The following is a 72089-nucleotide window of genomic DNA, read 5'->3' as shown; positions in this document are numbered from 1 at the left end:
AGAGAGGAAGAGTTCACGGCAAATGGACTCATTCTTTTTCTTACAAAATATGAGGCAAAGTTCTCAGCTGAGAGAGTAGCAGGAGGGGGAGCCATGGGAGGCTTGAGGAGGGATGAAAGGTTTGGAAGAGCCATTGTAGAGAGAAGGGTGGTGAGTTGATAATGGAAGTATAATAAGATTGCCCCACTGCAATGAGGTCCCAGAGGAGGTTATGTAATGTAATTTGTAGTGGACCCAGTCAGAACGGTTGCATGATTTTCTCCTCATTCATTCAGCAGCCTGTGTGTAGGCGAGGAATAGTGGTAGTGATCCAAGACTGAGGCTTGGCTGGGCATAATTGGCAATATTATGAGGGGTGTAAGGATTCAAGAGAGGAGGACAGTGTGGAGTTGAATTGGTTCACCAACGACTCAAGACAGGGAAAAAAAAGAGAAAGTGGCTAGTGCAGGGAAAATAGGCTAGCAGAGAATTTGATTGTTATTTTATCAAATTCTGTAATGTATATTTTTGATCATTTAAACAGAGCATTAAAACTATAAATTAACTTTGGAAATATTGTCATTTTTAAATATAATATATAAATATAATATATTGGCTTAGCCCAGCCATGAGCAAGAGGGTGGATATTTAACCTATTTAATGGAACAAACTTAAAGAAAAGATTTTGGGATATTGTTTATTAGTGAATGAAGAAAATAATTACAACTGAGTCTTAAAGTATATTGGGCAGGAAGGACATACTAGTTTAAAGGTTTCCATTTTGGAGTTACCTGAAAGTAATAAAACTTACAGTCAATCCTCAACAATTCACACCATTTTTGTGACTTCAAGCATTCCTTTGGTTTTCTTAGTAACCTCATTTTTACTTTTGCATTGGCAACAGTGTACACTCCCAGCTATGAGCAGTAGAGAAAAAAACAAGAGGTGTGGTACATGCAAGTTTGTGGAGTGACTGATATCCTCCTAGATGCTTCAGTGGTCTTAGTCACCGTAGTTGTAGAATAAATAGAGCTCTCATGCATTCATTGCACATTTTCATTGTTTTCCTGTAAAACTCAAGTTTTGTGTTGCAATTATACCCCCAAAGCATGGTGCAAATCTTTTAGGCTGTAAGTTCAAGTGATGAGGCTTAGTGAGGAAAAAAAAAGCATCAAATAAACTTTGTGCTGGAATGTATCTAAAATGGTGCACAAAGCAAATGTTGCTGATGGATTATTTCAAGTTGGTACTTTCTTCATGATTTCCAACACCATCCATCAGTGGTGAAGGACAATGTGTCAGAGGTGATGTTGAGATTACACCCATCTTGATGTCTTCCAACACTAGCAACCTCTTCCTTGGTTTTCAGAGGGCAGAGAAGGTACAGAATTTACAGCGGCACAGTATAGCACCCTTACACCACCATCTGACACAGTAGAAGGTAAGATTCAGGTTAAAAAGTGTTTTAGTTTCAGGAATTTTATTTGCTATACAGTATTTACAGTACTAGAGGCCATTAGGTGGCTCAGTGGATACAGCATGGGTCTGGAGTCAGGAAGACCTGGGCTCAACTCTGACCTAAGACACTTACAAACTATATAACCCTGGGCAAGTCATTTCATCTCTGTTTGCTTTAGTCCACTGGAGAAGGAAATGGTAAACCACTCTAGTACCTTTGTCAAGAAAATCCCATGAACAGTACTGGTGTGCTATGGTCCATGGGGTCATGAAGAGTTGGACACAACTGCATAACTGAATAGCTACCACAACAATTTATGGTACTGGAGATTTCATTTGTTATGAAAAATGAATATTATATGAAATGAATGTTTTTATTGTGATGTTAGCACAAAAGGTCACAGGATTTAAGGGAATTAACTAGCAAGAGAAAAATGTTTTGCCTGTTACCAATTTTATTTTGTGTACTGTATTTTATGGGTTTTTTCTTGGTTACTGTGTTAAGAAAAGTATATATTATCAGAATTAATGTTTTTTTATAAAGGATTGTACACAGAAAAGTGTATTTTCAGCAATCTCTAGCAAAAGATTACTGTTTTTGGCAGTTGTGGGAGCCTAGCCTATTTCCCATTGTTTCAATGTGTCAACATTTGCATTTTTGACTTTTGCTATAGTTTCTAGGAATGTTATCCCACGAAAATTGAGGATTGACTGTAATTTCTTTAAAAAGTCCCATAATTCAGTTTTTGCTTATTCTAATGTGCCTCCCCCCACTCAGTTATCCTAAATTTGTGAGGTTTATGCTTATTAGCTCTGTGACTTTGGGCATATCATTTAAAATCTCTGTTTCCTTATATATAAAATAGAGATAATAATATTTCTATTTTCACAGAGTAAGATATGTTGTTATTTATCTTATAGTTTTAATACAGTTCAGATTGAAATGGTCCCAAGACAAGCTCCTCTTATATTATCAGTCTCTGATATTTAACATTCTGTGGACTATTATGCAACTAAATAAAATATCCGTTAGTTTATGAATGATAATGAATTTCTAATGAATAAGTCTAGCCACCAGGTCATGTCTTGCTAGTTGTTTGTTAGGTGGCAAATTTTCGCAGCCTGAAGTAATGTTACCCAATTCTACTCTTTCCTTATATAATCTGCATTGAATAAGTCCAGGCCCTGTAAGGGTAGCTTACCTGTCATTTTTACTTAGTAGGGCCTGATCTTGAATTGCCTTCCCGAATCCTTTTGTTTCTATAAAGAAATCTTCATGGCCCAGCCACTTATTTGTTGAATCTCTGTCAATATATGATTGGTTGAATTCTAGGGAATGCCTTCCATGGAGGGCCTTTTGAGTCCACTTTTGGATATTAGACATTTTCTAGGCTCTAGCTAGAAATAAACCACTTTCGGTCATATTTAACAAATCTTATCTCGTGTGTGTGTGTGTGTGTGTGTGTGTGTGTGTGTGTGTGTGCATACACACATATGCACATGGTGTGTTCATAAAGTCATAGTGCAGTTTTAATTGTTAATGACCTCAAAAGTATAAATGTTATAAACTTACAAAAACAACATACGCAAGGTTAATTATTTAAAATTTTAAAATACTGATACTTCATATTAACATTCAGCATAGTCACCATCTTGTGCTATACATTGATCTAGTTGATTTTCCACTTTGTAAAAACTTTCATCAGCTCCTACTTGGAGACTGAAAGGATTATATTTATTATCCTAGCCTTTAGATCATCTGAACGAGATTTTGATGTGTATGCTGCAATTCTGATGGTGTGAAAATTTTTAAATACAGAAAGATTAGGTTACTGAGGTGAACAAGCAAGATCTCCTCTCCTAATTCACCATTCTGAGAAAATGTTATCCAGAAACTGTCACACAGACTAATCCATCTTATTAAAATTAAAATTAAAAATGTATTATGGTTCAAAATTCAAAAAGCTACATGGCAAAAAAGGCACTTAAAGTTGGTTACATTTATACTTCTGAAATTATTAAAGTTTAAAATTACATATATATATATATGTCAGCCTTTATTGACAATATATTGTCAGATCTCTCTCTGTCTCTATGTCTTTCCAGCCTTTACTATTTAACTATTACTTGGTGAAATGAAATCTGCTTCTTCTAAAATTATTTTTGTAAGTTTTTAACCTATTCATCATGTGCTTTTAGAATATGTATCAATTCTCTTTCTCCTTTTTATGAGGAAGTATTCATCTTTCCACAACTGCCTTGATAGGTCATGAGTTTCATTAATTTCATATGGGGTTTTTAAAAAGATGTTTATAGTTCCAAAAGTATATATTATCAAAGATACTATTTAGGTATTAATTGCTTTAATATGTTTTTCCTATTGAATTTGGTTTTCAGGATGATGATTGATTGTTGTCCTTGTTGCTTGAAGAGTACCAAAATGACATCACTATATTGGGTCAAGGTATAATGTGTCTGACTGTGGTTGATCAGACCAACTCAAGCCTGGAAGGCTTTAGCACAGGTTGGGCACAAATAGTCCATATGAACATTTGGATTGTAGATGGCTCTAAATTTGGGCATCTCATGTTATTTTGAGCCACTGCAGTTCTGCTTTGCTCATAGAACATAATGCCTTCTCTGATGTGGGCAGTCCATGCTGGGCAGTCCTGTGCCAGTGTCTCCCATGCATGTCTCACAATCAATTCCAAAGTCCTTCAGAAAGACCTTGAGAGTATCCTTTTATCACTTCTTCTGATCTCCGTGTGAGCACTTGCCTTGTGTGACTCCTCTATAAAATAGTATTTTAGGCAGACATATATTTGACATTTGAACAACGTGGCCAGCCCATGAGATCTGCATTTAAGTGCTTGGCAGTTCAGCTCAAGAAAGGACCTCAGTATCCAGTACCTTACCTTGCCAGGTGATCTTCAAAATCTTCCTAAGAGAATTCAAATGGGAGCAGTTCAATTTTCCAGCATGGTGCGGATAGCCTGTTCAGGTTTCACAAGCATACGACAATGAGGTCAGCACAACATCTCTGTAGACCCTCAGTTTGCTAGGCTATCTAATATTTCTTCTCTCCCACACTTTCCTCTGGAGCCTCCCCAGAAGTGAACTAGCTCTGGCAATGAGTGCATCAACCTCATCATCTACGTGTACATCCCTGCCAAGGTAAGTGAACTTATCCACAGCATTCAAAATTTCTCCACTTGCTGTAACCAATGGTTCTATGTATGAATGCTGTGGTGCTGACTGGTGGAGAACCTCTGTGTGTGTGTGTGTGTGTGTGTGTGTGTGTGTGTGTGTGTGTGTGTGTGTGTTGTTAGGCCAAAATTAGTACAAGCAATGGAGAATTAGTCCATACTGTGTTACATCTCAGCTTCTAAGACTTCATTGAATGCACGATCATCTGTGAACAAAAAGTCAGGCACCAACTCTCCCACCACTTTAGTCTTGGCTTGTAGCTTTTTCAAGTTAAATAACTTATCATCAGTGTGGTAACTGACCTTGATGCCGTTTTCATCCTTGCTGACAACATTGCTGAAAACTTTATGCTACAAAGCATGGGAACAAGCATACAACCCCTTTTCACTCCATCGGTAACTGAGTTTCTTGACATACAAAGACATACCTTTTTCCTTGATAGCTTTATTCCTAATGATTCTTGCCTGGATAATACTAAGATGTGTCTAGGTATCATCAACATCATTTTCCATTGCTTTGACCTGGTTTCTGGATTCTAGCAATTACACTTAGTCTTTGCTTTCCTTGGCATACATTAAGAATCTTATACTTACCAAGTCCAAATGACCTTTTTATGTCATTGGAGAAAGATTCCACAAGATGAAAGTGTCTTGTGTTTTTTTGGTGGAGCCATATAACTTGACGACATCTGTTTACAACAAGTGATTAATAACATGTTTAGGTACAACTATCTCTTACTTACAGGTTTTATTTATTTATTTAACTCAGTTCTATTTAGGAGAAATTACAATGGATTTAAGACTTGCACAAACTACATCTCATCTTTCATGTCAGTTGTTCCTGACATTATTGTATTGGTATATCATTTGAAATAGTAAGTTTTCCATATGAGTATCAGATACTCTAGTGTTCTCACTATTACCTCGATATAATTTATGTATTTGCATTATGAATAAGCCATGAGTAAAGACTTTGTGATAATTAGTTAAGGCAGTATAAATATTATGGTACTTTTAGGAAGCTTGTTCAATAATTACCAAATCAATAATAAATTGTTGTTTTTTTCCAAACCTGGGGCTTTTTGCATACCCTTTTGCTCTTCAGCCAATATATTGTTTCTTGTAGGTGTTTGTAGCTTTTTTTTTTAATAAAGGAAATTATTCATGATTTGTTTATATATAAATATTTGATTGGCCTATATTTGGAGGGACAACTGGGTCTCATCTTTTTGGTAGTAGACAGGTAATATCCTCTGTCAAGAAAATGTGGGTTTGTATCTGACAGAAAGCTGGTCATTACTTTGCTAGCAATTCATACACCATTGTTAAGCATTTGAGTCAATAATTTTGGACCTTTTTCAGTTCTACCACTTTCCAGTTTTGAGAAGAAACTTCCTTTATGTAAGCATCAAGTCATTCATTATGTTAATAAAATACAAGCTTTCTAATTGATGTTTGAACCATCTTGGTTTCATTATGTTGGACTTTGCTATGGTGTAGACAACCAGAAATTTTCTACATCTTCCTTCTCTAGGTACTCTGTCCTCTGAAGTCTTTGCTTGTCATATGTGGTAATTTTTTTTTATTGATGTTGAATTATTTATTTTGTTATTTATATTGCGTTGATTTTTTGTATTTCTTGACTTTTGCCTTCAGTGTTCAATATTTTTATCATGTTTTGTTAGAATATGTTTTGATTCTCTTTCTCCTTTTTATGATTCTCTTTGTCCTCTATATGTTCATCTTTCTGTAGCTGCCTTGATGGGTCATGGATTTCATTAATTTGATGTGGGTTTGTTTTTCTAAAGATAGTTTCCAAATCTATTTTTGGTCCAAATCTATTTATAGTTCCAAAAGCATATATTATCACAGGTCCTAGAAATCTGAATATATTTTCATTTTCTGAATTCTGTTTCACATTTCTTTTTTTTTTAACTTTTTTTTTTAGTCGACACAACTTTTGAGTTTTCTATTGTGTGTATGAGCTAGTTATTAAAGCAATCTTCTAATGCCTTTCTTTAGGTTTTCAAAAGCTTTTTCCAAGTTGCTTTTGCCATGGTGGTGTTTGATGCCTATTTTTAAGAATAGTATTCGATAACATCACTTTTTCCTCCTATTGTTCTTACCATGGCAACCGCTACTGTTGTGTTCAAGCCTTGAAATGTTTCTTAAACTTTAGTCAAATGTCATGGGCTTCATAATAGTTACAGTAACTACTATCTTTTTTAAATTACTCTTTTTGGGTATAGTTGATCTGCTCATTGGGTCATGATAATGAAGATAGTGGTAAGTGCAGATAATTAAATACTATTCTGAATTAATAAGCTTAATTTGTTCTTTGGTAGTGTCAAATCCTAAACAGAATGAGATACATTCTAAGAGCTAAAAACATATAATGTATTTTTGGACCACATATTCAACTCCCTATGATGAGAATGTGCCTGTAAGAAAACAACCAAATGTCTTTTGGAAGGGAAAGAATTTTTTTTTCTTTTTTAGTCATATATGTGGAGCTTCTAAAAGGCACTTTTATCTCCCCCTTCTTCTCTATTCCCACTGCTCTTGGTCAAGGATTAAGGGGGCAGTTGGTGTCATATTGCTAGAGTAGAGGTCAGGAAGATCTGAGTTTAAATCCTGCCTCAAACACATGATGGCTGTATGAACTTGGCTGAGTTATATAGCATCTCTCAGTCTCAGTATCTTCATCTGTGAAAGGGAGAGATCACCTGTCTCACAGGGTTGTTGTGGGGATCTGTAAATTTTAAAATGCTATAAAATAGTACTTTATATATTGGTAAATTATTAATACTATTTGTCTAGACCACTTGAATATTTTCTTCCTGGTCTCCCACTGGTCTTTCTCTGACAAAATTAACGTTTTATTCTATTTCTTTCTTTATGCACAGATTTGAATGTGCTTCTCCTTTTCTCAAATCCTAGTAACTACAGGAGCACCTAAGTGGTGCAGTGGAGAGAGCACCGGCCCTGAAGTCAGGAGGACCTGAGTTCAAATTTGGCCTCAGACCAAACACTTGACACTTACTAGCTGTGTGACCCTGGGCAAGTCCCTTAACCCCAATTGCCTAAAAATAAAAAATTAAAAAATTAAAAAAAACCTTGTAACTACAGAACGATACTCAAACTCTTTAGCCTGTCATGCAAGGCCTCCCTATAACCTTCTTCCATCCTGTCTTTATAGCATTATGTCAGGTTTACTCTCTTCAGTGTATGATATACTTCACTCAAATGGGACTCTTCACTGTCTCTTGTACATGTCTAGTGTATTCCCAGATCTGTGTGTTCACTCATATCATTTCATGCACCTCAAATGCCCCATCCCAGCCCATTTCTTCTTAGTTGGTGAAAAACAATCTATCCCTTAGACTCAAATGTCATTTCTTCCATGAGGCCTCACCTCATGAGAAATATGTCTTTCCTCTAACTTTGAGTAGAACTTTGCATTTGCCTTGTGGTCTATTTTACATTACAGCTCTGTGTGTGTGTGTGTGTGTGTGTGTGTGTGTGTGTGTGTGCGTGTGTATTACGGCTGTGTCATATATCGCATATCCATTGTATTGCATATTATATATCTGTGTGTTTATTGTGTTCTTCTTGTTAGATGGTAAGATCTAAGAGGGCAGGATCCATGTCTTAATAACTTTATATCTCTCTCAGTCCCTAGAACAATAATTTTCATATTTTAGGCACTTAGTTAATATGTGCAAAATGAATGATTTATATTTATATGAATAGCTCTCTCTCTCTCTCTCTCTTTCTCTCAGCACTGTCTTATTGGTCCTAGTCTACTAGTCCTTGGTACCCCCCATTTACAAGTCACTGCTTTCTACCTCCTACCTTAGTCCTTACTGCGGCTGCATTTACTTCTTCAGACCCAGTTGAGTTGACTACCTTGTGAGCTGCCTCCTCAATGGCTAGATTTGTACCCTTGTAACCTAGCTCTCCATGGCTCAATTTCCTATTTGTATCCCTAGTCCCTTGGTGCTGGAGATCCTGCTGTGTGTCAAAGTTCCGCCGATGGCTAAAATGATGGCTTCTAGGCCCCAGACTTTCCCAGTGATTGTCATCTTTGGTGACAACTGCCTACTCAGTTGGACTGTTGATTAAACTGCTTCCCCCCAACTCTGCAGATGGGGAATTTAGTTTACTGTTAAATTCAAAATATGTCAGTTTTTGAAGCAATATGTAAATGATCAAATTTGAAGTAAATCTTGCAAAATTCCCTTTTCATTTAATTCATGCACTTCTTCCTACTTTTTTAAAATAGGAAGTTTTATTTAATTTAAGTCATAGTGCTGGTTGGCCTTGGGTCACCGTTTCCCTTTGAACCAGGACATTACGTTTTGCCAAGTGTAATTGGAGCACTGGCTTCCAATTTCAGAATTGGCTTAGGGAAAAAAAAAGTGATGAAATTTATGGGAGGCCGAAATCTGACCCTAGTGGGTTCATCTACTCTGATAGCTAACACAGTTAGTTAGGAACCAAATATTTGTGACTGCTTGAAATGGAGGGTTTATGATTAGAAATGTAGAAAATTCAATAACCAAACTCCAGGGACAGTAGGGTCCTTAAATCTCAAAGGAATAGATTTGGCCACTACCAATTAAAAAACTAGCATGAGATGCTTCTGACAGTGTTTGCCCATGTTTCATCACACAACTTTATTGCAGCCTTGGTTCTGAAAACATGACATGCACACTTTGCACTGTGCATGCCGTCATACCCACACAGTGCCTTTTTTTTTTTTTTTGCAGTAATCAAGTTACCTACAATTTTGAATTTGTAAAGTGATTTTGATACTTTGGGCCCATCATTTTCTAATTTTAAAAATCAGGAAGAGAAACTATAAAACATGAGCATATAATTTAATTAAAATATTTATATTTATGAAGACTATGATATACATTACAGTGGCTGGGGATGTGTGTCTTTCCTTTTTCTATACTTGAATATTGTTAAATATGCTTTTTTTTACATCAAATGAGTAGATTTATTTTTCTATTCTGAAATTTAATAAATGATCCAGGATCATAGGAAAGTGCTGTTCCATATAAAAGTCTGGTTCAATTTTTCTCATGTGTATTCGATGCCTTTGATCTTAATGGCCCTTGTACACCAGAAAGAAAGAAATTTGTACCTAACACCTGTGAAATTCACATTTCATTTGTTTTATGTAGATCAGGGCTTCTTAAACTTTTTCCACTAGCCACCCCTTGTCGCATTTTTGCAGCATTCATTGATGTTGTGTGGGTATGATGGCATGTGCAGCACAAAGTGCGTATGTCGTGTGTTCAGAACCAATGCTGCAGTAAAGTTGTGTGATGCAACATGGGCAAGAGCTCCCAGGAGCGCCTCAGATTTGTTGTGAGTTTGATTTTTAATTTTTGGTTGTTGCATCTTCAGAAACCTTTTGCCATTGCTAAATTTTTCACGATCCCACGTGGGGTCGAGACCCACAGTTTAAAAAGTGCTGAGTATGTGACTATATCAAGACCTCAAATCCAGAGCCATGTCTAGCATGGAGCAAAAAGTATATTGGGAGGAAGCATGTATCTTCCTAAGGATGGTGTCCTCCCACCACATGGTAAATCATCACTGTCTGCACCCACACATTCTCAGCTGGCCTCTGATTCTGTCCTGGGCTGCCCTTCTCTTTAACTCCCACAACAGTAAGAGCAGCACTCTATTTTTCCCTTTCCCTTTCTCCCAATGCATTCTGACACCCCTTAATTTTATTTTTTATATAATTCCTTCATATTCAACTCACACCTGTGCCCTCTGTCTATATGTACTCCTTCTATCTGCCCTAATGAGAAAGTTCTTATAAGTTACAAGTATCATCCTATATAGGAATGTAAACAGTTAAAACTTATTAAGTCCCTTATAATTTTCCTTTCCTGTTTACCTTTATGTGCTTCTCTTGAGTTTTGTATTTGAAGACTAAATTTTCTATTCAGCTCTGGTCTTTTTATTAAGAAGACTTGAAAGCCCTCTATCACATTGAATATCCATTTTCCCCCCTGAAGGATTATACTCAATTTTGCTGTGTAGGTGATTCTTGATTGTAATCCTAGCTCCTTTGTCCTCCAGAATATCTTATTCCAAGCCATCTGATCCTTTAATGAAGAAGCTGCTCAATCTTGTGTTATCCTGACTAGTTTCACAGTATTTGAGTTATTCTTTTCTGGTTGCTTGTAATATTTTCTCCTTGACCTGGGGGCTCTGGAATTTGGCTATAATATTTCTTGGAGTTTTCATTTTGGGATTTCTTTTAAGAGGAGATTGGTAGATTCTTTCAATTTCTGTTTTACTTTCTGGTTCTAGGACATCAGGGCAGTTTTCCTTGATAATTTTTTGAAAGATGATGTCTAGGCTCTTTTTTACTTTGATCATGGCTTTCAGGTGGTCTAATAATCTTTAAATTATTTTTCCTTGATCTTGTTTCCAGGTCAGTTGTTTTTTCAATGAGATATTTAACATTGTCTTCTATTTTTTTCATTCATTTTGTTTTGTTTTATTGTTTCTTGATTTCTCATGAAGTCATTAGCTTTCATTTTCTAAATTCTTATTTTTAAGTTATTATTTTCTTCAGTTAGCTTTTGGACCTCTTTTTCCATTTGGCTAATTCTACTTTTTAAGGAATTTTTTCTTCAGTGAATTTTTGTGCTCCCCACCCACCCGACCAATTTGGTCAATTCTGCTTTTTAAGGCATTCTTCTCACTGGCTTTTCATACCTTTTTTACCATTTAGCCCAGTCTGTTTTTTAAGATGTAATTTTCTTCAGCATTTTTTTTTGGTCTCCTTTACCAAGCTGTTGACTCAATTTTTATGATTTTCTTGCATCACTCTCATTTCTCTTCTCAATTTTTCTTCTATCTCTCTTACTTGATTTTCAAAATCCTTTTTGACTTCTTCCATGGCCTGAGGCTAATTCATTTTTTTTTTTAGGCAATTGGGGTTAAGAGACTTGCCCAGGGTCACACAGCTAGTAAATGTCAAGTGTTTGGTCTGGGGCTGGACTTGAACTCAGGTCCTCCTGACTTCAGGGCTAGTACTGTATCCACTGCGCCACCTAGCTGCCCCTATTCATATTTGTCTTGAAGGTTTTGGATATAGAAGCTTTGGCTTTTCTATCTTCTTCTTAGTGTGTTTTGATCTTACTTGTCACTATAGTAACTTTCTGTGGTCAGAATTTTTTTTTTGTTTTCTCATTTTTCCAGTCTGTTTCTTGACTTTTAACTCTTTGTTAAAGTAGGTCTCTGCTTCCAGAATGGAGGGTTCACTGTCCCAAGCTTCAGGGGTCTTGTGCAGTTGTTTTCAGAGATACTTCTTGGGACCTGTAAGTTTTTGGTTCTTACAAGGTGGTACAATCTAAAGATAGGTATATTTATTGTTCTTCTGGTCTGTGCTCTGGTCTGTGAGTGACCACAAGCACTCTTTTCTGTCCTGGAACTGTGATGAGGGTTCCTGCTCCACTGTAGCTGCAAGGTCTGGTGTGCTAGTGCTCCTCCTTACTGTGGGACTGCCACTCAAGACTGTAACCTGGACCTAAGCAAAGGAACAGAGGCCTGCCTCAATGCTAGCAAAGAAATCCTTGTAATCTTTTTCTGACCAGTTGTTCAACACCCTTGCCACCTGTGGGCTGAGAGCTCCAGAAGTAGCTGCTCCCACTGCTGATTCAATGGCTTCCAAGGTCTACTTCTGGTTTGCTGAGTCTGGGTCTGTGCTGATGCAGCACTGAACTGTGCTCCACTGTCATCCAGGTGTGACAGAACTTTCCTGCTGAACTTCTAAGTTGTTTTTGCCTGGGAAATTATTTTACTCCATCCTTTTGTGAGTTCTGCTTCTCTAGGATGTGTTATGGCATTATTTAAAGGTGTTCAGAGGGGATCTGGGGAGAGCTTAGGCAAGTCATTGCCTTTTCTTTGCTATCTTGGCTCCACCCTCCAAGATGACAATTATGTCTATTTTAAACAGAGTTTGTTATCATCATGTTTTCTTTGGTCATTAAAATGTGTCATTGACAGCTGAGTCACTTGATAATTATTGTTTGTATTATTCTTTGTTCTTACATGTCCAGATGTTCATTTGATGTTTCAGAATATCAATTTGGAAAAACCATTAATGGAATTTAAGGAGCTGCATAGTGGATGTTAGATTTATTTCTTCTGGTATTGGACCTGAGCCCCATGACACCACAGCATTCTCATCCACCTAAGCTTTGTTGACTAGACCCTACTTTAACAAATCAGTGATTGGATCACAATTGCTATATTAGTCCAAATCTTTAATATGGATTGGAAAAGTACTAGCTTCTACTATCGTTCCCTTGAATTCCCTGCTCGCCTAGTTGGGCATGCTGATTAATAGGCATGAATAGTTTTTCTTTGGTAGGGCATATCCAGCTCTTCCTTTCCAATCAAATGTCATCTTACCTTTACCCTCTTCTATTTTTTTAGGCTCTTTAATGCAGGGAAGCCACACATTTTCAATGACATGAAAGATTGCTTTTCCAATAGAAACGGCATTCAGGAGGAGGTGATGCTGACATAGGTCATTTAGACAGACAACTTATCTTGGGTAAATGAATCCAGGCAAAACACTCCTTATTAATTTCTAGACCTCTTTAGGCCCAGTTAATTCAGCAACTATCACATTATTAATGACATAATCCTCAATGACTGATGATAGCAGCTTCTAATTTTCCTCCATGTTTTGCCTGTAGTCAGTACCTCTATCTAAGCTCAAGAACAGCATGAATTACAAAATATAAGGAACTCTCAAGCAGTTGAGTAGTCGTTTATTATTTATGTATTCATTTACTGTGGGAAGAGGTAGAACAACTACATTTTCTTATGCGTCCTAATTTGAACTCAGACTAGAATAGACAGAACAGAGATTGAGCATCTGGCCTTTCAGGAAAAAATGCTTCCTCTTAAGGACAGCCGCAATTAGTGAATCTTTTTTTTTTTTTAAATCAAACCAGTCAAGTTTTCTTGTCTTCTCTGCTATAGTTACTATGCATCTGGTTGATGAGCAAAACAAGAAAATAAGCCAGAATTTCCAAAAAGATATTGAATATCCATCTCCTCCATTTTGAAAGGATTCCAAAGCTCACTTCAGTTTATAAATGTAGTAATTGTGCCCTATAGGGGCTAAATACCCCCATAAAATGTAATCTCTTTGAGGGCAGGGACTGTTTGTTTCATATTTTTTTTTTTGTCCCTAGCACTTAGCTGAGTGCTTGGCACATAGTAAGGAAGAGAAAAGGAATAAGCATTTATTTAGCACCTTCTATACACCAGTCACCATGCTAAGCACTTTACAAATATAATCTCTTTTCACATATAGTAGATTCTTAATAAATAATAATAATGATAGCTGACATTTGTGTCTTTTAAAGTTTATAAAACACTTTACATGTATTATCTCATTTGGTTTTCACAATAATTCTGGGTAGTGGGTGCTATTTTTGCCTCTGTTTTACAGATGAAGAAACTGAGGCTAAGGGAGATTAAATGAGTTGATCATGGTCACACATAGCTAGTATGTATCTGAGAGAGAGGGGAAGCTAGGTGATGCAGTGGATAGAGCACTGGGCTGAAAATCAGGAAGAATCGTGAATATCTTCATGAGTTCAAATATGGCTTCAGCCAAGTAACAGCTATATGACCCTGAGCAAGTCACTTGCACCTGTTTGCCTCAGTTTTCCCATATGTAAAATGATCTGGAGAAGGAAATGGCAAACCATTCCAGTATATTTGCCAAGAAAACTTAAAATGAGGTCACTAAGAATTCGACATGACTGAAAAACTACTGAAAAATCTGAGATGGGATTCCAGTTACCACAGTGTCTGGCACATAGCAGGCACCTAATAAATGTCTATGGAATTCAAACTCAGGTTTTCCTGACTCCAGGTGTAGCAGTCTGTCCAGTATGTCACCCAGCCTAGGTAGTATTGAGGTCATATGACTAACTCTTTCCCTAACTGCAAACTTAGGTAAATGACAATCTCTCTGGGACTGTTTCCTTCTCTGTAAAATTGGTGGTTTCAGGGTATGTATGGTATTAAATGTTGTACCAAATGATCTCTAAGGTTCCATCAAAATCCAGCTATCTGTGATCCTAAGTGAAAGAGCAATTTTTAGTCAGTAGTCAGTTAATAAGTCCCTACTATGTGCCAGGTACTGTGCTAAGCTAAGAAAGGCAAAAGATAGTCCTTACCTTGAGAAACTCATGACCTAATGGGGGAGACAGCAAGTGAACAATTATGTTCAAAATAAGTTTTGTATATATAGTATAAACAGGAACTAGAACAGAGGAAAAGCTCTCAAATTAAGAGATATTGGGAAAGGCATGCTGTAGAAGGTAGGGTTATGGAGGAAGAGATGAGGAGGGAGAGCTTTTCAGCCTTTGTAATGTGCTGTAGCCTTAGTGGATGGGTGGTAATTGTATTCATCATCAGAGCTGGATTGTGATATCCCAAGGTCTTAAACCATGCCAAATCACAAGAAAGTGCATTGGTATATAAAGATAAAGGCTTTATATCTGCATCTATATAAAGGTGAAGTTGTAAAAAGAGTAACAACGTAAGTGAAACATACCTTGAAATATGAGTGTTTGCACTGTAAAAGTTTGAAGTGATCGCATTTTTTTCCTGATTTCCTAATTAGTATATATTAAAACATTGTATTTATAGCAACACAAAAGCAGCTACGGTTTTCCAGACCCGCTTATTTAATGGAAGCAACAGAGTCTGCAATATGTCTGTTTGCACACGACGTTCTCTTTAACATGGAAATTTAAAGCAATTTGCCCTGTGATTTTTGGAGAGGGAAGTCACTGGTGATGTGTTCATATGATAAACTACTCCACTAATTAATCTTAGTAAGTGCCTCAGATGCACAATGACAGCAAACTGACTTGCATGAAGGATAATGATAGAATTTACCAGGAAAAAAAGCCTGGCAATCGGATCCTTTTGTTGTTGTTGTTCCCATTTTTTTTTTGATGATCACATTTACTCTGCTTCTCTTCAGTAATTCCTTGTTTGTAATGTGTTGTAACCTGTTCACAACCACCATGCATGTTTGCTTTGCCATCTGGTTGGTACTGATTTTCAGTGTTTAGCAGACTATAGAGTTCCATATCTTGTAACCATATGATGATACTAGAAGACTATTGATATTAAAAAGATAAGCCTTTGTTCTGAATTGGTGATGTGGTGAGAGTGAGGGATGACAGATGGACAGCCTGGGTGTTGTACTGGTATCCTAATAATGTTAAGAGCACATGTGGAAGGTCCCTTGCCCATTAGGTAAATCCCTCTATGGAAGGGCATGGGCACTGATCTCAGTTGCCAAAACTAATGGCATTTTCTCAGTCCTTATCCTTCTTGACCTTTCTGTAGTCTTTGACACTCTCAATCACCCTCTTCTCCTTGATTTTCTCTTTTCTCTAGTTTTTCTGTGATGTTGCTTTCTTCTTGTTCTCCTACTTGTCTGATTACTTGTTCCCTGTTGGTCTCTTTTGCTGGATCTTCATGCACGCCATGCCAGCTAACTGTGGATGTCCTAAAGGGGTCTGTCCTGGTTTCCTCTGCTCTTCTTCCTCTATACTACCCTTCACTTGGTGACTTCATCAGCTCCTATGGATTCCATTATCATCTTTATGCTGATGATTCTCAAGTTTATGCACCAACCTCTCTGCCGACCAAGACTTACACCTCTAACTGCCTATGGGAGATCTCAAGTTGGATAACCCAAATTCAACATATCCAAATCTAAACTCATCTTCTCCCCCAGTCCTTCCCCTCATCCTGATTTCCCTATCACTGTGAAGAGCCCTATTATCCTCTCAGTCCTCAAGGCTTCCAACCTAGATGTCATCCTTGACTCCTCACATTTCCTTACCCCCTGACATATTAAATAAGTTGTTGACACTGTAACCATCCTGGTCCAGGCCTGTTTCACCTCAGGCTTGGATTATTACAGTAGCCTACTGGTTGGTCTCCCTGTCTCAACCCCACTCCAATGCATCCTTTGCTCAGCTGCCAAATTAATCTTCCTCAAGCGTAGGTCTGATCAGATCACCCCTCCTATTAAAAAACTAAAAACAAAACAAAAACAAACAAAAATTTGACCTGATGATCAGATATGAAACCATCTGTTTGACTTTTAAAGTTCTTCAAAGCTTAGCCCTTTCTTACCTTTCCAGTCTTAGCCTTCTTTCTTTTCCTCACACATGACACTCCATGTTTGCTCCTGAGATTCTGACCATTTTCACTGGCTGTCTCTCTTATTCCTACTTCCTAGCTTCCCTGGCTTGACCTGGCTTCTCAGGTAAAAGCTCACCTTCTAAAAGAAGCCATTCTCAGGACTCCTTAATCTTAGTGCTTTCTATTGCTGTTAACGCTTAGGCTATTCCCTGCTAAGACTATTCTCAGTTTATGCCATGTATATAATTGTTCGCATGTGGTCTCACCCATTAGACTGTGACCTCCTGATTCAGTTCATTTCAATAAATATTTTTAAGTGCCTATGTTTGCATTGCCATCTGCATGATACCAATTTTCAGTGTTTAGTAGAAGATAGTGTTCTATATCTTGTAACCATACAATAGTATTGGAAGATTATTGATATTAAAAAGCTGTGCCTTTGTTTCTGAATAGGTGACGTGGTACCTGTGGGCCAGACACTGCTAAGCACTTGGGATACAAATACAAAAAAATAAAGGCAGTGCCTGCCCTCAAGAAGCTTACAATCTAATAGGGGAAGACAAATATACAAAAGGTATCTGGAAGGGGGGGGTCACCCAGGGGTCTCAGGTGCAGGGGCATGATGTTCCTTGAAGCTCAAACCAAGCAGAGTTGCAGACAGAAAGTTGAGAGTTAACTGAAGAGTCCAGGTCCGGGCCACTATAAAGGGAAGCTATAAAAGGAATTTAGGGCTCCACCCTCCAGCCCCCTATCACAAGAGAGGGGAGACTGATGGAGTTGAGGGGTATTGAATATCCAAAACTGAGTTTATCAGCCTGACTGTAGGATTTCACGTAATTAGCTTATCCTGGGCAGAGCAGTCCCTTGATAACAGGAACTGGTTTTGTTGTTGCTGGGTTTTGTTGTTGTTATTCTCTTTTGTTTTTGCCTTTCCCTCAATCCCAAGCACTTAGCAAGGTCCTTGGCACATATTAAGCACTTAATAAATTTGAGTTGATTGACTGGAAGACTGTGGGTAGGCATGAATTGTGGATTGAACCTTTAGTGGTAATATTTACATCAATAAGACTATAGATCTATTTGACCTTTCATTAATAGCATTAGAACTGAAAGGGGCCTTCTAGGTCATCTAATCTAACCCCTTCATTTTAAAGACAAAAAACTGAAGAACAGGAAAGTTAAGTGACTTGAGGAAGGTCACATAATTAGTGACAGAACTGGAATTTTAACTCAGATCCTTCATTTCGGCCTGTATTTTTTCTATTGCACAAGGCTGTCTAGCCAAGCTTTGACAGAATGAAAAAAACTAACAAATATAAATTAATATAAGTCACCTTTAAATGATAGAAGTAAAATGCTGACAATAAAAAAATAAAAGCCTATGACACTATGATTCTCTTCAACCAAGGAGGACATAGGAAATAAAAAGCTGACCCATTCCTGATTGATATCTTACATTGAGGGCCTCTTAACTCTCCTTTTGTAGGAAGATGCTAGACAGAAAAACTTAGCAGACTGAAGACTTTGTGGTTTCAGGATCAGGGTCTAAAACTCTCCGAGGTACCTAAAGTGGGCAATACCACCCCTGAGGGGAACCGGAACAATCTAAGAGGGATGGTGATAGCCTCGGGTGCAATTGGGGGGCATTGAATAAAAATAAGAGGGTTGTGGAAGCATAAGGAAAGAAGAAAATTTTGAAAAATCATACCTATTTCATCTGTTGTATAACAGAGTTAAAGTTGTAGTGATTACATTATTTTCCGAATAAATACACAAAATGAAAGTTATAATTGAGCAGTTATCAAGTCTGCTGACAGGTCTTAACAAGCAAGTGTTGGCAGGCAAGCATGTCACTCGATGTCAGGAAGTCCAGCAGACATAGGTAGAAATATGTGTGTGTAATGACTTGTCTACAATACTATATGGCTACATGATGCAATATTGTGTCATCACAATTTTGATGCAGAAAAAACACATATTTATAATAAATTGTTAAATTTAAGATGTGTCATTTAAAAACATTTTATATTTTTTAAGTGACTCAAGTATCAAAAAAACCATTAAAGAGTTAAAGAAAGTAGATTTCCAAGGGGGTGCTATTTTTTTTTTTTGAAAAGGGAGTGGTAGGCCAAACAAGTTTGGGAACGTCTGGTCTAAAGAGACAGAGAGTTTAAGAACAGGATCCAAACCCCTCCCATTAGAGGCCAGGCTTCCTCCTAGGAGATAACTTGGTCACTGTGTGTGGGAGTTCAGAGAAGAGAAGGGCCCCTTAGTGGAGAAGGAAAGGGAGCCTACTTTCCTTGGCCTAGCAGCATTTCTGATTGTTAGAAAAGCATTATTCCAATCTCATAATTTCAATTTTCTGGGTTCTGTACATTTGAATGATTTTGAGAGGTCTCCCTTCATGAACATCTCTCTTTTCTGAGTAACAACAGCCTTTGACAGTTTACTTGTCTTTCAATGGGACAAGGAGTTTATTCCTTGTGTAAAATGATACTCAACTACGAAATAGGATAAGCTGAACAATAGTGCATTTCTAGAAGTGTCCTTTTCCAAGTACATATAAGAAATTTAGACTGGGGAACACGAATGGGACCCAATAAGCATATGAAATAGCTTAGAAGCTTAATATATATATATATATATATATATATATATATATATATATATATATATACACACACACACACACACATACATATATATAATATATATATGTGTGTGTATGTGTGTGTGTGTATATATATATATATATATATATATATACACACACACACACATATGTTATTTTTTTTTTAGGACCTGAGGATTTGCTTCTAGCAGGCTGAGGCTGGCAGTCCTAACTTGGGACTGAAGGTACTGGAACATTATAAGTCAGAGTAATTAAGGAAGTCAATGCGCATGGTAGTGGTATGTATGAATGAGTGTGTGTGTGTGTGTGTGTGTGTGTGTGTGTGTGTGTGTGTGTGTGTGTTTAGGGAAGGGGGTTGGGGAGTTTGGAGCACTGCAGTTATGTCTTTCAAGGAAGTACTAAGAGAGTAATCATGCAGTAAATGAAGTTCCAAGAAATTATGGAGTCAGGTGGTAGGAAGTCAGGTAGAATCTGAGTTGCTGATTGGTGAGCAGTTGTACCTGACCAGACAGTTGAACATTAGTTGATAGACATTTGTTCTGCTTTTGGCTGTTCAGATGAAGAGGACTTTTGTCAGCTGCTTCCCCCTCCCACCCCTTGTGGTAACGTGTAATTAACCAGCTGGGTATATGTTTGCATTTCCCCTCTCACCCCTCCCAAATATTGCCCGTATGCAAAGCATTAAGAAAGTGAAAGTCTTTGATTCTTGGCTCTTGCAGCTCATATTCATCTCTGATTTATCTTTGCTTCCAGGGTTAAGAATAATGTTCTGCATAGAATAGATGCCCAGAAATTGGTTTTTGATGATGATGAAGTGATCTCTTTCTCCTCTGAATTCTCACAGTATTTTTATACTTCTCTTATTTCACTCTTACATTCTACTTTGTATTTATATTACATCTACTTTATAGTTATGAACACATTTTATGTCCTGTACTAGATCATAAGCTACTTGAGAATAGGGACGCTTCATTCTTCTTCGTATTCTCCACAGTGCTTTGTCCATAGCGACACTCAGCAAACTGCTTGGCACCATGGGCTGGGCATCTCGTATGAACTGGCATCTTGACCAAGGAAGATGACATGTATTTACCCAGTGTGGCCTTTGCACAAGTGACAGCCCTGTTTGTCTTGCCCTTTGGGGAAACCCTGGAACCAAAACTAAGACTCTCCTTTGCCTGGTGGCTATGGTTGAATACAAGTACAAAAAGGAGCTTCATATTTGAAAGGGAATCTTAGCTTCAGCCTTGACTTTTCTTCTGAATTCCCAGATCTGCATTTCCTCCTACATGCAGGATATCTCTAGCTGGGACCATCATAGCAGGGCCTCAAACCCAATGTATCCTTAACTGAGCTTATTGTCTCTCTCTTTAAAACTTACTCTTCTTACTAACTTGATTATTTCTATCTGTAGCATTATCATTTATCCTGGCTCCTAGGTTCAGAGCCTTAGTGTTATCACTTAGCCTTCTTCCTCACTTGTATTTGTAGCACCCCAGTCAAGTAGACTTGGGTAGTCCATTGAAGGGCACCTCTGTGATGAATAGGAGGAGACATGACTCTTGATCAGCCAAGAAACTTCTGAGAGAGAAGGAGAAAAAAAGGAGAAGTGGAGAGGCAGGTGAGAGGGAAACGAAGGCATAGATTTTGATTGGTATCTGGGGAGGAGCTGTCACCCCATAACATCTGTGGCTTCAGGGTTTCACATACATTATTCAAAGTCTGTGCTTCTTTTCAACTCTTACCCATCCCTCTAACTCTCCTTTCTCTTCTCTCTCTGAAGTCTTTCAGACAATCAGGAGTCATGTGTCCCTCAAGCCATACACAACCTCATAGGGCTGTCATTTAGGGGACTGCCCAAGGCCACTTGGGCAGGGTGTTATTTGTCCAATTAGTTACAAAGTCCTATAGACTCAATATCCACAACTTCCTTCCCATCTATCCTTTCCTCTGCATTTCTACTGCTACCATTCTAGTAGAGGCTCTTTTTTTAAAAATTTTATTTTTAATTTATGGAATAAAACAAGCATTTCCATAACATAGTATAATTAAAAAAAGATGATTGTTCATGAAACTGTAAATCTCTATGCACAACTTGCTATTCCTTTCAAATATATAACAAAATTTTTTCTTCCCTTCACCTTTCTTTTCCTCTCCCTGCCCTGCTCCCTAGAGATGGCACCCATTAGATTACTGCCATACTAATACAGGACCTTAATACCTTTGACCTCAACTATTATAATAGTTTCCTAACATACCCTTTTGCCCCTATTCTGTTCTCTCATCCAATATTTTCTTTATTTCACTATTGTTATGATGATCCTTGTGTACAGAGCTTGTCATGTTATTGCTCCTGCTTAAAATTTTTCAGTGATTCCCTGGGGTCCACTGGGTTAATTTCCCATTCCTTTGCAGGACATTCAAGACTCTCCAATAATCTGAAGTTCCCTTCTCTTTCTCGATTATCTCCCATTACTCCCCTACATACACTCTTTGCGCCAGTCAAATCTATTCTAGTCCTTGAACACGCTCTTATGACCTGTTGCCTTTGCTCATGTTATTTCTCGTATCTGGAAAATACTCCCATCCTCCTTCTCTGCTGCCTTCTTTTATAGGTAAAAGAACTTGGAAATTTACTCAATAACCAATAGGGAGCCACGGAAGATTCTGGAGCAGAGGGGTAGAATGGCAAGAACTGTGTATAAAAAGATTCATCTAGTTGTGGTATGAAGTGAGGATGGGAGCGAATGACATAGAACTGAAGCAAAATCCCTTAGGCTATTCCAGTAGCCCAAGTGAGTGGTATTTAGACCTTGTACTAGAGCGATGGCTATGGAAATGGATTGTTGCTCATCCTTCATTCTCAAAGAGGACCAATGACATCAGGAGGGTGATGTCTTGACTTGCAAGTGATTCGGATTTAAATGAGTCAGGGCTGTGTATCAGCTTCACTTTCTCCTCCAGAGTCATTGAAGTCCAATGGCATAGATATAGATCAAGATGGCTGGTGACAGCCCCCTATGGGAATGGAGAGAAGGGGGCAAATGTAAGAGTTGTGGGGATAAAATCCATAGGACTTTGCAATTGTTTGTTATTGTTGTTCATTCATTTAGTTGGTCTGACTCTTCATGACTCTATGGATCATAATTTTCATGGGGTCTTCTTTGCAAAGATACTGGAATGGGTTGCTATTTCCTTCTCCAGCTCATTTTTACTGATGAAGAACTGAGGCAAACAAGGTTAAAGTGACTAGCTCATATAGCTAGTAAGTGTCTGAGGTGGAATTTGAACTCAGGTCTTCCAGACTCCAGGGAAGGCACTCTATCCATTGTGCTAAGAGTTACTTAGCTGCCTCCTACTTGCAACTGCTACTCATTCTTTAAAATCAAACTCAAATGTTACCTTTCCCTTCAAGTCTTCTCTGTTTCCCCTTGTTAGCTGTTAACCTTTTCCCTTGGATTTCACAAGCACTCTGTTTCATTCTACTAATGTACTTATTATGTGTTATTGAGAGGTAGTGCCCTGGAACCAGTTCCACCTCTGACATACGCACTGCCTTGTGAACCTGAGCAAGCCTTTTAACTCTCAAGCCTCTAGGCAACCCTTTCAAATTATAAATGGCAGAGAATATACCTACTTACATTAGTAAAGGGGATTTCCTGATATGGGAGTTACCTATCCCAGTAAAGTCACAGATCCATCCCTTATCCCTGGGTTTGAGGCTTATTCCCCTACTTGACTCGAAGCTTCATGTTGTAAATTTTCTAACTGCTCCATTATCAAGAACTGTGCTCTACATGTAGCAGATACTTAACACATGAGAGTTGAAGGAAGGTATAGAGTATCATTAAGCTGTCTGGATCTACCATGAGTCCTGTGTTGATCTGCCATAGGGAGTTTACCCTAAGCCCGTGTCACACCTTCTTTTTCTGTTATAATCCAGGGCTGTTGAATGCCCTTTGGTGACGCTCTATGGTGGTGTTTAGGCTTTTCCCCACCCTCCTAATCACATTAGAGAATGAGTCATTTTTGTTATGTAGCTCACAGGACCCAAGGAGGGCTTTCTGAGGCCCTGAAATGAGTCATTAGTCTAGGATAGCCCCCACCTGTCTGTCTAATTAATACCAAGTAGAGATATGGCAATTATCTAGTTAATTTAATTACCTACCTCAATCAAATGAACTTGATATTTGACAGATCTTCACTGAGTGTCTCATAGACATGTCCTTATGCTATTACTAAGTTGGGGCTGCTGTGGGGATAGCACACCCCAAAGTATTCTGGGGGCTGCTGGACAGTTGGGGAAAAAGGGAGGTCAATGGGCAGCATTATATGCTAAAATGAGACCAACACAGAGTTTACAAAATCAGTGTCCAGACCTCCCATCCCAGACTTTCAATTTCCAAGGTTTATCTTTTTATTCCTGGCATTTGGACACACATCTTGGCACCCTTGCTTGCTTGGGCTGCAGACAGCCTTACCCTGTGGCCCCCAAACATTTCTTATGATTTGTTATTTCACAGAGCTCTTCAGCTCTGTCTCAAGGGTGTGTGGGTGGAGGCTGCTCTTTTTTGCAGTTGTATGTGTTAAGAAGATATCTGTTTATCTTGGTGAGCAGGGAGGAAAGAGAAAGGTGGCTTCAGAAATGCATAGAGAATGAATGCAAATTTGACTGCTGTTGCTTGAAATTCATCCTCATCAATCATCATATCTTTATAGAATTATTGAACTAGTTCCCATGAGATCTTGCCTTTTAAAATAACACTGACAGTTCCTTCACCCCTGGAAAACCCATCTATTTAAGTATCCTTTGAACACTTCTTCCAAAGGAATATTTTAACTTTTACTATTCTCTGAGTTTAAGTAAATGATACAGTCCATCTTGGAGGTAAGTCTGAAGTAAGTGTTAAATGGATCAGGAGCTCCAACTTTGGATGGGGATGATCATGAGGGGAACAAGACGTTCAGTTATCTTCATTGTCCTTCATTATCTTCATTGTCCTTTTTCTTGAGGACTGTATCATATAGGGTGATAGAGTATTAGCATAAAGGGTGGGGAGTCAAATTGACAAGATATTATTGAGCACTTGCTCTGTTGATGTTATTGTTGTTTGTCCATTTTCAAAGAGGACCAATGACATCTAGGGGGGAAGTCTTGAATTGTTAGTGAATTGGATTTAAGTGGGGCAGCATTGCACAAAGTCATCAGACTCACTCTTTCTTCTAGGGCCATTGAAGTCCACTGGCAACACAAAAATCAGGATGACTGGCAATGACCCAGGATGCGGTAGATGACCTCAGTGTCTTCTATGTCTGACCAAGCTCTAAGTACTCTACGATGCCTACCTGCTTCAGCCGACTTTGTGGACTTGGAACAAATTGATCTCATCCACCCCTTGCACTGGGGGATGTCTTCACATGCTTGAGGTGGACATCTCTCTACCTGACAGGTTTGAGGCCTAATGACTACCTTTAACTTGGTTTAGCCTGACTCCCGAGGTAGTGTACCAGGGTGTGGCTGCTGCACATGCTACAGCTTCTAGAAGCCACAGGTGAGAGTTGGGTGGCAGGTGGACACCAAAGGCGGATAAGCAGCCCTCATAATGGTCCACCAGCCCTCGCATCAGAGGGGCTAGTGCTCCTGAACACTCCATTCCCTTGTGAATACTTTGTGGATGGTAGTGTGATAGACACTGTGGAGATACAAAGAAGTGAAAGATGAAAGTCCCTATCCTGAGGAACACAGGGATAATAACACTTTTACTACCTTCCCTCACAAGGGTCCTGGTGAGGAAATTGCTCATCAAACTAAAGGTGCTATATAATGTAATCTCCACTGGGGAGATATTCTTTGAAAATAAGACACAATGAAAGAATGAGCATTGGCTTCAGAAACAGAGGACTTGGGTTCAAGACCAACTGCTGATGTGCAGATGTTTTCTATTTTGGCAAGCCCTTGACTTCCCCGGGTTTCAGTTTCCTTATCTGTAAAATGAGGGGGTTGTACTGGATGATTGTTTGAAGTCCTTTCCAGTTTGTGATGATTCTGGTATGAGACAATTTATAATCAAGGGCTTTATGAAGAGGTACAGGATGGACATGTAGAGTTAAGAAAGATCAGTAGGGAGTTGGAAAAAAAAATCAGGAAAGGCTACTAACAAGAAAAGGTGGAGATTTGAAGTGGACCTTGAAGAACAGATATAATTTGGGTGAATATTAAGGAGTTCTATGATTATGGGCTAATCACTTAACTTCTCTTAGCCTCGACTTTCTCGTCCGTAAGATTATTTAGGGTAGCAAGGTGGTGCAGTGGAGAGATCACCAGGCTTGGAATCCAGAAGATATGAGTTCAAATCTGGTCTCAGACATTTACTAGCAGAATGACCCTGGTCAAGTTATTCAACCCTGTCTGCCTCAGTTTCCTCATCTGTAAAATGAGCTAGAGAAGAAATTGGTAAACCACTCCAGTATCTTTGCCAAGAAAACCCCAAATAGGGTCACATAGAGTAGGACACAACTAAAACAACTGCACAGTAGCATCAGCAGCAGCAGTAGCAGCAAAATCATCTGATTATAGCTCATATGGTCATCCTGCTCTGTACTTTACAGAGAAGCTCTTTGAGATAGGTAGCATAAATTATTGCCATACCCATTTTACAAATGAAGTTGGGAGAGGTTGTAAGATTTGTGAAGGGTATAGGATCATAGATTTAGAACTGGAATGGACCTTAGAGGTAATTTAATTCATCCTTTCCCCTCATTTTGCAGATGAGGAAACTGAGGCTTGGAGAGGTTAAGAAGCACAATCAAGGCTTTATAGTAGGTGGTAGGCAGTAGACCTTACTAGGTCCTCTGATTCTAACCCTAGTTCTGTTTCTGCTGTTAAACCCTGCCAATGTAGGTGGTTAGTATCAGAAGACCTAGGTCTTCTGATTACAAATCCAGTGTTCTTACATCACATTGTCTTTCCATGCAGCAAAATATAGTTTCATATTCTAGAGATAATATGGTGTAGTGATAAATAGACTGGTCTTTGGACCAATAGACCTGCATTTAAGTTCTCAGCTATGAAATTACATGCTTACTAGTTGCATGGAAAGTATTTTTTAAAGTACCTACTATGTGCTAGGCATTGTGCTATGAGCTTTACAAACAAATATTATCTCATTTTATCCTCATAACAACCCGAGGAGGTAGGTGCTATTATTACATCCCCATGTTACAGTTAAAGAAACTAAGGTAAACAGGGTTAAGTGACTTGTCCAGGGTCATACAGATAGCAAGTATCTGAGGCTGGATTTGAATGTAGGTCTTCCTAAATTCAGACCCAGTCCTGACCCATACACTATTCCACCTGGGTAGCCCTTATAATCTCTCTGAGTCTCAATTTTCTCATCTGTAAAATAAGGATAATAACACTTTTACTACCTTCCCTCACAAGGGTCCTGGTGAGGAAATTGTTCATCAAACTAAAGGTGCTGTATAATGTAGGTTATTATTATTCTTGTTTTTTTATGTTTTTGAGTATGAGAGGCATTCTAAATAGGGAAAATAGTGTGTGCAAAGGCATAGAGTCAGGGAGGAGCTTTGTCAGAACCAATGTCATTCAGAGTGAATGTGATTTACCTCTTGAACTTTTAAAAATACAGCAATTTTAGAAGGCCTAATCCTAAAGCAGTCATCTCATAGGACTTTCCTGGTTGGTTTTCTGATCTGTCTTCCATTCCGTATTTTGCCCCAATTCAGAGCTCTAGGTAACCTAGCACTATCCTATCTTCCAGATGTTGATTACCCACTATGAAATTTATGTAGTATAGGCAAATGACTTTTTGTATGGGCAAGATGTCCAATGCAAAGGATGAGGAAAGAAAGACCACATCAGGTTGGAGTGGTTAGAAAAAGCTGCATTCAGAGGTGGAATGTGAACTGGATTTTGAAGGACTGCACACAGTAATTCTCTTTAGCCTAATTCTCACATTGGTTAGCATTATACAGTTTGTACAGCCAACAGAAAGTACTGAAGGAGTGATCTCTCCCTACTCTCAGAAAGATATGGGAGATTCTGTATATAAATAGCACAGGCCTTGATTGTCTGTCATGTTTGGCCAGCTCTTCCCATTAGCTGATATGAAAACAAAGCTCTTCTATATTAAGACCAAATTATAGTCTGGGCTTTATGATTGCTGTCATCTTTATTCATACTCATTAATGCAAGACCTTTATCTTGAAAGATTATCTCATTATTGAATCACCTACAGCCCAAGCTACTGCATATGTGTGCTCTTCCACTGAAATATATCATTTTATTCTAGGAGCTAAAACATGGAAACCAAAGGTCACAGACATTTGCCTTCATTCATTTTCTGGATTTAAAATTTATTATTTACATATCTGATATTCTCAATTGCAAAAAAGAAAAAAAGATATCATACTTTTAGATTTTGTATCTTAAAAATTGCCTTAGTAAATTGTGGTTTTTTTTCATGTTCTACTAGGGAAAAGCCACAAATTAAACGGTTGTTTTTACTTTTAAAGAATTACAATTTCAAATCAGTGGGTCCATTTCTGTGTTCTGTAGAGTGCTTTGTGCATAAAATACCTAATATATATGTAAGAATAATAGGAGCAATTGTTATTTTTCCTTAGTACGAGTCATTTCTGTCTCTATGACACTAGAAATTCTCTTTCCAAATCATTATCAATTCTGCCTCTGCACTGTCTCTGCCCCCCTTTTCTACTTCCACTACCTTATTCAGGACCTTATCACTAATTGACTGCACAATTGTAAAAGCCTCCTGATTCCCCTGCCTCCAGGCTCTTCTTTCTCCAATCCATCATTCTCACCACTGCAATATAGCTTAGTGGAAAGTGTGTTGGATTTGAATTTTGGGAAGACCTGGCTTTGAACCCTGCCTTTTCCACTCACTCCCCATGTGACCATGGACAAGACACTTAAACTTTCTGAGCCTTAGTTTCCCCATCTGTAAAACAGATATGACCATACCTATAGTATGTAACTCTTAGAGTTGTTATGAAGCCCATAACATAGTGAGACAATGTAGGTAACATGCTTTACAAGCTAAAAAGTCTTATGTAAATGTCAATTGCTATAATTTCGTCTTTTTATTCTCATTGCCTAGGAAAGCTCCTCACATGCAGAAAGTGCTTAAAGATGTTTTTTATGAGTTTATTGATGAGGTAGAGCCAGGGGGCTAAGTTGCGGTGTATAATATGATTCAGCCAATTAAGGTAAGATTTGAAACTTCCCTTGCCTAGTACATGCTTTTTGGGGAGGAAGTTGGGAGATGTGGAAATAGAAGAAAAGCATTTTGCAGTTTGTAGATAAAGTTGGAAGCATTTTTGAGAAGCCATTTACTCTTCCTCTCAATCTCTATGCAAAACCAAAGCTTAAATATCTCTAAAACTTTAAAAATATTATTTTAAAAGCCCTCCACAAAAAGAGATCTATACAACTTTATTAGACAACTAGTAATGGACAACTTTTATTTCAAGTAACTTTTTAAAATGGCTAACTTGAATCTTTTCTATTGATGTTTATGTTCAATTGCTTTTGTTTCTTCCCCCAGAGAAGACAAGAACCCCACACCAGCTCAGTTTTCATCTTTTGAATTATAACTTTTTATACATTAGACAGTGTCTAATATGTAATTAGACAAAGGCTATTAATTGCAACTTTAGCTTTTTCATATTCAAAGTCCCAATTCATCATCCAAATATACACAAATATAATTAGTCCTGCGTGTCCCTAAATGCTTCTTTTACTAGCTTGACTCCATTTAGAGGTGAATGGAAACACCCATGTTCAGGCTTTTTGAGGTTCTGTCCACATTTCTGAGTGGTTTTTCTTCTTTTTTTCTCTGTGATGACATAGATACCCTTAAGTACAGTTGGTGCTTTTGATGGTGTAAACAAAGAAGTTTGGAGAAGCAAGGACTATTCCAAAGGAATAATTAGGTACTGCTCTTGTCCGGTCTCTTTCCTTCTGTTATAGCTTGTGGCAGAGTTGGACCTGGAGGTCATGGCACTGAATGAGACAGTTGGAAACATAAAATATGCCTTTTTCAATTAATCTGAAGAGTCTATGAACTTTAACCTTTTGTGAGTTCTCATCCTCCTAGATCAATCTGCAGCCTGTAACCCTAGTTGGTGTTAGTCTTTAGTTTTCAAAGAGGACCAATGACATTATGGTTGATGTCTTGAATTGCATATGAATTGGATTTACACGAGGCAGTTTTTCCCAAAGTCATTAACCTGACTCTCTTGCAGAGTCATCGAAGTCCAGTGGCAAGACAAAAGTCAGAATGACTGGTGATGGTCCAGGTTGCAGCAAATGACATTGGCATGTTCGTCTGGCCAATCTCTAAGCACTTCCATAGTGCCTGCTTCAGCCACTTTCATGGCTGTTGGAACAAATTGTTCTCATCTGCTCCTTTATCTGGGGGAAGACCTCACACACTTGAAGGTAGACATCCTCCTGAGTCATTGATGGGTTTGAGGCCTATGGGTTACCCTTGACCTGGTTTAGCTCATCTGCTGATACTGTTTTACTGCAGCGTGGCTACTTCACATGCTACAGCTTTTTGAAGCCACAGGTAAGAAGTGAATGCCAGGTGAACACCAAAGGTGGATGAGTAGCCCTCGCACCAGAGGTGCTAGTCTTCCTGGAACACTCCATGTACCCCAGTACTGTAACACTTAACCTCTCTTCCCTTTCTCCTTTCCTTTCCTGTGTCATACATACAACATACAATGCAAAAACATGTGTTAAGCTTCCATCTCTATGTGTCTAGGGGATAGAAGGAGGAAGGAGAACACAATTCCCTTGATTATGAAACATCCCATTAGATCAAGGTTGGTAAATTATGGTCCATGGACCAAATCTTGCCCAGCACCTGTTTTTGCATGGGCTGAGAGCTAAGTTTGGCGATAGCTTGCTGTCCCTTGCATTAAATAGTGCCATTCTCCTCCAGTAGAGAAATCTCTCCTACATGCATGTTGGACACCTAGGCTTGAGAATAAAGGTCTTGTGCCTATTGTTGTTGGATCAGTGAAATCTAGACGAAGTTTTATAGGTGTAAATTTGTCTAGACATTCTATCATTTGCACAGGTGGATGGAGGTTCAGTGGGAAGTATTTAGACCATTATGGCAGGGCATGTACTCTCTGATTGTGGTGGTCTACAAGATATATGAAGATCAAAAGTGACTTCACATTTCACTACCAATTGATCTTCCTATGTATTGGGAAGTTCCTATATACCCAATATTGATTTTGTTGTTGCACCATTTTCCACTCACTTCTGGCACTTTGTGAGCCCATCTGGGGTCTTCTTGGCAGAGATACTGAAGTGGTTTGCCATTTCCTTTTACAGCTCATTTTACAGATGAGGAAACTGAGGTAACCAGGGTTCAGTGACTTGCCTAGGGTCATGAAGCTAGTGTTTAGTCACTTTCATTTAGGCAAAGAATTCAAAGGTCTCTTGATTATATTCAGTTTAGTAAACTTCATCTAATCTAGGCATCCAGTGTTTGCAAACTTCCCTAATAACAATATCCTTATGGTTAATTAAGAGGACTGCAGTCCAGACTACCTGCTGATTGACTGCCCAAAGAATTCCTCCTTCCACTCCTTGTGCATCTGCCCAGCAACAACAGTTAGATATAAAGACAGAGACCAAGAGATCTGGACTCTTAATTAGTGTACACATGCCATAGTATACCTGAGCCAGCACTGTGTGCCTGAGAGGGATGCTTGCCTGCCTGTGAGGAGTAACCTGCTTGACTCATGGTCCTTTGAGTGCCTATGCTCCTTTTCAGTTCCTCACCCGTGATCTTCTCATAATATGCAATGGAGACTTTAAACTAGCTCTGCCAGCTAAATAATGGGTTACCCTGCCAACTGACTACAATAGACAATAGGCACTTTTCATATAATTGATTCCCACCCCTTGGCCAGATGTGTATTAACAGGGCATCTGGGTGGAGCAGTAGTTAGAGTACTGGATTTGGAAGCAGGAAGACTCATGTTGGTGAGTTCAAACCCAGCCTCAGACACTTACTAGCCGTGTGACCCTGGGAAAGTCACTTAACTTTGTTTGCCTCAGTTTCCTCATATCTAAAATGAGCTGAAGAAGGAAATGGCAAACCACTTTAGTATCTCTGCCAAGAAACCCCCAAATAGGGTCATGAAGAGTAGTACATGACTGAGATGCCTGAATGATAGCAACAGCCCATATTGACAGGCCAAACTCATTTGAGTGGTTATGGATATTAAAAAATCAAAGAATTGGAAAGCATCTCAGAGCCTCCCTAGAATCTGAATTAGAATCTCCATATCTGAACAACAGTTGCCTTTATAACATACCTGGCAGCAAGTCAACAGCTTCCTAGCTTTTCTTGCTTATAATTTTGAGAAGCATGGCATCTATGAAAAATAATATTATCATCAATATCTAACATTTATATAGCATTTCAAGGTTTGCAAAGCACTTTACATATTATTCCAATTTATTCTATTATTCCAAGTCACTGAGAAAAATATTGAACAGCACAGTGTCAAACCTGGAGACAGGTTCTGCATGGAATTAAAGACAAGGTAACTTATTTATTGCTTGCAGATTCTCTCATCCATTTTTGGAAAAATCAGAACAATATTTTTCCTTCTTTACTTCCATAGCACCTACCCCAGTCTTCATGATTTTTCAAATAATTTTGACAGTAACTGGTTCAGAAATTATAGCCATCCATTCTCCCCACCCCCACTTTTGGATGTCTTTCCTTTGGGTCAGATAACAAATTCATTGATGATAGAAAAGAGTTCTTTTACTATTAACCTATGCATCTTGGGTTCCAATGTTTAAATAAATACTTTATTCTCTTTTTAAATCCAGAAAATTTTCTCTTTGGAAAAGAAAGCTGAGACAAAGTAAGAGTTGGGTGATTCTTCCGTCTCTCTATCAGTCATTACAATAGCAGGTAACACCCAGGCAGGCTGACAACAAGCACTGATTGAGCAGGTGCTATGTGCCAGGCACTGTGCTAAACTTTGATGATACAGATACAAGCAAAAAGAGACAAGTTGGTAACACAATGGGAGGGAAGTGAAGGAGGGCTAGCCTGGGCTCTTCCCCTCAGTGGACACCCTCAGAAAGAACCCACCAACAGGAGAAGGGGGCAGGCATTTCAAAGAGATGTTCTAGGGTGAGAAGACACTTGAGTCATGGTGACGACATGTGAAGACAGTCAGAAGTATAGCTGTAGGGGAATTCACCTTATATAGTGCTTTAAGGTTTTCAAGTAACTTCATATAGATTATCTAATTTGAACTTCATAACCATCTTATGTTGGCACTATAGCTTAAAGATGTAGTTATCTCAGTTTTACAGATGAGGAAACCAAGGCTTAGTGACTTAAGTGACTTGCCCATGGTCACACAGCTAATGTCAGAAGTTTCATTCAATTCCAGGTCTGCCTGACATCTTTCTTGTTCTCTTTCTCCAGGTACAGCATACTGTCTCAGTGCTTCATACTTGGATTTGCTTCTTATTATCACCATCCCACCATCATCCCACTGCTCCCCCCTTCTCTGAGTCACCTCTTTGCCCCAATGTAGCTAAAATGTTTTTATTTTTTTTTTCCTCAGGGAGCCCTTTGCTAGAAAAGGTAGAAAGGAAAGAAAAAAGGAATTGCTCTTTGCTAAGGCAAAACCCTCTCTGCCCTTTGGATAGTCTTGATCTTCCAGGGAAAAACCTCAAGAGTTCTTGTGCGACAGGGGACAGAGTTCCTCTTGTGGTGTACCACAGCTCTGGTGATATAATACCAGGCCAGGGATGAGGTTTTTTTTTTTTTTAAATCTTTCCTACCACTTCCCTCAGGCTCTGGTTATATAACAACTTTCCTAGAAGCAGGATCTCCCATTGTCCTTCATCTTCAGGAAAGTCATATTCCTGCATACCAGGTTTAGATATAGGATCCACAAATCTTGATTTCTTTATCCCATCTGACACTTGAGTGGAATGTCATCCATTGAAACGGGGTGGGGAACCTGTGGCTTAGAGGTCACACGTGACCTTGTAGGTCTTCAAGTGACTGGAGGATTCAAAGGGCCATACTTGAGGACCTAGAGGGCCACATGTGGCTTGGAGACTGCAGGTTTCCCACCCCTGATCCAAGAGAACACTCCTCACTCATTCAAGAACTAGCAAATCTTCCTAGTTGTTCCCCTAATTAGCTCTCTTAAGCACTATTAAACCCTAAGGTTTTAATAGTGTCTCACTGTTCCTAGATTGACTTGATAAGATGAGGGCTGTGCTTCCAGCAGTCTATAACCACATCTACCATCATACCAATACCGTTCTCTAAACTTAACTCATTGGGAAAGATGGGGTGGGGGGAGGAGAAAGTTTCTGTCACCAGATGTATTTGTATGTGTCTTAGCTCATTATGTTCACTGTCATGTCATTAAAGTAGAAGCATAGATCATTTTTTTAACCTTTGATTTCATCAGTGTAGGGAATTCTGTTTGAAGTCCCTGTACAAATGCAGATTTTCACCTATTCTGTGATTTTATAGTCTTGGGACTTTTTTTTGGGGGGGGGAGTGTTACTGAGCTGAAGGGCATCTAGATGGTGCAGTGGATAGAATCCTGGGCCTGGAGTCTGGAAGACTCGTCTTCCTGAGTTCAAATCTAGCCTCAGTCACTTGCTAGCTGTGTGACCTGGGCAAGTCACTTAACCTTGTTTGCCTCAGTTTCCTCATCTGTAAAATGAGCTGGAGAAGGAAATGGCAAACCATTCCAGTATCTTTGCCAAGAAAACCCCAAATGGAGTCATGAAAAGTCATACAGGACTGAGAAATAACTAAATAACAACAACACAGAGGTGAAGTAATTTGTTCAAAGTCATACTACCATAGGAATCAGCTTCAGGTCCTGATTTGAGATCTTCCATGTTGCTATGCTGCTTTTCTTCAACTATTGTGCATCCTCAGATTTGAGATTTGCAGTTTTGAATCTTTGTGATATTCTTCCTCACAACCTGCACCACCCTCTCCCACTTATGTAATCTGATGGCTTGTTCCTTGGCCTTTTCATTCTTCCATTCAATTGGTTTCAGTACAGTGTGAAATCATGTATTATGTATTACATATATATTATATATTTGTATATATGCACACATGTGTATGTATACATATACACACGTGCATGTATATGTGTGTATATGTATATATACATATGTATGTTATATGTATGTATACACACATATACACACATATGAATATATATGTAAAACCATTCTATGCATTTTTCTATTTATCAGTCCTTTCACAGGTGCTTTTTGAAACTGTCAAAATGAAATGGCTGCTATTTTCAAAGGACAGGAGAAAGAGAGAAGACAGAAGTAGCTAAACGGAGGAGACTGGGGAGAATGGAAGAGGGGATTGATTAGAAGCAGTTCACACAAATGCAACCCTTCAAGGTGTGTCTATAGATAGTGATGGCATTGTATCTTGCCCCCTTCATTTTTTTCCACTGTATTTTATCAAGCACATGAAAGCTATAGGACTCACCATCACCTTTCCTGACCTCATGGCTCATGTACTTGTTCTTTTTTCCTAGTGAGTTTTTACATCATGGGATATTTTATTAAGGGCACAAGAGGTCTAGGGCTCATCTCTGCCTTCTCTCTCAGTTTATGGTTATCCAATATTTGAGAACTCTTCTCTTCAAGGGAAATTCTAGAATCAGTGTGTATTCAGGAAGATTTCTAGAAGCAACATGGCCCCATGGAAAGAACTCTGGCTTTGGAATGAGTGAACCTGGCTTCAAATCTTGTCTTTGTATTTATCACTTCTGTGATATTGGACAAGTTTCTGAACCTCTATGAACTTCCTTTTCCTCGTATGTAAAATGATAGAGTTGGATTAAGTAGCTTCTAGTGACCATTCTAACCCTAAATTCATAATCCCGTGAACCAATCCAATTTGATAATAGAGGGTGGCCTGTAACTTTCAAATAGTAGATACTTAACTATTTTGATGGACTGAAAAATGTATGTTAAAATGCTCTGAAATGATAAGCATTTTATAAATACATAAATATCATTATATATCTATATGAACATAGAGATTAAATCTGTCATAAGTATATAGAAATATCATTACATAAATATATGACATCATAAAAATATAGGGATCATTACAATATAAAGGAAGAAAGCAAAGATGAAGATAGAAAGGTAGGGGAAAAAAAAGATTTCATATGAGCACCAGTCAGATAATAATGGTCTAAGGATGCTTCAGAGCCTCATTCCATTCTAACCCTTGAACCCATTATCCTCTTGGTAAGCAACTATTTGCCCTGCCATACTCTCTATGATCCTCTGTACCTGGGCATCTGCCCTACTACTTTCTCTACCTAAGTACTACCTGGCCTTTTCACCTGCCCTGAACTTAATACAAACATATGTTGTCTCCCTCAATTAGAACGTGAGATACTTGAGAGCAAGATATTCTATTTGTATTCCCAGTGTTTAGACAATACTTTTACATAGTAAGCTCTTAATAAATGGTTTTCCATCCATTCTATACCCACACTTAATTGGATTTCTGGGTATCCTTGATTGTTCTTAGACATCCATACACGTTCAGAATTAGAAAGTAAAGAATGTACAGACAGGTCAACAGTGAAAGAAAGGAGCTAGTTTCCACTGTGAAATTCTTTCAGATGGCCTAAGGATGCCATCTTTACCCATCAAGTCATTTGCCTTAGGCTTATCTTTTCTGGTTGGCATTGCTGGATTTTATTAAGTATTTCTATATATCTTTCAGGGTTGCACTTTCTATAGAATTGAGATATAAGAAATTAGCACAAAGCCCTACTATATTGTTCATAATATAGACCAGTAATCTTTTTAGCCTTGAGCATCACCTGTAGGTGCCATTTGCAATCCTATAAAATAGAGAGGGAAGACAGGAAAAAAGTAAAAATTAAGAGAAGAAAAAAAGGATAATAGAAGACTGGATGGAAAGAGAAATATAAGGAGTGGAAGAAGGAAAACACGGTAGGAAATGGTAAAATGACATTTGCCTCAAATGCTGATCAGAAGCCCCTACACCTCAGATTCCTATCCTGCTCTGAATGATCTCTGGTGTTATTAGCAATTTCTATTCAGTTAAACATGTCTGTACTTTCTGTAAATAAGGAGCCCAATATTCCTGTTTAGGAGCACTTTCTCTAGGCTTTTCACTTAGGTGATTCAATCATGATCTCCAGTTGAGGTCAACAAAATTTATCCCTCTATAATCACTCAACACAAACTGTTTGAGTGGGTCAAAATGATCCTAATAGAAACTTTCTTTTGAGGGAGAGAACAAAAATTTATTAAGTTCCTACTGTGTGCTGGGCACTATGTTAAGTGCATTACAAATATTACCTCATTTGAACCTTATAACAACCCTAGGAGGTAGGTGCTATTATGATCTTCATTTCACAGTTGAGGAAATAGAGAAAGCAGAGATGATTTGCCCAGAGTCACACAGCTTGTAAATGCTTGAGGCTAGATTTGAACTCAGGTGTTTCTGACTCTAAGACTATGTCCTATCCACACTGCCACTTACCTGCCTCGAGCCTGAGTAGTTATTTACATTCATTGAAACAAGCATTTATAAAATGCCTTCCTTGTGGAAGGTATTCTGGGAATTCAAAGATGAAAAATGACATAAGCTCAGTAATGAGCTTGCAGTCTAATAGTGGATATGATAAATACACAAAATAAGTATGATGAAAGGTAAATGCAGAATTTAAGAGAATATAAACTTCAAAACTACAAAGTATCTGTGATCTTATTGCTATGGGCATTCCCTCCTGTGACGCATATCAGAAGCCATATGCCTAGCCATACCATGTGACTCTCTTCCCTTGCCCTCCTTTGACCAATGCAGCTAAAGAGCTCTTAGAAAATTTGAAGAGGGAGATTTTTCTTTTAGCCTGGGACAATAAGTAAGAGGGATCACTTTCTACATGGGGCTTGGGAGCAGAGAGGGTAGGACTTCAAAGGGGACGTACTATCTGAATTTGACCTTCAAGGAAGAGAAGAAATAGGCTGATAGGGAGAGAGAGTCCATTCTAGAAAGTGGAATGGCTAGTGAATGCAGAGGTGGGAGAAAGTGGGACACTACCAAGAAACAATTAGTATTCCAGTTAAAATGTGCCAAAAGGAGCAACATGAAAGAAGGCTGACAAGACATGTTGGAGCCAGATTGCAGAGGGACTTAAGTGTTGTGCTAAGGAGTTTTCATTTCATCTTGCAGGCAATAGGAAGCCATTGAAAGGTTTTGATCAGAGGGGTGACATGATTGCACTTGTGTATTAGAAAAGCTATTTTGGCAGCTGGAGGGAGGATGATTTAAAGACAGGAAGAGACTGGAATCATAAAATCAACTATCCATCAACAAACATTTGTTAAGTGCTTACTATGTGCCAACCCCTTTGCTAAGCATTGGGAATACAAAAAAGAGGCAAAAGACAGTACCTGCTCTCAAAGAGATTACAATCTAACAGAGGTGAAAACCTGCAAACAAATGTATATAAAGCAAGTTATAGACAAGATAAACAGGAAGTAATCAACATATGGAAGGCATTGGAATTGAGGGAGGTTGGGAAAGGCTTCCTGTGAAAAATAGGATTTTAGTTGAGACTCAAAACCAGGGAAGTCAGTAGGTAGAATTGAGGAGGGAGAGCATTCCAGGCATGGAAGACTGCTAGAAAAATGCCTGGAGCTGAGAAATGGACTGTTTTGCTGGCTAGAAAGCTGTTATAATGGTTCAGATGAGAGGTGATGAAGGTCTGACCTAGGGTTGTGGCAATATGAGTAGATAGAGGGACAGATGCCAGAGATATTGTGGCTGAGACTTGACAGCATTTAGCCTCTGATTGAATATGAGGAGTAAAGGAGAGAAAATAATAAAAGATAATGCCAAGTTTTCAAGCCTGGGAGCTAAGGAGGCTGGTAGTGCCATCAGTAGGAATAGAGAAATTAGGAGGAGGGGCAGGTTTGGGGAAAAGATGATGAGTTAAGTTGGGGCCACACTGAATTTGAAGAGCAGGCAGGGTATCCAGGTAGATAGGTCCAGATGGCAGTTTGAAATGTAGGGCTTGAGCTCAGGGGTGAAATTGTTCTTTAAATAAAAGGCAAAATCCTAATATAATTGTATTCCATTGAAATGAAAGAAAATGACTATAATTATGCAAATTAAAATAAGTCAACAAGTCTCAGAACACAATGTACAACAAGTAATGTTTTTTAAAATAACAGTCACTGAGTCTGGTCATTTGCACTTAATAATAGGCTCAGTAGGAAGCCTACTGTCTAGGGAGAAACAGCTGTGGTAATAGATGCATTACAGCTTTGATAGGTTCCCCCTAGTCGTTTTACTTCTGTATTTTCTTTAGCTTATAGAATGCTCCCAGAGTGCCCCTCTATTGCAAATCCCATCATTCTCAGTGGTCTAATTAAGTGATCAGATTTGACAGAACTTGAATTGACAAGGCCCACCAAGGTGTCAGCTTTATGTCAGGTGTATTATCAGCACCCTGGTAAGTACATGATTAGACCTTAATTTATGTCCTAAGTCATCTTACTGTGACACATAGGGAACATATACATGTGATTTTTAAATGGGATGCATATTGCCAGTCACAGTGGGTAAATTCTGCAGAATGCCAAGAAGACAGGATAATACAAAGTAGATGTTTGGGTTTGTTTTCTTCTTAATATATAGCATTGTAGGAAAGAGATTTTGGTTTTGTTTTGTTTCGCACCAATAATTTCTTTGGATTTTAGGTATTTTGACCTGCTTCTGTATTGGTCTACTCTCTAGCTTCAGTATAGGTGAGAACTTGATAGCTTTCCTTACTTTCCAGAATAGGTGGAGTGTCATTTGCAGAGACAAAGCCTGGGTAATAATAGCTCCCTTCTACCCTATGCCTCTTCTCCCTCCCCTGCTCAAGTATGTGCATTGTAAATCTCTATCTTAATTTTGCTTGGAGGTTATGTGGTAGAAATATTAGAAGAATGTCTAGCATCAAAGCCCCTGCATCAATTTAGTATTTACTCTTAGTATGAAGCATTTTTTCCCCGTTGCCTGGTTCCCATTTTCTTTAGATGGTGGTTTCGCAATGACTGGCCTGCTAGGAATGACTTTATCACACATCCTACTTTAAGAAGCATGGACTGTCCATAAGACACAAACTACAGGTCATTTCGCTGCCCAGTGGTTCAAATGCTTAAAACCAAACCAAACCCAAACTCATTTTCCTCTTCCCTAGTATGTTTCATTTCCTTTTTGCAATGCAAGTTGTTAGGGTTGCTTTGACTATATAAGCAGGGTGTGTGTAAAAGATTATCACTTACAGGATCCCTGACAGCATCTGCCTACTCTACTGTGGCACAGAGCATAGGGAACAGGTGGTCTTCCAACCCACTCCCCGAAGGGAGTGTTTCCATTACAGCCAGAGTTGGACATTGTCCACAGACAGCCTGCAAACTTGCCCACTGGGCAGACTTTCCAGCATGACAGGTCACTGTTGCTTCCTTTGCTGTAAAAATGGCAGGATTGAATTAGTCCCAACTGTGACGACAAAGCAAGGAGACTGTGTTTTTGGTGTCCTCTCTTTTCCACTTTTCATGGGCAGTGAGTTCGTGCTGCTCTGGAACTATGCACTATCCTCTCCAGAATGACCTCCTAGGCTAAGGCATTTCGGTAGCATGATATGGTAGGAAGAATACTGAACTTGGAGTGAGGCTATCTGGATTCAAATCCTAGTTCTGACACATGTTAGCTGTGTGACCCTGAGCCTTAGTTTCTTAATCTCTAAAATGGGAATAATAATACTTTCATTACTTACCTCACAGGGTTATTGTGAGGAATATGCTTTGCCAACCATAAAGAGCAAATTAACATGAGATGATAATAGAAATGTGCATGACTATTATTATTAATTATTAATATTTTTATTATTGTCTTCTATTCCCTTCCTTCTTATAAAGTCTGTTATGCTCACTAAGGTAATAATGACTTATAATGGCTATATGTAATAAAGCCTGTTAGAAGTATTTGTATTTTAGTGGTATATGGAGAAACAGCATGGTATAGTGGGGTAGAGAGCCAGCTACTGAATCAGGAATGAATGAATGAATGAATGGATCATTTGTTAAGTGCTCTCTATGTGTCAGGCACTGTGCTAACCACTAGGGATTATGCTAAGCAATACAGTTTCCAACCTCAAGGAGCATACATTCTAATAGGGAATGAATGATAGCACTTATAGAGGAGTCAAAATTGAAAAGCACGGAGTGGGGGACTGATGTGGAAGGTATGCATGCAATCTCATGGTTTGGAGCTGGCTTAGAAGTGGCATGATGCCCTAAGTCTGGAAAAAAATGAAGTGAAAACTCACCTAATGGCCATAGGCGCCTGGAGTAGGAGTCTGAGTTCCGGTAGGAAAAGAAGGAGGAGAGTCAGAATGGTTGCTGGATGGTTTAGAGCTGGTTGGAGTTTACATGGTGGATTTGTTCTAGGCAATATAAGATGACTTATCAGAGCCCAGGGCCCAAAAAGAAGGGGGTTCAATTCTTGCTTCTGACAGACTGATTGTGTGACGTTGGAAAAGTCACAACCCCTCTTTGTTTCAGACAACTACAAAAATATAGGGTATTCTCAAATTTTTATTCCAGTTTTAAGCTATTAAAAAACTTCAAAATGCATTAAGACTTTGAGGACACCCTGTATAGTGGTGGGATAGAGTTGATGGCCTGCATTGGTAAGGTGTGTTCCCTTACCTGGAGTGTCCTACAGCAAAGAAATAACAAATATGAGCAACAATACCAAAAAAAAAAGTTTTAACCAAAAGGAAATTAATTCCTAATGGTGGAATTTTCTATTTACTTGTATTTGTTTTGAAATAACTATCATCATTAGCTAAGAGAATCTATACTTGGTCACTGGGGCAAGGACTATTTGGTTTTCTCATTTCCTTCTTCATGTATTTAATGAACAAGTACTTACTGAGCCCCTAGAATGTGCTAGGCACTATGCTGAAAGTTGATAGAGGTATAAGAAAATAAGATATGGCCCCTGCCCCCCTGAAAGTTTCATTCTCACCATGGAGATAAAGAACAAATTCAGAAAAAGAAAACAGTACCAGAAAACCATATAATGTCTTGTCCTACTAGATATGTAGGGCGAATAAGAAATGTGATAGGAGTTCAGAAGAAAGGTTGATCCCTTTTACCATTTCACCCTCACTGTACCCTAACTCCATTATTTGTTATGACTTAGGGGTGCAGGCAAGTGATGTGTTGGTAAACATTTGACAACTGGCTCTCTGAGAAAACATATATTCATAAGACACTTTTATATTGAATCTGCATTGTTGACATTTTCTCCATCACTTTCTTCAGGCAATTAAAAAAAACAAGTTAGCCCTTATTTGTAATGTTTAACAATTTTTGAGATATAAATACTTCCACTGAAAATTTTAGAATCAGCTCTTGAGAACCAGTCTGAGTTGGCTCCAGCACTTCCCTGTATGTACATGAGTTCAGGAAGTAGTAAACTGGATAAGTTTATGAGGTTGGATAGAGGATATTAAGTATGTGTTTATGGTTCCTGTAATGATAGTTTTAGAGAATATGGGGCTATAAGGGATCTTAGAGATCATGTGGGCTAATGCTTTCCTTTTATAGGTGAGGGAACTGAGGTTCAGAAAGAAGCAATTTGTGCAAGATGAAGGGGAGATTGAGTATGAGGCTCACTTTGCTTCATAGTGGAGCATGAAACATGCCCAGAGTCAAGTTTGGATCCTAACCAGAAAAAAATATGAAGAACTCCAGAGGAAATTCACAAAATCTTTCAAGGACTAGGATAGATGGTTTTTCATGTTCCTGAATTATGTTGTAATACCCTTTCTACAAACTACAAACTGGTGTCCAAATGACACCAGCAGAGCTTAGTGGGAAGGCGCACGTTTTAGTGAAAAAAAAAATTGTTTTCTTCTTGTTTGTAAGATTGTAAGTATCTATTGTGAGTCACTATACTACTTTGGGTGTTATGTAGATATCAACTAAATGTAAACTTTCCCCCCATATCATTTGGATCCAGGGTTTGTTCATTCATTCATTCATTCATTTATTCATTCACCTAGGGAGATGTCAGGGTGTTGCTGATAAGAGATTCACTTCTGGCATATAGATATAGAAAGGGCAAGAATCTGGATCATGAGGGTTCAGATCAATGATCTAATCTTTTATTACTAACTAGGTTTTGTTTTTCTTGAATTTCATTTTCGTATCAATTTGGAAAGATACTGAGATCCAAGTGGGTGACATAATCCTAGCTTCCACCTATTCCCCTTTCCCCGAGTCCCCAAATTGGTTTTGGAGGCAAAGGATTCTAATAACAGAAGTATGAGGATTTTCTAACTCTGTCAGATAGTTGTCTTGGACTCTGAACTGGATATGGAACCTCTTCTTCCTGGAAGATCACTTCGTCTCTGGAAGTCACAAGCTTAAACCTTGGAAGTATCTGCTGCTTTGGTGCTCTATTTCCTCTGTTTGGAGGGTAAAGTGCTTTCCCCAGAACCTCTATTTAAGGGGGATGAGCAGACCAGCCACCTTGTAATTTCCTACCAGGCTACACTCTGGACTTCTCCATGCTGAGTAACTTCTTCCTCTCCTTTTCAGCTTCCTTTTATGTCTTTCCTATTAGAATATAAGCTCCTTGAAGGCAGGGAGACACAAGGGCACAGCAGAATTACTATCATTACCCACTTTCTTTGGAAGATGAAGACAGCTTGTTCTAGTCTTTTGTCATCTCATTACCATGATAACCCACCAAGCTGTCAATGACCTAGGTTGGTTTTGAATACGAACAGGGTTATTGGGGGTCTGTAACTATATCCCTGGTAGGTAGTGTGGGTTAATGGATAGGAAATTGGATGTAGAATCAGGAGAACATGGGTTGAAGTATTTCACTCATCTGTGTGAGTTTGCCCAACCTTGAGCAAATTTCTCAGTGCCCCTGGAAACTCTCTAAGATTGTCTGTTGTACAGAAGGCATTGATCTACATTGGTAGAAGCTGTTTTGTCCCCATAGAATTCCTCACACCAGGGAAATAACAGGTCTGGCCAAAACAGACAAACCAAAAATATGTTTTTAAAGGAAGTGAAATGATTACAGTGGAAGGGCGTATAAGGTAGCTGATTGATCTAGTATTTGAAACTGGAAATTTGCCATCTGAAAGGCCTCTCTCAAGCTGTGGTAGACAAGGGTGTGTTTCTTATGTACATCAGATAAAAATGGGGATTTCAAATGAAAGGGGGTGTACTGTAAACCTGTCCAGGCAAGCAGAGGCATCAGATCATGTCCTCTGAACACATATGCATTTGTGATTTTAAAGCTAAAATAAAATAAAATAAAATAAAATAAAGATCTAGCTGCATAATTTAGAATCAGCCTTGGGCAAAGCTATTGTTCTGCCCAGGACTTTGGAACAACAAAGGGAGAGTCTGTCCCAGAATAATCCTTCCAAGATTTTACTGAAGAGCAATACAGGCCAGGACAGGACTCAGAGAGCCTGCATGTAGATAGTCAAGGAGTATAGACATGTTGGTTACAAATGATCATATTAAAGTATGAGACAAGTCATTGTACATTAGCCTGGAACACATTAAGGGGCCCCAAGATAGTGACTGTTTCTACCTCCCACTCACTAATCGGTGTCACAAAAGATATTTCATTTTCGAGGAAGGCAGGAAATAGCATGACATGCAATATCACCAAACCCAAAGCTCAAGATGGTCTGTTTCAAACTCTCTTAATTTAGTTCCTTCACTTTATGTAAATGATGTAGGCTAGTGTTAATGATATTTTTAATAGAATTGATTCAGAAGCATTATAAACCAAATGGGATGTTTTAGAGATGAATCAAAGCAATCTAATTGGCTAAGGCACTGGGCATTCATTTTCTAGAAGTGGCTGTACTTTCCAATGAAAATGATGTCACACAATGACAAACCATATATCCTAGATTTTTTTTTTCTTCCTCCAGATTTTTCTGCCTTGAATAGCAATCATGACCTTGGAAAGGGATTTTTCCTTGAGGCTGATAGTTTGATGGCATTAATGGTGAGGGTATACCCTGCCCAGTTACCTGGGAAGTCACCCAGGAAGTCACCTGGGAAATTGTACATTTTACCCAACAAGGGGTGTGTGTGTAAGCACAGGTAAAATTACAATCTCTACGTGTTTCAGACACAGATGCTAAGTCTATCTCTCAGCTCTATCTTCTGTGGATAGCAAATGTTCACCTTGGTAGCCTAAGAGTGTGATCAGAGTTGACAATTAGAATGTTGGTTTGAACCCTTTCCACCCCACTACCCCATCAACAAAGCTCAGCCTTCTTCCCTGGTCTTCTGCATTTCAATGGACTCTAATCATGTGAGCATAACATAATGCAAGTCAACCATACATCTGTGATTTGCTTGTACAGTTTTCTTACTCATTGCTATATTATCAAATGTACTAAAATCCTACCACTGTTAACTCTGCTGACTAGGTTCTTATAAATTGATATTACCTAATCTCAATCTGGCTCATTGTTGCATGGTAATCTTTTTATTTTCCCCTCTACACACTTTCCACAGGGGGTGTTCCAAACTATTGCTCCAGAGAAAATAATATCCATTCTTCTTGAGTTTCTTCTTTTCTTATTCTCCACCCCAAAACTCCTCTTCCCTATCCTCCATCCATTCCAATCTCTGATGACAAAATAGCCATGTCCTTTGCCAAGGACAACTCTTCTTCTTGTGCTCATTTTCTCATCTCCTGTCTTCTCCTCCAAATGTGGCCTCTTTAATCATTCCCTGGCATCTCTTCAAGCTGTCATCTTCTATCTCTTCTTCTGTATACAGACAGACTCTAGAAAGGGTCATCTGTACCCACTGGCTTCATTTCCTCCTCTCGTTTTCTTCCCTTGCAATTTGGCTTCAGATCCCCATCACTCACTCAGTTGAAACTGCTTTTTCCAAGGTTATCAATAATCCATTAAGTGTTAAATCCAATTGTGTTTTATCAGGTTTTCTTGGCTACCAATAGTCCTTCTCTCTGCAGTTTTTGCACCAGCCAACCAGTCCTTTTCCCTGGATACTTTTTCTTCCCTAGTCTTTCATAAGAGTGGTGTTCTCTCCTCATTTCCCTCCTACCTATCTTAATTGTCTTTGTTGGATCATTCAGTTCATCATCTTCCCCCTATCTACAAAAACATCTTTGTCCCCCAAGGTTTTATCCTGGGCCATCTTCTTGCTTTTCTCTCTTGGAGATGTCATTAACTCCTGTGGGTTCAGTGATCATTTCTATATATTTCTATGTCATAAACCAATATATACAGCCCTAACTCCCCTCTTGAACTACTAGTTTGCATTACCAGATGCCCATTAAGTATTTCAATATGGGCATTTTGTATCTACCTCCAGGTAGAGATATTAAGCATGTAGCTTATTTTATATAGTGGGTAGAATACTGGAGTCAGGAACACTTGGGTTAAGATACTGCCTTAGACTAGCCATGTAACCTCTGGGTCTCAGATTCCTCTTCTGTAAAATAGGAATAGAAATAGTACCTGTCTCCTAGGACCCTAAGGCTCAAATGATATAGGATATACATAGCACTTTGGCAAACCTTAGCACTCTATATAAATGTTGGCTATTAGTATTATTAGTATCTCAAACTGAACATGTGCAAAATAAAACTTATTATTATTTTCCTCAAAACCCACACTTCCTCCAATATTCCTTATTTCTGTTCAAAGTACAATATCCTACTAGCCAGGTTAACTTAGGAGTCCTGGATTTTTCACTCTCTCTCACTCTTCATGTACTTTTATCTTGCTGATATTACTTCCATGACATCTCTTGTATCTGTCTCATTCATTCTCTTCATTAATATATACTCTATGTACTTAAGGCCCTCATCAACTCTTATCTGGACTATTGCAACTATTCTTGACTGGTCCTTCCTTTTTCCATTTCATTCTTTACACAGCTGACAAACTGTTATTCTTCAAAAACATATATGACCCATTTTACCTCTACCCTTACTCATGACAGCATTTATTAAGAGCCTGCTATGAGTCAGGCACTTAGTTACAAATAAAGGCTCCAGTGATTCCCTATTGCCATGAGGACAAAATAAAAAATCCTCAGTCTGGCATTTAAGTTTGGTACAATCTGAATTCCACCTACTTTTAAAGGTTTATTTCATATTCCTCCCCTTCATATACTTTTTGTTCTACTGAAACTGGTCTGATAATTTTCTTTGTGCATAGTATTTAGTCATCTCTACTCTCTCTCTGCTTTAATCTCTTCCTATTGGCTCCTTCCCTGAGTCCTCCAAACTTACTTATGTCATTCTGTGGGGATAAAAATTATCCAACCTACAATAAGAGAAACTGAGGCAAAACTATGCACCAAGGGCACTTTATTAAAGGTTCCATGGTCCCACCTAATGAGGTAGACCTCAGATCTTCCTTACAATCTGAGATGTCCCCTCCTTCCAGGGCCCTATTTTGTATAGGGTTTGATATCTAAACATTCAAGAACAGCTATACCAGATACAGAATAATTCCATTGGTTGACATATGACACATAGGCTATAATAAACAAAAATGATCTGTCAGCAGGGTCACAAGTTGGGTGAAACAAGGAATATCTACACTGATGAGGTGGTCATAAGATGGACACTGCTTATGTTGGACAACAGAGAATGGTCCAGAGGTACAAAAATAATTTTGGGGTACTTTTCACGTAGTTGAGTCATGTCCGCCATCCAACCAACCAACTGGGCTTGGTTACCATGACGAGGAAAAACAACGGTGGTGGGCCTGTAATTATGCAAGTAATCTTACCTTCTGAAGCTCACAGCTCTGGGGTCAAATATACAGAACTTAGAATCATATCAAATTGATTGACCCTGATTGGAATAGAGTAGGGGTCTTCAATGAATCAACTTCCTCAGTTTCTATCCTTAAAAACCATAGTTTGATCCCACCACCCATACTAATTTTTGTCCTATATATCTCCCCTTCCCTTTTGAGCTACACTTCTAGAGAAGGTCATCTATTCTGCTACTCTCCTCTCACTCAATTCTAAATATTCGGCAATCCAACTTTGACCTCATCATTCAACTAGTACAGTTATCTCCAGTCATCCATGAGCTCTTAATTGCCAAATCTATCCTTTATCCTTAAATTCTCTACTATCTTTGACACTATTGACAATCATCTTCTCCTGGCTATATGCTATGCACTCCTCTCTAGGGTTTTATGATACTTCTCTCTACCTGTGACAACAATTCTCAGTTTCCTTTGTTTTATCTTCCTCCAGGTAACAAACTAATGGTGGGTACCCCCCAAAACTCTGCCCTTGGTCCTCTTTTTCCTTTATATACCATCTGGCTTTGTAAACTGATCAACTCCTATGGGTTCAGTTATCATCTTTGTGAAGATGACTCCCATATATAAATATATGGATGTTTGTATATGCATATATTTATATAGATATGTATTTACAGTCTGCTATAATCTGTTACAATATGTATACATGCACACATATACACATACATGTGTATATACAAATATACCTAAAATATATAGATATGTATATATACAAATATTTCATATACATATATATATAATATGTATATGTACACATGCATATATACCATATACATATATTTGTATTATACATACATATATTTATGCATAGTGTGTGACCTGGAAGAAGATCCCTATGTGTGTACATAGGTGTATATGTATATACATGTGTGTATATGCATATCCTGTCCTAACCTCTTTCCTGAGGCCTGGTCTCACAATACCACCTGCTTCTTAAACATATCAAACTGGATGTCTCTTGAACATTAACTCAACCTGCCCCAAATCGAACTTATTATCTTTCTCCAACTCTTCCCCCCTTCCAAAAATTCCCTGTTCCTGTAGAGGGCACCAATAGAGGATACTATCATCTTCCTGGTCATTCAGACTCCCAACTTCTGTGTCATCCCTGACAAACTCTCAGACTCACTCCAAATATCTAATCTGTTAAGACCTTTCTTACATACAGTATAATCCCCTTCTCTGCCCTCCTCACCTCAGGAATGAACTATTTCAATAGCCTTCTTGCTAATTACTTTACTTCAAGGTTCTGGTCATTCCAGTCTATCCTCCACTCATCTATCAAAGTTATTTTCCTAAAGCAAACATCTGACCATATCATCCCTGCCCCCCTCCCCATCTCATTTCACTGCAACTCTTAGAATACCTAGCTTCCTTCAAAGAAAAACTAAGGTTTTATCTCTTAAAGGAGGCTCTTTCTAAGTCCTGCAGTAGAAGTTAGCATTCCTTCCCTCTTGAAATTACTTTGCATTGCTTTGCAAATAGTTTGTATTTATCTATGCACACTCTTTAATCCTCCCAATAGAGTGTAAGCTCCTTGAGGACTGGAGCTCTTTCATTTTGTCTATGGGTCCTTGCAACTCAACTCAGTGTTTCTCACACAGTAGTTAATTAATAAATGCTTATTGAATTTATTCAAAGAAAAAAACCAATTATTATCAAGCTATGACACACTGTCAGCAGCACTTTATATGATTTATGAAGATCGTGTTAGATCTTGTTTTTGCTTTTTAACATTTCCAGCTTTGTTAAAAAGATCCTTTGTGTACAGCTAATTCATTAATCTTGATATTACTGCATGACCTCTTTGCTTATAATTGGATCAAAAGTGAAATCTGGTATACACAAACATACACACATACACACACAAACTTTCCAATAATATGCACAGGACTCCAACTTTGGACTGGCCATTCTGAAAATCTAGCAGTTGTATGCTTCTGATTCATCCTGTGGCTTGAGGATCCAGATTTTCTCACACTTGGACTGTTTGTGTTTCCTGGCTACAACTATATATTTACCACCTATGAACCATTGGTTCCAAGAGCAACTAAGCACCATGCTGGACTTGGAGTCATAAGGATCTGAATTCAATTCTTGACTCAAACACTTACTAGATATATGTGACCTTGGGCAAACTTAATCTTTTTCAGCCTCAGTTTCTTTATCTGTAAAATGAAGATATTGGGGCAGCTAGGTGGTGCAGTGGATAGAGCTCAGGCCTTGGAGTCTGGAGGACCTGAGTTCAAATCCAGCCTTAGACACTTGATATTTATTAGATGTGTGACCCTGGGCAAGTCATTTAACTGCGATTGCCTCACCAAAACAAAACAAAACAAAACACATCAAAAAATAAAATAAAATAAAACGAGGATAATAATAATAATAGCACCTACCTCACAGGGTTATGAACAAATGAGATAATGCATCTAATGAGCTTTGTAAACCTTACATGACTATATAAATTCTAACTATTGTTAATATTATTATTCAAATGAGTATAGATAAATCAGCGAAACCTCATTACCATAATAGGAAAAACAACTCCAAATATATGCCTTATTGATGGTGAATCAGGAGCTTCTTAATAACTGGGAAGAGGGTCCTGGCATCAGGGGAGTATTTAATAAATGCTAATGGTTCCATTTTCTTTGCAAGATTTCTATAGGATTGAGCATATATAAGCATATGAATCTGAGAATGTATAGAAAATCATTCTATCTACATTGCTTTCTGCTATTGTTCCAATGCTCAATTAGGATCATACAATTGATCAGGCTATGATCATGACTAGTAGAAATAAACCATTTGGACCACTTCAAGTCTGGAATTGGAATACTTTGTTTGTACTATCTATGTGCAAATATAATTGCAGATGATTCCATGTTTCTGAGGAAATGACTCATTTAGAAATGATCATACATCTTTCAGTCTCATATAACCGTAGTTTGGTGTGATCTGGGCAAAGCTCTATAGTTATATTCTCTAAATGACTAGGATATATCCTATTACTTCCTTCTCTAGCAGCAGAGTGACTTTTTCAGAGTCAGATTCTTACAGATAATATTTGATTATCCATGAGATGCCTTCTTTTCATGTCTTGCTTTTCTGACAGAACTAAAGTTGTTGTATCTAGTTAGTTTCAGGAAGGTTGACACAAGACAGAACTTTAGCTCTAAAAGTAGAGTCAGCATAAATTATCAATATTCAGTAAGCATTGAACAATTTTACAGGCCCATTAAGCAGTGATTTTAAACTTTATGTCAATATACTTCATCTTCATGTGTCAAAAATAAACAGAAAATGACATTTTTCATGGGCTGTATTCCACTCCTCCTTTTCTTAATACTAAAGGCTTATTTTTTTTTCCTTTCAGGAAATAGTTTTTGGAATCTGATTAACCCCTGAGGACTACAATATTGTCTCCCTCCCTCCACCACCAACCCCCTCTTTTCTCCACTCCTCCACACTCTCCCCAGAAACAGATTGGTTTAGCAGATTCATTCGTTGGGAGTTAGAGTACATGGAAGACACATCTGTAATGCCTTATGCTTGACACTTTGCTAGATAGTGCTAGGTGCACTATATGTCAAGAGAAAGATAAAGCAGTTTCGGTTGTCAGCTTGAAACATCAAAACTATTTCTTCCACTCACCTAACATATCTATTCTTAGAGCAACAGGTTTTGCTTAAAGACTGAGGTATTTGATTTTGACTTAGAAGCCGTACCCAGTATTTTCTATCTTTCTATCTTTCTATCTATCTATCTGTCTGTCTGTCTGTCTGTCTGTCTGTCTGTCTGCCTATCTAAAAATGACATGAATGGGATGTTGCCAATAACTCTGGACTGATGTACATAATCACCTGCATGTTGAAATATCAGGCTATATGAGAACTGATGATCTGACCATTCCCTGCTGTCAAAGATATGCGTTTATAGTGTTTTGAGGTAGAGCAGGGTGTGGCTAAGTATGAGAGCATTTGGAATAATGAATGTTACTTTTTTTCCCCCCCTAAATTGCTTGGCTAAAGGCAAAAGATTCATGTTTATCAAATTGCCAGATGATGCAAAGTTGGAAGACATAGTTAATAGATTAGATGACAGAATCTGGGTCCAAAAAGAGCACGATGGGCTGGAACAATGAGCCAAATCTAAGAAGATGAAATTTTACAGGAATAAATTAAAAATTAACTGTTGAATTACAGGATGGGAGAGACCTAGTTAATAGATGCTCATGTTGAAAATATGAAAATATGGGTTTTAATTGTAAGCAAGAAAAGCGGCACAAAAAATAAACATTTCTTTTATTCAATAGTCCCTCCTTCCCAGGGTTATTGTGAGGATCAAATGAGATAATATTTGTTAAGTGATTTTCATGCCTTAAAATGCTACCTAAATGTTAGGTACTACTATTATTATTACCTACGTGCCCAGAAAGAGTAGAATTCTTAATCTTAAATAAAAATTTTTAAAAAATTAAAAATTAAAAATTAAAAAATGAAATATTACTTTTACAAATGCACAGCGATCAATCAACAAGCACTTATTAAGTCTTATTATGTGCCACATACTCTTCTAGGCACTGGGAATACAAAGACAAAAATAGTTCCTACCCTCAAGAAGCTTATATTCAATAGGAAAACAACAGGTACACATGTAAATATGTTAAAATATTTACAAAATGAATACAGAGCACTGGTATCTGGGAAGATCTAGAAAGGCCTAGATCTAGAAAGAAGGGAGGACATTTCAGAGTTGGGAGACAGCCTGTGCAAAGGCATGAAGATAAGGAACAAAAAATAAGCTAGTTTGGCTGGAATGTAGAGCACATGAAGAGGAATAATAGTTTGGGATTAAAGAGGAAGTGAATTCCAGGATCAAGAGATATCTTGTGTAAGACCATGGAGATGGGAGATGGAATTCACATATAAAGAATGGAAAATGGCCTAGTTTAGCTGGACTATAGAATGTGTGAAGAGAAATAATGAATGTTTTACAAGTCTCTAAATATAGGATGGAGCCAGATAGTGAAGGGCTTTAAATGCCCAAAAGAGGAAAGAGGGAGCCACTGCATATTTTCAGTAGAGGCATGACACAGTCAGACCACTGCTTTAGAAATGATCGCTTTGGAAGCAGTGGAGAGAGAAAAACAAATGGCAGTTAACTGGATATGGCAAGTAAAGGGGAGTGAGGAGTTAGACATGACTGATGTGAAACTGTGTCACAGAAAGGATAGTGGTGGGTTAGCCTGGGGGAAAAGATAAGACGTTCTGTTCTGGACGTGTTAAGTTTGAGATGTCTGCATGGCATCCAATGGGAAATATCTACTTAGAGGAAGTGAGTGATGTGGTACTGAAACTCAGAAGACAGAGTAGGGCTGGATAATATGTAGATCTGGGAGTCATCTGGATAGAGATGACAACTGACCCTATGGGAACTTATGAGAAAGAGACAAGAGGAGAGGACTCAGGACATAGCCACAGGTAAGAGGTAGGATATAAAGGCTGATCCATAAAAGGGGCTGAAAAGGAATGGTCAGATATGTAGAACTAGAACTAAAAGAATAGAGATGCAGAAGCACAGAAAAAAGAGAATATTCAGGAGGAGAGGGTGATTAAAGTGTCAGTTGCTACAGACAGGTCAAGAAGGATAATAACTAAGAATTTATATATGCCCACTCTTTCTGGGCATATAGGTAATAATAGTAGTAGTATATAACATTTAGATAGTGCTTTAAAGCATGCAAAGCACTTTACAAATATTGTTTCATTTGATCCTCACAATAATCATGGGAGGTAGGTACTATTATTATCCCCACTTTATGGATGAAGAAGTTGAGGCCAGACTCAGGTTGGGGGAGGAGCTTGACTCCAGCCATCTATACATGAAAAGAGTCCCCACAGACTTTTCCCTTTAGCATATTAGTTGTTTGGTTTATCAGATTAGCTAATTGATACCTTGGAAGCCTTTCTATGACCCTGCTGAAGGGATCTCCAGTTTTGTACTCTTATAATACTTCCTTCTTACCACTTATGTGACAGTTATGTGACATTCTGTTTTGTGACTCAATGACATATACATTATACTTATCTCCTCTAATTAATTGTAAATTTGTCAGATATAGGGCACCTTCTCTTATTTTTTCTTGATGTTTCAAAAGTATCTTGGTCTTTTTAGGTGTTTACTGTTAGCTGAAAAATTTATATGGAAAAGAGAAATTGGCCTTCTTCTACTTGGTGACAGAAAGCAGAAGTAGGATCAATAAGTAAATATAAAAGAGAATATGTTTTGGTTCAATAGAAGAACTAACTTTCTAACAGTTGGAACTGTCCAAAATGAAATGGGCTCTTTCATTGCTGAATTTCTCATCAATGGAGGTATTTAGGTAGAGGCTGGAGAATTACTTGTTGGGAATATTGAAGAAAGGATTAGTATTAAGAGACAGGTTGAACTAGACAAACTTTTTGTTCTTTTCTATCTCAGATTATTCCATGCTTCTTGGAATCAATATCCTAGGGTTCTGACTAGATATCAGGGTAGGATGCCTCGGTGGGAGACCCTGTGAATCTATGCATGCCATTGAAGTGTTAGTCTACGTAAATAATGATTGCCCAAAGAGGATGATGGTAGAAGCAGGAAATCCTTAAGGCAAGGAAGGATGGAGGATGAGGATACTTGAAGTGGGGGCCCCAAAGGCAGATCCCCTCCTTCATTATTTACCTAATGCCAGCTCTGCCTACGTGATTACATAGGAACTATCCTAAATTGATGAGGATTTAGATCGGACATTCTTAACTTTCATCCTCAAACTATTAATTATTATTATTTTAATAACTATTTCAATATAACTAGTTTCTTTTATAACTATGTATTTCTTTCTACATTTAAAAACACCATTTTGAGAATAGGTCCATAAGTTTCACCAGACTGCCAAAAGGATCTATGACACATAAAAAATATTAAGAGCTGTTTTAGATCTTATTCTTTTTTATGTACAGTAACAGACCACAGACCTCTCTGTCTATCTATCTAGGCTAACCAGGGCTGATAAAAATGACTCATTGTGACTTTTTCCTTGGATTTTTCCATCAGGATTTAGTCTAGTGCACTTTATAGATATGTTTAGAGAAGCGTTCTGTTTTTGTTTTTTTGTTTTTTTTTTCTTTGAAGGGCAGGAAGCTGCTATACTGATTCCTCCTACACTACCATTTTGGCTCTGCCCAGGAGAAATATATTTCCATCTGTGTGTCTGTGTGTCCTTTTCTATGCTTTCCTATGTCAATATTGCCCATGTGCTATGGTGATTTCCTAGAGTATAAGGATAGGTATCTATTTAATCTTTTTCCCCCCTGTGTCCCACATAGCACCATGTGGAGGAATATACTTAATGCCTATTCATGATATTGATAACAGTGATTTTAGGGTAGATATGGTTAATGGATTTGTGATTCTGGTCAATCCAGACTCCTCTGAACAAAATCAGTTACATTGATTGACTCTGACTGGCTCTGATATTTCCATATAACTGAGTTATAGGTAGTTAATCCAAAAGCTCTGCTCTTTTTACCCGGGCTATATTTAGGTGAATTATACCTACAATTTTTTTTTCCTTCTTTGTCTGATTTCCCCACATCCTGAAAAAGAAGCATTGATCTAAAAGGGCCAGAGGAAGACATTAAAAATAGGTTATGTAGATATTAGCAAAATATTTGGTAATCTCATGCTGTTCATATGGACAAGATGGACACATGTGCTAGACAATAACAAAAAGAAGGAGATTCAGGAATAACTGAATGACCAGACCTAGAGAGTCATCATTAATGGTTCAATGTCAACTTTGAAAGAGGTCTCCAGTGGAATGCCTTAGAATCTGTGCTTGCCCTTGTACTGTTTAGCATTTTGGTCAATGATGAGGATAAAGTTATAAACAGAATGCTTATTAAATTTGCAAATAACACAAAACTAGAAGGACCAGCTAGTTATATTAGATGATTGAGTCAGGATGAAAAAAATTACATGCCAGAAAACTGGGCTGAATGAAACAAGGTGACATTCAATGTAGACAAATGTAAAATCTTGTCCTTAGGTTCAAGAATTAACTTTAAATGCAGAGGTAGCATAGCATCTGAAAAAAGACATGGCTGTTTTGGTAGTTTGCAAATTCATTATGAGCAAAAATGTGACATGCAAATGATATGAACTAATGCAGTTGGGGGCAGCCAGATGGCTCAGTGGGTAGAGTGCTGGGCCTGGATTCATGAAGGCCTGAATTAAAATCCAGCCTCACACATCCTTACTACATATATGACTCCAGGCAAGTCACTTAGCCTCTGCCTTAATCCGCTGGAGAACATAATGGCAAACCATTCCAGTATCTTTGCCAAGAAAATCCCATAGGTAATATGGTCACAAAGAGTCAGACAGGACTGCAGGACAGTACAAAAACAATAATGCAATCTTAACTAGTGCTATGAGAGACATGGCTAGTGTCTGTTGCAGGAAGTAATAATTCTACTATATGCTTCCCTGTTACTTTGCATTTGGAACTTTGCATTCAGCTCTACTTGTCTTATAGGAAAAAACACCAATAAAACAGAGATTATATGAAATAAGTGACTGGCAGTTGTCCAAGGTCATTAAAATCATGTCATACCAGGATTCAAAACAGGATTGGGGACATTTAGCTTGAAGAGGAAAAGCCCTTGTTGGTGAGGAGAATAGCTGACTTCTAATGTATAAATGGGTGTCATGTAGAAAAGGGATTAATTTATTTTCTTTGGTCCTAGGGAGATAAAACTAGTAACAACAGATGGGAGTTCCAAAGTGCCAGATTTAGGCATGATGTAAGGAGGGAAAAACAAAACATCCCAAACTTTCTAGCAATTAGATCCATACAAAATTGGATGAGCTGCTTGGGGAAGTTCTCCTTCATTTGAGGTATTCAAGCAAAGCATGTATGATCCCTCATTGAGTATATTGTTAAGATGTAGTTTTCAAGGTTTTTTGTTTCAGTATTCCTTTACATTCTTTAAAAATTATTCAGGACCACCTCCAATCTTTTGTATATATGGGTTGTTACTTTCAGCATTTACTGTATTAGAAATTAAAATATCTTATGTTTTAGTTCAATAGAAGAACTAAGTTTCTAACAGTTGGAACTATCTAAAATGAAATGGGTTCTTTCATTGCTGAATTTCTCATCAATGGAGGTATTCAGGTAAAGGCCGGAGAATTACTTGTTGGGAATATTGAAGAAAGGATCAGTATTAAGGGACATGCATCTATTATGAAAATAGTTTTGATTCTGTACACTTTTTGAAAGGGTCTTGGTGATGCCCAGGGATCCTCAGACCATACTTTGAAAACTACTATTGTAAAAGGAATTCTTGCTCAATTACAGGTTTGACTCAGTGTTCACTGAGAGTTCTTGCAGCTCTAAAATTCTGTGTCTTTCACATTGATTCATACATAGTAGGTAAAACCAACTGGGATATCTGTCATATGCAGTATTGGAGTTTTGTTCCCATTGATTTAAATCCATAAAAAATGAAGGTAAATCCAAAATAGAATTTTAAAAATATAAATAAAATACAAAATTTTCATACTTTGGAAATTAAAACAAGGTAACCCTGTGACATTTTTTTAATCTATTAGAATACATTTGAGGGAGGAGGGGGAGGGGAGAAAAAACCCAACATGTTTACAGACAGTAATAGGAAAAATGTCAATTTGTGTTTTACAAGACACCTAACATAAGCCCACTAGCAGGGAACAAAAAAAGACCAGCCTTCCCTTCCAAATTAATTGGTTTCAATCCTTTGAGTACACTGTTTAATGAATAGATAAGGGTGAAAGAGTGGACAGCTGAATTTCAAAGCATGTGATACCACTGTATGCCACATGGATTGATTTACAAGATCAAAAGCATAGCTTAGGGGAAGAACTCTTGAAATGGATTTCAACTTGGCTTTGGGACAGGCAACTGCATGTCAGTGAGAGAGGCCAATTCATGGCAAGCATGGTTAACAAGTAGGGGTCAGTTGTTCCGTCTCTACATGTTTGACCTTGAGAGAAGAGAGCAGGATTTCTGAAGAGTTTTAATTGGACTAACAATGGAAAATGAAGTGAATGAGACTTATGGATGAAAGAACAGTGTTTAGAATTGTTTAGTCAGAGAAAGAGATCTGAGGAAGATATTCCAGAGCATACATTATCTATATATAAATGTCATATAGATACATACAAAACTTAATTAGATGGAAACGGTCTCAGAGTCTGGAAAACCATGGTTCAAGTATAGCCTCTGACACATACTGATGGCATGACTCTGGGGACATCACTTACCCTCTCCGTGTTATAGGCAATTTTCTAAGATCATAAGGTTCAGAGAGGGTGCTGACCTGCATTTGTAGGGGAGTTTCCTCATTGGTGAGTTCCCTATAGTCATGAAACCACAGGTCTGGTATTTAATCTCATATAAATCACATAAGTCCAAATCTAAATTGGGGTTTCCAATTCCAAATATGGACTTATTTGGATTTTGATTAAGAGAAATTTATGTGGCAATGGAACTCTTATGTGTAGAAACCCAGTATCTTATTTTCTACTTTTTCTTGGAGATGAATAGAGAACATATAATATTTAAATGCATTGAGAACAAAGTGAATATTGATGTGTGAGCCAATTGGATTTGCCTCAACTAGCTCCAGTTATTACCTTAATCCTCATTGTCAAAAGAGAATGGATTTAGAGCAGCAAAGTACCTTCGTGATGATTGAGTACAAGCCTTCTCTTTTTTTCTTTTTTTTCCCCCATTCTTTTTCTTTAATTAATTAATTAATTTTTAGTTTTCAGCATTCACTTCCGTAAGATTTTGACTTTTAAATTTTCTCCCCTTCCCTCTCCTTGCCCTCTCCCCAAGACAGCATGCAATCTGATATAGGGTCTACTTACACTTTCATATTAAGCATATTTTCACATTAGCCATGATGTAAAGAAGAATTAGAGCTAATGGGAGGAATCACGAGAAAGAAGAAACAAAACAAAACAATAAAAGAAAAGGACAGCAAATAGTATGCTTTCATCTGCATTCAGACTCTATAGTTCTTTCTCTGAATATGGATAACATTTTGCATTGTGAGTCTTTTGGATCCTTGCATTGCTGAGAAGAGCTAAGTTGTCAAAGTCAGTCTTTGAACAATGTGACTGTTACTGTGCACAATGTTCTCCTGGTTCTATTCATTTCACTCAGCATCAGTTCATATAAGTCTTTACAGGTTTTTTCTGAAATCTGCCTGCTCATTTCTTATAGTTCAATAGTATTCCATTACATACATATACCAAAACTTATTCAGCCATTCCCCAAATGATAGGTATCCCCTCAATTTCCAATTCTTTGTCACCACACATAGAGCTGCTATAAATATTTTTGTACATGTGGGTCCTTTTCCCATTTTATGATCTCTTTGGGAAATACACCTACAAGTGGCAGTGCTGAGTCAAAGGGTATGCACATTTTTATAGCCCTTTGGGCATAGTTCCAAATTGCTCTCCAGAATGGTTGGATCAGTTCACAACTACACCAACAATGTATTGGTGTTCCAATTTTCTCACATCTTCTCCAATATTTTTCATTTTCCTGTTTTGTCATGTTAGCCAATCTGATAGGTGTAATGTGGTACCTCAGAGTCACTTTGATTTGCATTTCTCTCATCAATAGTTATTTAGAGCATTTTTTCACGTGACTACTAATATCTTTAATTTCTTCCTCTGAAAACTGCTTGTTCATATCCTTTGGCCATTTGTCAATTAGGGAATGACTTGTATTCTTATACAAGCCCTCTCTTTTTGCAAATGAGAAAACTGAGGTTCAAAGAGGCAAATGGAGATTAAGTGACTTGCCCAGAGTCACATAGCTAGTAGGTATCTGGGGTAAAATTTGAACCTAGGTATTCCAGATTTGAAGTGTAACCCTTGATGCACTATGCTATCCGGCCTTTTTGAATGTATAGTGTCTCTATGGGTGGTTCTGGATGGCCAGAGCCGATGGTATTATATCATTTTTGTTTAAATACAATTGGTGGTACACCATTATACTCCATTACTGCCTTCAGTGTTGCAGAATGTCTAGGGACCCCAATACAATTAATACTAAACCATTTTTTTAGGAGTAAATTTCAAGGAACTATAGACAGCTGCCGTTTGGGGGTTGTGAGCACTAGAACTAACAACAATGTGACCTGGGAATGAATGAGGCAGTCTGACCAGGGCTATGTCCTGCCTCTTTCTGTCTCTGTTTCTCTGTTTCTCTGTCTTTCTCTTTTCTTCTCTTCCTTTCCATGTTCCCTGTCTTCCCTCATCCTCTTTCATTTCTTTTTTCTTTTTCTTTCTTCCTGTATTCCTTTCCTTCATTTTTCTCTTACCCCTTTCCTCTTATACTTTGTAAGACTTTAAGAGTTATATAAATTTTTGGGTGTGGATTTTTACATTTTTCTCATCCTGCTCTTCTCTCACTCTCTGTTTTCTTCCTTCCTTCATTTTCCTCTTCCCACGAAAATGCCTTTCATTGCGTTGCTGCCAGGCATTGTCTTCCTCAGTCCAGACATACTATCTAGACTATCAGGATGACCTTTTTTGAGTCTAAAGGTCAAGCAATCCTTTTAATCTGCTAGTCAGACTTTAAGTCATGTGAACTCACTGTTTAGGGGCAATTTCCACCCCTTTTCAGTCTTTGTTTTACTTTTGCTGAAAGGTAGGTTTATTTTTCCTCTTTCAAATGGGATTAGTTGTAGCTTGCTTCTTATTTATTGTCTTTGCCATCTTAATAGTTTTGATAGTAATAATAGCTAACATTTATATAGCACTTACTATGTGCCAGGCATTGTGCTAAATAGTTTACAATTATTGCCTCATTTGATCCTCACGATAACCCTGGGACATAGGTACTATTATTATTATTCCCATTTGACAAATGAGGAAACTAAGGTGAACTGAGGAAACCGAGGAAAGCTAAATGACTTGCCCAGGGTTATATGCTGGATTTAACTCAGTTCTTCCTGTCTACAGAACAGCACTCTATCCACTGCGCCACCTAGTTGCCTCCTTTTTATGGAAGGACTAGAAATTAGAGCATGGCATGGGGACTGTTAATTTCTTTCTAAGCAGTTTGTAAACATTTTTCCCCCTTACTCTGCCTTCTTAATTAGATCACAGGCTCTAGAGCAGGCACTATATTTTCTCTATATATTTCTTTTATAAATATTAAAATAATAAACTTTAATATCACTAGATTTATAAAGCACATTTTCCTACAACTTTGAAGGAATAGGACAAGTATTAACATCCTCATTTTAGAGATGAAGAAGCTATGGTTTAGTAGGGTTAAGTGACTTGTATGCAGTCATACAGCTAATAAGTATTAGAGCTAGATTCAAACCCAAATCTAAGGTGTTCTCCGCATTACTCCATCATGCTGCAATTATTCCTCAGCCTTGTCCAAGCTTGCATCTTTCCCTACAATTCTACTACATTGTACTCTTGAAGTTTACCAATAGCATTTGACGACACAGACCAGCTTCACCTTCTTGATACATTCTGTTCCTTGTTTTCTAGGAAATTGTATCCTCATGTATCATCTTTTCCTACTGTTCATTCTATGTCATTTTTGCAGGATCACCTCCCCCCCTTCCCTAAAGGGAAATGCTCCCCAAAGACATTTTTTTAATCTTTGGCCTTCTCTCTCCCTTGATTGTCACCTCCATTTTTACAGCTTTACTTCTTTTATACTTCCAGATCTTTATCCCACATCTCTTGAGGTTTACACCTGAATTTCCAATGGACTTCCAGACACATGCACTTGGACATCTTGCTGACACTGCAAACTCAAACTTTCTAAAACCAAAGTCATCATCTTTCCCCCTAAACATCTTCCTTTTCCTGACTTACAGTGGTCAGATTTACGTAAACAGACTATTTTGAAAATACTAACTATAGGGCAGCTAGGTGGCCCAGTGGATAGAGCACCAGCCCTGAAGTCAGGAGGACCTGAGTTCAAATCCAACCTCAGACACATAACACTCACTAGCTGTGTGACTCTGGGCAAGTCACTTAACCCCAATTGCCTCACTAAAAAAAAATATACTAACTATAGTTTATACAGCAGTATCTGCTATAGAGAATGAAGACTATATTCATTATAAGCTTTATCGAGCATTTGCTATGTGCCAGGCAATGTATTAAACACTGAGATATTAAAAAAAAAAAGCAAAAACATCACCTACCTTTAACAAGCTTACATTGTAGATGGAGAGACAACATGTACATACAAGACAGATATAAGATAAATGAAAGGTAGTGCTAGAAGGGAAAACATGAGCAGGGGGCACTAGGGGCAGTTGGCAAGATTCTATGAACTAAATTAAGACATATGTTGGTCAATGTGAAACTGGACTCAGAGTAGCGTGGTGAAAAATATGGCAGAAATGAAAGGGGCCAAAGGCTCATAGATTATCTTGGAAGCTTCATGCTTCTACATCATGAGTATTTTCTTCAAAGATAGTTATTCACATTTCCATATGATATTAAGTTCTATAAAGGGCTTTCTATGACTGTGAAGTAGGTAGTGCAAGGTATTATTATCTTTCTTGCTAGATGAAGAGGAAAGGTTGACAAACCATAGAGCTAATACTTTTTGAAGCCAAGGTTTACAAGTAGGTTTGCTTTTTCTTAATTCATCATTCTATCATGTCAGAAAAGAGTTTAAGAAATTTGTAAAAAAAATTCTGAAAAAAAATTGTAACCTGACAAAAAATATTCTGTACATAACAAGTGGGCATACTTATAGGTTGGCTCCCATAGGTATCATTAAAGGGAACAACCCTTGTGCAGAAAGGGCCAGCCGTTCCCACTAACCGCCACACATGGAGCAGTCAAGTTAGCCTAGCTGAAGCAGCAAGGCATGCAGAGGGGAAAACAGAAGGTATCATATGCCAGGCAAGTCAAACTATTATCACTGACTGAATCACCACCATGGCAAATCGTGATAGAAAGAGCCTCGCTAATGAAGACCCCCAAAATAAAATTTTTGCTACCAAATTCTTAAAATGTTTCATCATTAGAAATGGATATGGTTTTGTCAATAGAAAAGACATTAAAGAAAATATATTACTATTTGCTTTGCTCCTCTACCTTAAGGACATGGATCCTTTCCATCTGACTTACAGTTAAAACCTCCTATATATGTTCATCTTTCCCATTAGAATGTAAGCTCCTTGAGAACAGGGACTATCTTGCATTTCTATTTGTTTCCATAGCACAGTGATTTACACATAGCAAATACTAAGTAAATGAATTGATTTATAAATTCATTCCTTCATTCATTCTCTACCTTAAGAGTATAAGCCTTAGTAACCTGCTTTCTTATGACCTATTCCATTATCAATGTAACAGTTCAGAATCAGGTGTCTACATTGTCCAATCTTAGAACATTAGAACCTTAGGCAAACTATCAGAAGAAAGAATTAAAACTTACTTGTGATTAGAACATCTCTGACCTGACCTACTTAAATGAAATGCGAACAGGAAAAAAAAAACTGAAATGGGAAATGGACAGAGTTAAGACATCAACTCTATTTATATGTCCCAAAATGGTTTAACTGATGCAAAACAGTCACCACAACAAGAAGGCCACAGAACTCAGAAGATGCTTCAGTCAGCAAATCTCCTTGCTAAGTAAGGAGTCATGATAGCCAAAGATAACACTGATTCACAAATAAAATCTCATTCGCAAAATATAACAGAAAAAGAATTTTGCAAGCAATATTGCATCCATATAACAATGAAAAGCACCTGAGGAGAAAACAAGACTGCAGAGAGCTTAGTATCATATTTGGTTAACAGAATATTCCAAGAGTATTTGTAGATAAAGCTGAAAGCAAGTTTAAAAAAAAAAGAAGCAAAATGGAATATATCTCCCAGTATTTTAATAGTGATTGAGTCTCATCATTTCATTTCTATTACCTTGGTAACTAATATAACAATAATAATTCATGTGTATTAAGATTTACAAAATGCTTCCCTTACAACAACTCAGTGAGTTAGAGAGTCTAAAAATTATTGTCCTGTATTTTTGCAGGGCGTATAAACTGATTTTACAGATATATAAACTGAGAAGAGGTTAGGTGACTTTAGAGTGAGGATTCAAATCTAGGTCTTCTAGTGAAAAATAAAACCAAAACCAAACAAAAACCCAAATCCCAAAATAACCGATGAAACAATACTTTTCCCACAACTTCAGATAAAGTGGCAATGAAGATGATGTAAGGAAAATCAGTTGGTGCTGGCCTGTATTTATAGAAGAAATTTATATTGGAAGTAATATAATTTTAAAAGCTCTAAATGATTACTTTTTAATGTATCTGAAAGTCAGGAGGGGAATATTTCAGAAGAATAGAAAAGTTTCCCAGCGGTGATTTTACCAAAAAACATCATCAATTACACATATGAGGAAATAGGTAAAGAATTTTGCAACCATTAAAGCAGGATATAAATGTTAGCTATTATTATTGTTGTTATTATTATATGCCTACTTTTCACTTCTATAAAATCTTTGAGATTAGGCTATGTATCCTCAATGAGAAGGGAGTGGGAAGGATTCACAGCTAATTCTCTACAGTGTACCATAAGATGACTGCCAAAGAACTGATTGAGAGGTATTAAAAAAAAGGTTCTATTGTATTTGTTATTTTTAAGAAAGAAATGGATTTAGTTGAACAAAATATGACTTAGAAAGTTCTCCACTAAAAAGGTATCTTACATGCATCAAAATTATATCTGATGCTAAAACTGACATGACTTTGAGAATTATTTTATTGTGTTAGCCACTGAACATTCACATCTATCATGGTGTTACATGGGCAAACATTTACCAAGAGTTTAGATCAGTGTGTTGAAAAATGTGCTTATTAAGGTAGCAACCAAAGACAAATTTCCCATTGGTGGTGAGGTTCTGAAACCTTCCTTTTTGCAGATAATATCAGACTAGAATAAAAGGTCCTTGAAAAGTGAGACAGTCTCATTTTTTCTATATATTCAGCACAATGCCTGGCACATAAGAATTCGATAGACACTTGTTGATGCATTAACTGTATTGAGCCCCAGAACTAAAAATCCTCTTGAATTAAATCAGTATTATAAAGAAAAAGAGATTGCTCTAACCATCCACAATGGAAAATCATAGTGGATGAAAAATAGTATGAAATGCAGCAGGATGGACATTCCATTGGATTAATCCATAAATATATACACATACATGTACATATATACACACATATACAAATATTTATATACCTATATGCATACACAGGCATATATGTATACATATACACGTGCATGTATGCATGCGCACGTGTGTACATGTACACATATTTGTTGTGTATGTATGGGCAATTGCTGCATATGAATAATAAGTTGATCTTGGAGCTGAGTTGGAGGAGAATGGGCTAAATTGCATTTCAGAGATCATGCAGTGATTTTAATGATCCCAAACTGCTCACTGCTGTGAAAACCTATCTCTCCAACACTGTTATTCTCTTGATGATGTTCTATAGCTGCTGATCATACACACCAATTATCTCAGAAGAATAAAACTACAGAGAGCCCAAAGAGAAGTGGGGAGATATATTATGGGTGTAAGCAGGCTGCAACATTTTACTAATGACAATTTATACTTATGAAAAGGAGTAAAAAGGCATTGTTGAGGATATATCTGACTGGGAAAGGAGGTGGGCTAATCTTGGAACAAGAATAAAAGGCAACACATGGCCAACCTGAGTGGCACACCGGTGCCCCCTCAAGATGCTGAAATTACAAAAGGAAGAACTCTAGTGCTTTGAATAGATTGATGGGGGATTTGTGGTTAAATAAGGACAGGAATTGCACAGGATGAAGTGTGGGAAGTTTGTGATTGGCATCTGTGGATGGAGTACCTCATGTCGATGAAGTAATGGGACTTCCAAACTGTCCAAGTAATACACTGATGATGTGCATTCTGAGGAAATTGTACACCAGCCACTTCTATGGAGTACTTTGAGCCCCTTGAAATAGCTGAAGAACATAGTTGACTGCCTTCAAGTTCAGGACTCCTCTGCATTACAGGATAGAATTATTGCTTAAAAGATTCTTTCATATTGTCCTGACATCTCAGTTAAATCAAAGGCCCCTTTTGCAGATTGAGGGAATCTGGCATTCAAGAAAAGGAGATGACTTTCTTCTTTCCTTAGGAATGAGTACTAGGAAAACACAAGAATAGTCAACTCTAGGTCTGGAGTCGGGAAAACCTGAGTTCAAATTTAGCCTCTGACATTTCCTAGTTGTAGACTTTGGACAAATCACTTAACCTCTGTTTGTCTCAGTTTCCTCAATTGTTAAACAGGGATAATAGCACCTACCCTGCAGGGTCATTGTGAGAATCAAATGAAATAATATTTGTTAAAAAAAAAAAAGTGAATAGCACAGGGCCTGGCACATCGTAGGCACTATGTAAATGCTTAATCTCATTTCCTTTTCTTTCCTTGTCCCAAAAGAACTGCAGGAGTTAATATAGTCTCCTCCAATACCGTCTCAGAATTAGAAGGAACCTGAGGGATCATCAAATGCAATTAACATCTGAACCGGAATGCCCTCGACAGCATCCCTGACAAGGGCTTTAAAAAGTCCACTTCCTCTGTAAAAGACTCAATGAAAAACATTCTTTTAAATATGCTTCATAAAAATACAGTGCATTCCTTGAATTCCAAGCTGACATTCACTTCTCTACAACTTCCACCTATTGTTTCTATCTCTAACCTCTGGGCCCTAACAAAGCAAAACTATTTTCTTCCATGTTAACCCTTGGAATACTTGATTATAGTTATGTTACCCTCCTCCACCTTCTCTTCTTCAGGATAAATATTCCCATCTTCTGGGTAAATATTCTTCAACTTATCCTCCTATGACAAGAGCTTAAGGTCCTACTCTGGACATTATTGAATTTGCTGTAGCTGCGCAAAGCTAAGATTACTCCATAGGGATCAGCAATAGGCTTCAGACTTATAATGCATAACTGCCTACAGTTCAGAACTGACCCAAAGGATTCACACTCAAGGCTGTCCTAGCTTTGCCAATCATGAAAATGACGAGGGTGGGGTAGAAAGGAAGAGGGGAACATGCCTGTTCCCAGCATCTCTTTCTTCGTATACATTCTTCCTTAGCCTGCAACACTCAACAAGTAATCAGTGCTCATCCACACTCATGCATCCTCACCCCCTCCATGGATTACCTAAACGCCCATACCTCAACTTGTATTCTCTTTCCTTAACAAGCGTTCTAATATGCCATTCAGAGGCCATCTCTACTACTTGTGTAATCAGTAATCAAGGATAAATACAATCCAACACTATTTATCCCTCAGTAGGAGCATGTGTGTGTGTGTGTGTGTGTGTGTGTGTGTGTGTGTGTGTGTGTATGTGTAACTACCTGTATCACAGTCAGTTTAGAATCTTTCAATGTTCTCTCATGGTTGCCATCTTTTTAGACTTAATAGCCGCATCATGATTCTGACTCATATTAAGCTTATCTAAATTTTAAAAATCCCCAGAGCTTTTTCCCTCCACAGGAATTATTTTCTAGTTCCATCTCAGGTCTGTATTGGTACAGCTGATATTTTTAAGCTAAGTGTTAAGACTTTGCATTTATTTTAATTAAATATCATTCTATTAAATTTGTCTCATCTTTCTAAGCTATCAGAAATTTTGACCTCAGATACGTTAGCTATTACAACAACTTTCCTTTAGACATATTTCTAACAATTGTGCACTCCATTTAATAGTAGTAATAACAAAAACATTCATGACATTAATCTATATATCTTCATATTGTTTGGTCATACTGCCCCCATAGTCACAGAGAAGAGAAGACAGTACTCAGAAACACAATGAAGGAAGGAATAAGCACTTACTATGTGCAGGCATTGTGCTAAGTTTTTGACAAATATCTCATTTAATCCTCACAACAACCCTGGGAAGTAGGTGCTATTATTATTATTATTTTACAGTTGAGTAAACCAAGGCAGACAGAAGTGCAGTGACTTGCCCAGGGTCACACAGTAGAAAGTATCTGAGGCTGGATTTGAACAGGTCATCCTTACTCCAGGCCCTGGAACTCTCTCCCCTGCTACCTAGCTGCCTCCAGTGTTTAATGATTGATAAATTCATGAGTGCAGCCCTCTGTGCCCTCTGCCTCACTCCATTGATCTCTTTCTACAGGCTTATCTAATTTATTCCTATTCCGTTTATTGAAGAAGAACTTATAGTCTATTGGTGAATTCAAAAAAAGGCTCCAACGTGGCCCTTCTGTACATAAAGCAGGACTGCCTACATTTACTTGGCCACTCCTGCCAAGACCTGGCCTGTAATTCTGGATGGGATTAGGAACCATGTACATTTCCTCTCTTCTCAGGAGCCAGAATTGAGAGCTGAATTTGTCAGGTGGCTGTTGGAAGCTGATGGCCAGCCACAGGTACCCTTGTATCTTTGTAATGTGTACATTGGTGGCTTGTATTCAGTAAATGTTATCGTTTGATCTGAGTAGCATAAGCCTGTATTTCTATCTAGATCTGTGGATTTGGGCTAAATTTTCAGCTATATTACATTATTACTGTTTTTCAGTTGTTCAGTCACATCCAACTCTTTGTAACCCTGTAGACTCTTTCATGTCAATACTGCCCATGGGGTTTTCTTGGCAAGGATACTGGAGTGGTCTGTAGTTTCCTTCTCCAGTGGATTAAGGAAAACAGGTTAAGTGACTTGCCCAGGGTCACATAATTAGTGTCTGGGCTGTATTTGAACTCAGGTCTTTCTGACTACAGGCCCAGTGCTGTATCCACCGAGCCATCTAGTTGCCCCCAAGGGAGCATTATTACATTAACTATCCTTTAAAATTACTTTGTAATATTTTAATCTTCATTTACATCATTCCTTTGAGAAGTACCTGTAAGTTTTTTTTAAATTTTGTTTTATGAAGCTTATTTAAAGGGAAAATGTTTCTATCTCTATTCTTTTCATAGACAAGGTAGACATTTTTAAACAAAGTAGGGAAAAGAATCTTTTCAATGTCAGAATACTAACCTAAAACACATGGAAGTGGTGGTAATATTTGTTGGTGGCAGGGAGAAGCTTCTGTTTTACCCTTCCCTCACTTCTCCCATCTCATTGATTCAGGTATTATAGAGCTGTTTGTATCGTGAAGTATATTTTATCTGTGCAAATAGAGCTATGGATGACCTATCACCCCAGGAGGATTTTTAATGCTAACCCCTAAAAGCAAAGGCATCACATTGTTATCATACATAAAGTTGTACCTTTTAAATAAGCCTTTCCATATGGTGGTACACTTTGGTTTAGATGAGACAGATGGTGGAAACCACATCTATAGTTACAGGCAGGCCTCAGTAACCATTTCTTTGCAGGTAGGTTGGAAGAAATGAATGCCAATCTGGGCAATTCCCTTGGCAGCCAAACTCAGAGAAGCCTTGCAGGCACAGGTGTATTTTCGGATCTCTCTACCTTAGAAGCTTGTCAGCTTTGTTCTTTTGTTCTGTGAGGCCATGTCAATTTTTTTCCTAAGGTCTCATTTTCAGAGAAATCTCTTGGGGTCTGAGTCAAGGAGGAAAGGACTAGGTGAAGACATGGGCAACATTCATTTTTTAAAAAATATATTTTTTCTTCTATTGATTGTCTTCAAATGTGCAGTATGTCCTCTTGTTGAAAGTTTCCCAATTAAATGATGTGAACCTTGACCAAGGGTTGGCATAGACTGTGTGTTCAGGAATGTATTGTGTTGGGAATTCAGATTTTTTTTTTAATAAAAAAACTTCTGGGGAAGGAGGAAGTTTAAAGAACTAAAGAAGGGAGATAATTCCATCTTCTGGGAAAACTCTGAGCACCAAGGACAGATTTAAAGAGTTATGACTGGGGAGATTGTATCTCTCCTCTGTAAAGTGGAAAGACAATTGCACAGAGTCAAAAGACTTGGGTTTTAGGTCTAAACTGCCACTCTACTTTACATTTGCCATGGAACAAGATTTAGCTCCATGGAACAAGATGCCCATCCCAGGTTAAGCTAATCTTCTAAAATCGCCACCATGCTGCTGACTCAAGTCTTCATTGAACCTGCCTCTCCCCTTTGACCGGAGTGCTGGAGGGTAGAGTACCAAACTCCTGCCAATATCTTTCTTTATGGAGAGCAGATACTAGACTCTCAGATCACTTCACGCCCTCTTGGTGTAGTTTCAATTCTATAGAACAAGACACATCCCCTGGTGTCTCCCTCCAACCCTTTCAGCCTGTTGTCTCCTCCCCCCCCAACCTTAGATTATAAGCTCCTTGAGGGCAGGGAGTATCTTTTGTTTTATTAATTGTATCTTCAGCACTCAGTGGAGTGCCTGGAACATAGAAGGTTCTTATTGCATTTGATGGAATTTACTTAATATCTTACCTCTGTCAAAATACCTTTAAAATGGGAATAATACTATTTCTCATCTGTACTTTTCAGGCAACTTATGAGAATTGAAAAAGATGAATGTGAACGTACACTGAACAAATGTGAAACATGATTAAAATATGTTACCGTTATCCATTTTCTCTTTGTCTTTCTAGGATCTGGAGCTGATAAGGTGAGGGAGTAACATCTGTTTTCTCAGGATGTCCCCTTCCCCTTTCCTTTGTAGAACTTGTATTTCTGCGAGTTCTTTTCCATGGCTGATTCCTGATATTCACCCATGCTGCCTTCTTTCTGATACCTGTAAGAAAATAACAGCTTTGTTAGGATCTCAGTATCTTCTCCTTTTTTGGGAAAATAGAATTACTTGCATTTCAAATCCTCTGGTTTTATGCTTTTAAAAAGGTAAATATCCTATTTCCTTTTGCTGGCTAATTTCTGAGATTGGTAGAGATCACACACACACACACACACACACACACACACACACACACACACACACATCTTCCAAGTTCTTTAAAACATAGTTTGACTGTTCCAAGGATGGAACTAATTTTACTCTACAAATTTATCATTAGGAAATTACAATGGTCATTGCATAAGTTTAGGTACTTTGCCAGTAATTCAGGTAACTTGCCACCAGTTTGTAGTGGTGCCTTATTCATGGCCACATGGTCTAACTCTAATACTGTGGACTTGGTTTATCTGAGCTGGAGAGGTAACAGAGGTTTGAGAGCTGATTGGCATCCAGAAATTTGTAGTTCACAGGGAAAAGCATTATCTCTCAATCCTAACAGTGATTTAGGACTATTGAGATCTTTGAGCTGGAAAGTAAAATTAAGTTGTACCCTGGAGTTCTTAAAGAGACAATATAATAGTGCAGAGGCAGATGGATAGGAAGAAGGACCATAGGACTTAAGCTGGAAAGAATTGCCAGCATAGAGAAAACAGATGAAAGGAGAAATAAAAAGTAAGTCTGAGCTGAGGTAAAGACATGAGAGGCTGAGGATCCTACAAGCATCTCAGAGCAGAAGATTCCGAATGGAGCTATTGGTTGTATCTACCATTCCAAGGCCTGGGGAAAGTTTCAAGAAAAGGTCTGCTATTCTACCAACTTGCCCTTCTGATATCCATCCATTAGCAGACCCTATAGCAAACTCCACCATCTCCCTTCTTTCTTGCTATTCATGTACTGCAAAACTAAGCTCATGGAACCATGATGATTGAAAATCATGAAATTATGAAACTTTAGTCCAATTTATATAATCTAATCCCAATGAAGCCCTACTGAGGGAAAGTAAATATTCCATTCCTTCCTAACTGATTCATCATCCTATTTTCTATAGTGGCTATTCCAAACCTTTTCTTCTCAAACTTCCCACAGCACCTCCTCTAGCTACTCTCTCAGATAAATAAATTGACTTATAATTGACTGAAAAAGTTGAGGCTACTTTCTGAAAGTTCCCTCTTTCATCTTATATCATTCAATTTTTTCCTCCCACTATCTTCTCTGTTCTGGTCTTAGAGGAAAAAGTGATCCTTCTCCTTGACAAAGTCATCCTCTCTCTACATGAACCATTGATCCTATCCCTTCCCAACTTCTCCAGCAAATTGCTTCCACTATTATCTTCACACTCTTGTTTCTAATCTCTTCTTATCTTCTGGCTCCTCTCTACTCCCTAAAATTGTACCCATGTCTCCTCCATGGAGACTCATGCTTAATCTTACCATCCTATCGGCTATCATCCTATGTCTCTTCTCCGTTTGTAGCTAAATTCCTTAAGAAAGCCATTTATACTCATTATTTCTACTTCCTCTTCTATCATCCTTTTGTAAACCTTTTGAAATCTGACTTCCTACCTCATCATTCAACTGAAATTGCTCACTCTAGAATTAACAAGGATCCCTTAATTGCCTTTTCCCCAATCCTCATCCTTTTTCACTTTTGTGTAGTATTTGACACTGTTAATCACCTTCTTTTCCTCTATACTCTTTCTCTGTAAGTTTTCCCAACG

The sequence above is a fragment of the Phascolarctos cinereus genome, unplaced genomic scaffold, assembly GCF_003287225.1.
Source record: "Phascolarctos cinereus isolate Bilbo 61053 unplaced genomic scaffold, phaCin_HiC Scaffold_726;HRSCAF=1367, whole genome shotgun sequence".
Classification (NCBI taxonomy): Eukaryota; Metazoa; Chordata; class Mammalia; order Diprotodontia; family Phascolarctidae; genus Phascolarctos; species Phascolarctos cinereus.
This window is presented reverse-complemented; position numbering follows the sequence as displayed.